The following is a 60,948-nucleotide window of genomic DNA, read 5'->3' on the forward strand; positions in this document are numbered from 1 at the left end:
TCTACAGGTCATCAAATACATACGATACTCGCAAGAATATTGGAGCGTCAAACCAATCTCCAACCAGGGAATATATCACTGAGTACTGTCTCAACCTAGTAAACATGCAATTCATATCCTTCTCCATACCAAATCATCCCCTTTACATCAGCGAACCATAGTCACTCTCTCAGAACTGATGTTCAAAGACAGGCTTATTTCCCCTTGGCACAAACGCATTACTCTTTCTGCTTTCTTGCTCGCATTTCTACAGACATCTCCAGACTCGTCAATTAAAAGAACAACTATATTTTCGCCATAATATCATACAATTTTCGCTGTACTTCTCGATATCAAGCACACAGCAGTAGCCTCCCGATCGCTAAATCAATATTGTTTCCAAACCAACTAGGGTCTTTCCCACGTCTAGAGAACAGACAAACGTGTGTCCAACACACCACAATCGATCTTCCCTCAACTAAATAAAGGCACCAAATGTGCAGAAGCAGTCGACCGAACAATTTACGTGGGAGAGAATAGCGATCCACCGCAAATGCACCATCTTCTCAAAGTTACACTTGATCAGCACATACTAAGTATTAGTTCACTATTCGGTCGTCTAGAAGAGGGTAAAGTTATCTCTGATAGATTCCTACACTCCAACAGGCCCCTGCATTTGGAAGACTGCTACCATTAACATGGGAATCGAATCAATACCGCCATAGACTTTGCATACATGGACACATTCTAGAAAACCCATCACATATATCTTCTATCATTATACTTACAATTAAATCTTATGATTGCGTTCTCGACTGAACAGTATTCAGCAATGAGCGAAGTACCGGAAATACACTCTGTTGACCGCCATGGCTCTGGAAATACCTGCACCTTCCTTACCACTAGACATACTCTTCCCTTCGCTATCACAATACTCCAAGTCAAATCCATACCCTCCCTACAACAGCACATAGACATTTCTTTTACACGAACAGATACACCTTATAAGCCTGATACTCAAATGCGAACATATCACACACCCAGCACTAATACTAACTATAATACTACCTCCTCAATAACTGGATGCATACAACACCAAATAATATTGACCAAAAATCAATGATGGGTGTACATGCCTCTTACGTTCTTCCTGAGAGTCATACTACCATGTCATAGACGTAATCGAGCACATGTTAAAGAAAAAATACCCATCCCAACAACTACTGCATGTTACTCTCACAAGCGCTCTTCGTTCTGCAGGTGAAGCCAAGTATCCATGTTAAAACCTATAACAGCTTTACGAATCGAGGTACAACATTACCTCTGAATGAGGTGGTGTTTTCCAGACAAACACCATGATTGTGATCGTAGAAATGTGTGTATTAAGAGTCAACTATGTGACCTCATGATAAACTCAATGAACTTCGAAAGTCATTCGGCCAAGGAACGTGGTATGCAAGCACTATTTTCCACTACATCACACTGCACGAAACTACATAATTCATTACTTTTTGCAACGAATTCTGCCTCGAGACCATATCAGACGTTCCGTGATTTATCCATTGAGTTATAGGCGATGACAGACAATAGTAGTAGATGATGTGCTGATCCTAAGAAGAAAGATATACACTAACTTCTCAGATCTCTAGTCTTACACTATATATTAGAAATTACGTCCATTCAAACACAAACTTGCATAGGCTCACACTCACAAGTCAGTCATATTTCACGCACTCTCAATTCTCTAAACGAGTCACCTCCTCGAATCTGTCTGCTACAGTAAAATTACAACATCCTTTTAATCACACCCTACACATCCACCAGTCGCAACCAATTCTACAGCTTTCCACAAGTGCTAGTTGCAATTTAGGTCAGAGAAAGACATATCCAACACCTTCTGCAACCTGTGTAGAAACAGATCGAGCAGAGTTACTGCAACAGGACCATGTTTTGAGCATTCGGTTGAAATGCTTGCAGTGTGGTGCATACCCAAACTAGATACAAGTACTACAGACCCCCAACATACTATCTGTGGTGTCACCGCCAGACACCACACTTGCTAGGTGGTAGCCTTTAAATCGGTCACGGTTCGTAAGTATACGTCGGACCCGCGTGTCGCCACTATCAGTGATTGCAGACCGAGCGCCGCCACACGGCAGGTCTAGAGAGACTTCCTAGCACTCGCCCCAGTTGTACAGCCGACTTTGCTAGCAATGGTTCACTGACAAATTACGCTCTCATTTGCCGAGACGATAGTTAGCATAGCCTTCAGCTACGTCATTTGCTACGACCTAGCAAAGCGCCATTACCAGTTACTATTGATACTGTAAAACATGTACCGTCAAGAGCGATGTTCACCATTTACGGATTAAAGTTAAGTATTCCAACAGCTACGTCCTTTTTTGCTAAAGTCTAACTTCCTTGTCCTGTTCCAGACCTCACACCAGCCTGCGTGAGCTAAAACGCGTGCCTTTCGGCTTCCTCTCATAGTGGGTTGACTCTCTTGCCAATCCACAACACTATCTTCATTATTCTATACCAACCCCAACATAGAAAAATTACGAACTATAAAAGCTCATCCTATTTACAAGCCACATGCAGAAAACAGAGCAAACGCTCCCTGAATGTGGAGGTGACTGGATACATTCGAGTACAATGCTATATTACACCTCCCGATTAGTGCATTTGGACTAGGTGTTGTTTAGTGAAAGTGCAGCATTTTATAATGAGCACCTGGGTGTTGTATGAAGACATAACTGCTGTAATCTGATGGCAGTACATGGACATACTTCAGTGAGTTGGCCTTGCATCGCATTTTGCAAGTAACTTGCAGGCACCTTGTTTACCAGATAGACCAGTCGCGTACCTGCCATCAGGGCATCAATGTACAACTGCTATTTTAATGCAAGCAGCTTGTTGTTTCAGCAACCCCCCCACCCCCTTTTCAATACTGGAACAGTGAATTATGCATGTGGCTATGTAATTTTGTTCTGCAAATTATCAACTGGTTTGGACCCGCACCTAGCAAACCAACCCAGTCAAAATACCCTCTAAGATCAAGACTGTGTGTCTCGTGTCCTACAAATTAAAACATGTGTCAGTGGTTTAAATATCTGTATGGAACTTAATTTTGTACCGTGACTGAAGAAATTAAGAACTCTACCAACATAGACCTGAAAAGTAGTAAACAGACAGCTAAACAATTTTATAAGTAGATTTTAATAGTTTGTAGTCTATGCGTCAATAAATTATTGTGTAGCTGAAATTCTAACCTCGTGCACTTTTCTAAGACATATGTCTCATTCCACTCCACTCCCACTTCCTTTCCCTTTAAAATTTAGTGGCAATGCTTGGCATCAAGTGAGCACTGACAGCACAATGTGTGTACCCTCAAATGTGTCAGAAGTCTGAAGGAAGCAAAATAATAGGTGGAATGAGCCCTGCCATTATAATTGTTTGCGAAGGCTCAAATGGACAGTGTCGTGTGAAATATATTTCAACATATGCTGGTAATGGACTTGACATTGGTCACCTGAAGCTCTCTGCAGAAGATAGGGCTGATGTAGCAGCACTGCTGCAAGGAAGATACTTTCCAGGAAATAATTAATGAAATTTGACGGACACTGACTGACTCGGTACTTGAAACAATATATCTTTCAACCAGCCAAGATATGTGCATCAAACGATGTTATAATTTATATTCTGGGGCAGTACATAACCAGAATGATGCCATTAGTGTTGATGCCTGGGTGAGCAAAGTAAACAATAGTAATAATCCCTGTGTCTCGTTTTACAAGTCTCAAGCACAAACCTAAGCGCCCATAAGCCCCCTAGTGAAACCTATCCACAACTGAAAACCACAGACTTTGTTTTAAATGGTAAAGGTCATTGGACAGACTGGAATTTTTTTTTCTTTTTTTTAAATAATGGTAAGGATTGTATCTGTGTCGATAGTACGCATCGACTAACTAGGTCTGATTTTGAACATACTACTGTGTTGGTACTAAACAACTTTAGGCAAAGATTTCCATGTGCTTTCTTGATTTCAAACAGAACTGACTCTCAAGGACTACCTCTGTTCTTCAAGCACATTGAAAGAGAAGTAGGAAGGATATTCCCCAAAGTCTTCATGTCAGATCAAGCAGAGTCAGATTTTATTGGATGGGGTGAGATAACAGGAGTCCCAGTGATGGCATATAATTAAAGCATGGGAGGATCAGATATGAAAGAAGGTTCAAGGCCAAAAGAAGCAAGACGAGGTGTCTGATTCTCTGAACAAACCATACTCTATTAGCAGAATGCAAATAGATTTGAGCAGATGCTTCCTGGTGTGCACTGGTGGCTAAACAATGCTGCTGCATATCTTCATTTGCTTTGTCTTTAAGGAGCACTACTGAACACAAAGAATGTCAGAAATTAGGCTTACCATTACAGGCAAAATGCAGGTTGGAACACAAACATGCACCTTGAGATGATCCATTGGGCTAAAAAACATGCATATCGAGGCAAACGTCTTTATAAAGCTATATTTACCCTCATGACCTTTGTAAATGACAAAATGAGTGATGGGTTTTAATGGTTTTGTAAAAGCCAAAGTGACACCCAGGATAGGAGCATTTCAGCGAAGGGATATGTGGAGCTCACGAATTGACAAGGCTCTGACAGTCCATGAAGATTGTGTGTGGAAAGCACCTTCATCAACACTGGGAAATATGTTTTTTGTGAAACAATGACATAAACTGCAGCTGTAAAGTAGCCTGCAATAAGTGCAGGATGTGCATCGATAAGTACATATGTTATATTGATGCTACCATTAAGGAAAATATCGATGTTAGCCAACTGAAACCTTGTAACTTCATTTTGGTACATTTTGGAGATGAAGCAAAAATGGTTTCTCAAAAAATAATATAAAGTGATACAGAAAGTTGCTACATGTGTAACCGTATAGTAGAAGCCTTTTTATTGACAGTTTACAGAAATTAATGCACTTTCAAACCTCTTGTTGTTTATGAAGTCACTGGTTTGTGGAATTATCAGTTTTCATTTCCTTCCGTCAATAAGTGTCTCCACATACATGGTGTGTGCCAGATGGAAGTCCAGCATGCAGATCATGGTAAAAACATTGAAAAGAGAGAGAGAGAGAGAGAGAGAGAGAGAGAGAGAGAGAGAGAGAGAGAGAGAGAAGGAGGGGGGGGGGGGGGGAGGGTGTATTGGTGAGTGACATGGAAGATGGTGCTGACAGAGCAGAGAGGGAAGCAATATTGGCACAAATGAACAGAAGCAATAGTTCCAGCAAGAACATGATCTTTACAGAATGGAAGAGTAGAACAGCCACTGAGTTTTCAGTTACTTGACACAGTATCAAAACTAGTGGGTGCAAAGTGGTTGATAAATTTATGTATCTTTAAAAGTGACATTATCAGCAACTGAGACTACGAAACTAGATCTGCTGATGACACACATTGAAAAGACACATAAAAGAACAATCAGCCAACAGAGAAAATTCTTTACGACGAAAAAAAAGAAGTATCTCGCTGTGTCTCTCTGGAAATTCCAACTACACAAGAATCATAGCTAATTAAAAAGTCTCTCTTAGAAATACTGCAAAATCTAGTTCCTTGCAATGTGAAAATACGTATGTTTCAGCAAAGCATTTTCACTTATATTTAGAGCAGTGCAAAGATTATTTACGCACACACAAGGACGTACCTTACAGATTTATACAGAAGGTGAATTGATCTGTGCGTGTTGTAAGAGGCAAGCAGAGACGACTTTGTGAGGAACGGAAAGGAGGGAGATCCCTCTTAGTTATTCACATCAAATTTGTCTCCTTTGTGAAGTGGCTGGATGAGTGTGCATTTCCAGTTGTCTGGGAGTTTTTCACTTTGCCATATGTCCTGAAATGATCTGTGTGATTTCCTGTAATGATTGTGTTCAGAGATTTTTAAGTAATTCTGTGGTGATTCCACTTTTTCCTGATGTCTTTCTGTGCTTCAGTTTTGTGATGTGGTGTAGGATTTCTTCTTGTGTTGGGGGATTGGTGTCGGGTTTTGTGAGACTTGGGGATGTGTGAGGGAACTGTTTGGATGGTTCAGGGGAATTAAGAAAGTTGGCAAAGTAGTGTGCCAGTTCTGTGCAGTTTTCTTGGTTGTTGAGTGCGAGTTTCCCACCTTTTCTTCTTGAAGGTCAAATTTTGTGGCCAGTAACCTTTACTTCTGTTAGCGAAAGCACTATAGAAATTAACAAACTTGTAATTTCTGAAGTTGTCCTCATCTGATTTGAGCTGTTTGGTGATGTAGTTGTGGGTTTCCCTGATGGTTCTGTTTGTCTCTTTGTGGATCTCAAGGAAGTGTTGTAGGGTTTCCGGCAATTTGTTGCTGTTGTAGTTTTGAAAGGAGATTCATCGATTCAAGATGGCTTGGTCGAACTTGGAATGCCACCATGGGTTTTTTGCCTTTTCTTAAGTAGGATTACTCCTTTGGCTTTTCTGATTATTTTGCTACAGAAGTCAGTCCAGTTGTTTGTCGGTTCTTGTTCCCATTCTTCTGTAATTATTGTTTCTTGAATGCTAGATGTGTTGAACTTTTGGATATGCGGTTTTTTATGGTGTACTCTCTTCGGAGAGAATTTTACTTTAACTCAGGTGAGGTAGTGATCCAAGTTGATGTTCGCACCTCTTCCAACTTGAATGTCTAGGATTATTCTGCAGTGGGCGCAGAAAATGGTAATGTGGTCGATCTGATTTCACTAACCAGGAAAGTACTTGGGCTCGAACAAACACAAATACATCAAAATCATGTGAGAAATAATGTAAAGGTCTCTTATTGCACTAGTGATACTCCCGCATCTGCAAAACTCTGCAGTAGCCCGTTAGAGGCCTCTGCGTATGCCATGCCGCATTGCACACTGAGCTGCCGGTATGCCAGTCGGGACGGTCCCATCACAGGCATATCCATATGCCACTCCATCAGATGAAAGGCCACTAATGAAATCAGTTGTGTCACATATCAACTCCTGCGCAATTTGAGCACACCCTTGTAACTTGAAATGACCACTTCACAACCAATACCATCTAGGGCAGTGGTTCTCAAACTGTGGGGCGCAAATGCTTGCAAATAGAGATGCTGTTGATCTGGACAGAATTTTGCCCAATCATTTTACACCAGATGCAGTCAACGACAATGACACTGCGATCAAATTTTTAGCATTCTTTGAAATGACCAAACGTCAGCTGGAAGACATCAGCATCAGCGGAATTTCCTGTTGTCGGCTGCACTGTAGTTGTACTTTTAACTATTGCATGCGGTGCAAGCTTTGGCTTGTGTATCTCAGTGCCTTCTTAAAGGCTTTCAGACTTAATGAGGCTGACTTGATTGCTGTGTGAAACAGTTCCTGGTTAGTGACAGACAGGATACCAGTGGTCCATCACCTAGCAGAGGGGGCAGAGATACTTCAAAGGCGAAAACAAGGAGGTATATGAGAACTACTTATTGCCAGGCATCACAAAAATTCAATCAAGTGTGAAGAACATCCACAGTGTGTTTAAAATACTGAATGTGACTCCTAAGGCCTTTTTAGCCTCTTACCAGATTTGGTATAGTACTGCTAAATGCAAGAATCCACACACAATTGCAGAAACTCTGGTTTTATCAGCAGTGATTGATATAGTATCAGCAAAGTGTGGTGACTCATTTGCTCAATAGTTGAAATATATTTCTCTCTCCAATGACACAGTGCATAGAAGCATTTCAAACTTTCTGACGATTTACTTAACCAGTTAATCGATAAAATGAGCAACAACTGTTTTGCACTTTGAGTGGTGTAAGTGACTGATATTCATAAAGATGTGCATTTGAGTATTTATGTTTCTTTTATTGATAAGTTTAACATTTGAGAGGAATTGATTTTCTGAGAGTCGATACTGAAAACAGCTACAGGTCAAAGCCTTTTTGACGTGATCAATTTATTTTTTTATTTAAATCAAAATGGGATAACACGGAACAGGTGCAATGGAGTAGGTCTGAAACTTATGGTGGATTGTAAGCAAAAGTTAAAGCTGTAGCTCCTGATGAAGTTCGGGCTCACTGCATGATACATTGAGAGGCTCTAGCCTCTAAAAGATCTTAGCCCACTCCTTCATGACATGTTTGCTAAAGAGTTGATATTATTTATATTATTACTCTTAAAGTAAAATCTATAAATTCAAGGCTTTTTAAAGTGCTAAGTGATGATATGTGTGCTTTTTTTGTAGTAATACTTGATGGCTTTCAATGGGTGAAGTACTAAAAAGAGTGTTTGAACTGAGGAATGACAGTCTGTTTCCTAACAGAGAAAAGTTACTCTTTGGCAGACTATTTCAGCAGCGGAGATTTGCTATTGAAAATGGCTTACCTCACTGACATTTTTGATAAACTAAATATCCTTAACACATCACTTAATCAGGTCAATGTACTACCTTGGAATGAAAAAGTGAAGGCTTTCATAAAGAAATTAACAGCTGACCAAATGGAAAATGGCATGCCAGGTATCTTTTCCACTCCTTCGTCATGCAACACAAAGTTCACTGTAAAACGTATTTCAGTGATGATATTGATAAATTTAATTGCATTAAAAATCCATTCAAAAATGCTCCTCAACCATCATGTCTAAATATAAAAGACAACGAACAACTTATTCACCTCACTTGCGATACTTCAATGAAGAGTAAATTTAATGAAGTGCTTTTGTTGGAGTTTTTGGTACATAATAGCAATGAATTCCCAACATTAAGCCAAAATGCAGTGAACATGCCCATTCCTTTTACGACAACAGACTAGTGCAGGGCCAGCTTTTTAGCTTTGGCAGCTATGAAATTAAACAACCATTCAAAGCTAAATGTGAGAACTTTAGAGTGACCTTTTCTGCTAATACACCACGGCTTGAGAAAATTTCTTTCCAAAACCAAGCTCATCCGTCACAATGAACTTTGAATTTTAAATCATTAATGCTCTTGTGATTCTTGTTTGCTAACCTACAAATATTGTTTGTTTCTTAGTTTTTGAATAAATGAAAATGTGATAAAAGACAAATGATTTGTTCTGTATTTTGGTTATAATAATTCATGTAGTTTTGGTTTCTGTTTTGTAAACTCCTTCTACAGTGAATTTGGTAAAAAGAAAATAACTGAAAACATTTTATAAAAGACTATTTTCATAAATAAAATAGGCTGGGAGGGGATGGGTTGAAACTATTTTTCCTCAAGAATGTGGATCCCGAGAGAAAAAAGTTTGAGAATCAATGACCTTAGGTTTCTCCTGTAACAGCAGTCGTTCTGAATACATATCCTTTGGTTTGTACTATCTCCAGGGCTTTAATCTCTGCTAGCTCTGATGCACTGCCAACTGCCACCTCTGTTCTCAAGTTTGCCCCTCCTTGTTCCGTACTGTCCACCAACAGCTGCCGACACTCATTCTCTCCTTATCGTAGTTCTCTTCTTCCTTGTACTCATAACTGCTTCCACTTAAAGTCATACCACAACACTGAGACAATATAGCTGCGCATGTATTTTGTTAACTCTGAAGAATATTCTCCATAAAATAAATACAAAATTCTAAATCTCACTTATGGGCTTGTCTATTGCACAACATTTTAGCTATATGGTGAGTGATTTTCTTTATATTTTACATTGTTTGCATTTGATCCAATGCTTACCAGCACTGTACCCAAAGAAAGATTTGGCACATGTAACTAACTTACACCACATTGGTATTCTTCACAGCAGTACTGTCCCACAATATAATCTACAGAAGACTTCATGGTGTATTTTCAAATACTGCTATATGCTGTACAACATCCACCATGGTGTAGCAATTGTAGTCACTGATTGGCAATGTGCAAGCCACTGGAATCATTTCCTGTCTGAAATTATTTACGATGTGACATTTCTGATTTCTGCGCAACATTCGGGGACCTACACATTTATGAAATATTGTAGTTTGCTAAAACACTTCCTGCTGAGACAAGCAGTTCAGCTCTGTGTGTACTTTGCATGTTCAGTAAACATACTTTCAGTGTGAAGTGGTAGTTCATACTAACAACCCGACTCTCCTACCTGATACATGTGTGACAGTTTGCTGAATGTAATCCCCATCAACATTGCTTCCATACATATACACAAATGCCGACAACTCAATAGCCAGGAACGAAACATAAACTGTACAGTCTTCTGTTTGTTTGCATTAACAAGATACAAATGAATAAAAAATATTGGTGAGTGAAACACACATCAGGCATCAGGCAGAATTTTTGGGAGACACTGGCCAAAATAAAACTAAATGCTTACATGGAATTGATGGTGTTGTCAAACAAAACATATTGGATGACATGATGTATGTTGCCAATATCTACTTTTACTTGGGTGGTTTGAGAACAATCAGGAAAATCTTAAGAAGTGAAAATCTTTATACCAGCGACAATCGTAACCATCAAAGGTGGAGAACAACTACTTTTGGTTACCCAATGTCATGGATGGCGAGAATGCACCCATATGGACACGTGCATAGGGACAGCTGAACCTGTCCTGGAAGCTCCACTTGGAGTCACTGATAGACACCCATGCTGTACTACCATTGCTAAATACACACCAGAGGAATCCCATTAGTGAGTGTTGGTATTTTGTATTGAACCACTTCAAGCCTGCAGTGACCCATCTCACTTCTAGGATTCATTCTCCTGGTCAGCACTTGTATAAGGTGTCTCAGGTGAATGGCAAATAATTCAGAAGAAAATGGAGAAGGTGCAGTGAGACATCATCATTCAGGCACTTGAAAGTCCTTGCTCCTCTCCTACAGGCCTCATGAAGAATAACAGAAGGCACGTGACTTTTCTGGATCATTTATCTAGAGCTGAATAAAATCATCAAAAGGAATTATACCCATGCAACAAAATGATGACACTTTGGACAGTCTTAAGGGGAACAATTTTTTTTTACAACAGAGTTCCAATGTTTATACATTGAAGAATTATTCCCCAAAATATTATGCACAAACTCCATAAAGTAATGATTCTGTGAGTGTTTGAAGAAGGGCATCCATGTCCACGCTCTGATACTGATTTGAGTAAACCTGATTTGCTGGAGCATTGTTTGGGTAGTTTTACAAAAAATGTGAATGCATGTTTCAACAGTATCATTTGGAGATATGCTCCAAAAATACCATCCAGCTGAAGCAAAATTGTCAACATTGCTTCAAATTTGGCTGTATGTTTATTGAGTGTAGCGATACTTGGTTAAAGCATGGAGCAAATGCCTTTCAAATCAAAGTCGGCAATGAAATACTCTGATTCTGTGAAGATAGAGATGCCAGTGGCAATCCACTCAGCAACAAAAACGGCTTTGAGCATGAAAATGAGGGCTTACAGTTCAAAGTAGCAGAAAGCAGCCATCCAGTATGGACCTGACATTGCAGACATCCCATAAATTTCAAGCTTTGTCCCTATTTTTATATGATAAACACTTATCAAACTTTAAATATGTTTTTCTCAAAACAATATTTTTCGACGTGGTTGTCGTAGCTCATGCTACAATTTTCTTACAGTTTTAATGATTTATGGTCTCCATTGAGGAAAACGAATTCTCTTCAGTTCATCATAGTGGATTTTTTTTACACTGATATTTAGAATTTTTTTCAGCGAAAAAAGAGGGAGTCCAAACGTGGCCATTTTTTCAAATATCTATAACCCTTCACGAAAACATTTTTTTTTTCTTCAAATCTCTACAATGAACTAAAATTACATCTGTAAGGACCAGTGTGACATTAATTTCATGTTTCACATAACCACAACCAGAGTTACAGCGACAACTGTGAACCTACCTCCTTTCAGAGCTGCCTCGGGAAAATCCCAATCACAAAGTGAAGATATTGACTTTTTCAGTTAAAAAAAAAAAAAAACAACTTCAATGCAAGCTTTATTTGTTGTAGCAAACCCCCATTTGTCTACTACATTCCAGTAAGGGAAAAAAAAATCCTGAATTTGAGTCATATTTTTGTTTGTAACTTTTGTCATTCCTCCTTAAGAAACCAAAGTATTTATCTACAATGGGTGTGTACACGACTGAATGGCAGGTTTAGGATGACCAAGAAAGAGACTGCTTTCAAAACACCTTATAGTATCAATGTTTGAAATTATGGCATTTGGTCTGTGCAAACCAGAAAAAGTGAGAACCATAACAGATTTCTCCAACTTTTTGGAATATTTGTGAAGTGAGAGGATTCGGAAGTGGCCTTATCATAGATACTTCATAAAGGATTTCAGTTGGAGGGATTGGCCACTACAAGAATTATAGGAATGCTATATTTTGTTGGAGCAAGGAGCACGAAAGATGTTTCTGTATCTTTAAGGAGACACCAGTGGTAATTCTTGCTGATGAGAATGCTAAGATATAACTACTGTGATGCTAATGGTCATGAGACAGGTGTAGTTCCAGCACAAAATCAGGAATGCAGTGAAAGAGTTGTTATTAAACTGCTAAGTCTGAGAAGAATTACTCTACAATTGATAAAGAACATCTAGCCTTTCTTTGAGCAATTAGTACATTTCAACACTATTTATACAACAGACAATTCTCTGTTGTGCCTGACCAGCATTATTTATGCTAACTTACAGGCTTGAAGAATCCATCAGAAAGATTGGAAATGTGCACTGCGCTTCAGCAGTATATCATCACAATAGTACACAAAATTGGACATAAACAATAAGACACTGACTGCCTATCACAGACTCCATTCAAGGAATATTACAGTGCTGGTGAGCGATATCCAAGTCAACGTTGCACTAACAAAACATGCAGCTGAATAAAAAGAAATCAAGCATAACTGAAAACCACAGAGAAAGAACTTGTCAAAGGAGACTATAAACTAACAAATTGAAATTGTATAAAAGAAATTATAACCAATGGGAAAGAAATCATTGCGTGTCATTCCGTCTGATTTACGGCCAGGCATACTGAAGTATTTTGACGACAATCCAACATCAGGTCACCTGTGACTTTTGGAGACCCTTCATACAATCAGATGCATGGTATCATTGGTCAGGCCCCTACTGGTCTGTTAGATACTTTGTTGGAGATTTATGGATTTCTGCTCCTGAGCATAAGTTCGGCTATCAAAAATATATTAAGATGCTGGAGTTAGCAGTCATGTGTGCCATGAGGTATGCTTGCTTGTGCGTATGAATCATGTTTGCATCTCTTTTCCTGGTGAAGGCTGTGGCTGAAAGCTTATATAAGAGTCTTTTAATTGTGCCTGTATGGAATTTACCGTGTCTTCTTTATGGTCAGTAGCAATCTGTGCTTTCCTACATTGTTGGTATTCTTACCTGGAGTTTCCATTGTTTCATTTTAACCCACTAAACTGTCATCAAGGCTGTGCCAAAATCTAAATGTCTGAAAATTGCAATGTTTCTTGTAGAAGATATAATTTTGAGGCAATCACGCTACATATGTAATGATCTCTGTTGGTGGAAAAGTGTTTCAGTCAAGACTGGTGTCGGAAGTAATTTCGTCAGTAATGCCTAACACTGACCTACATGATACAACCCAGATCATCTACTGTGGACTTTTACATCTGTACAGAAGTTGGGCTACCAAAAATATATTAAAGTACTACTTTGACCTGTACCAAATCCTATGTCACTCATCCACTGTCACCCACTAAGTCAAAAATGGTGACCCTACATTGATAAGACGAAAGCACAGACGTCATCCATGTTCTTTTTATGAAGCACTATCATAGTCCTAAAATGCAAATCAACAATAACAGTTTCCCGTACAAGAAACATGATAATCACTTTGACTCAATGAAATTAATTCAAATTGTAACTCCATTGTCACTGACCACGATGATATGACAACACTAGCAGCCGTGAGAATCAACCTATCAAATTGTATTAAAGATGACTAACTACACCCAGTTTTAGGGAGCCACTGTTGACTCCAAAGCAGCGCGTCACTGTTTTGTGAGGAGGGCGAGCTATGCGCATGTGCATCACCCATCGTGGTTTAGCAGTTATAGTCGCTGGCTGGTATAATTCACGAGTCTTGCCACAATTTATGATTCTATGTTTGTGATTTTTGTGGAATATTTTATTACTTTCTTATTTATGGAATTTCCTAGAACCTTCTACGTACATGTAAAAAGGAGCACTCTTCATGGGGGCAGGCAGGTCAGCCATGTGCATACTTCGTATGTGTTCAACACACTTTTAATGAGAAGATATTGTTAGTTCTGTGGACTAGTCTGCTCTCTTAATTGGTACTTGATTTGGCATGTTGTATCAGAAAGGATAATGAACTGAGATGGCATCAGAAAGTGGATCAGTTAACAAAAAATTAAAATCTTCCCACTTTGCACTTAGAAATCACTGAGTGTTTATATTTCTGACATTGCCAGAATGGAGGCCATCTAAAATATAATAAGCTCTGGAAAAATTCCAAACAGCCAACACCACTAGAAAAGTATTTAATTAGAAGATTGGTTTTGAAAGACTATGTTACCATCTTTGGACTTTCAACTTTACAATTCATATAGTCTCCACCATTTACGTTCATTGTATCGCGTCTATTGCAAATGTATGTGTAAGTATTGTGGAAGACACTGGATGTCGCCATGTGTTAATTAAAAAAACTGTATATACAAAACATAAGATTAATCTGCAGACTGCCAGTGTTCATGCCCATACCACAGCTGAATAAAGAATGGCAACATATTCCTACTGAAATAGGTCATTTAAATAAATACTTTACTAGTGACCTTGGCTATTTGGAGTTTTCATCAGGGTGTATACGCGGACAAGGAAAAAAATATTCCCAGATTTTCCGATTAAAAACACACTTTCTCCCAGGTGAAAACACGCGTTTCCCGTGTTAAGCAATAGTATATTTTCCCTTATCAATCCCCTGAATGGTTATGGTTTTATACACGGGTGTAGAATTTCCTGGCACTTTAGAAAACGAAACTCAGGGAAAAAGACACGTTTTGGAAATACCTTTGATGTGCAGCAACATGTACGATGCGTATTTTCGTATTACGAAAATATACATTGGAATTCCACCAAACACAGCATGTTACTTTCTGAATCAAGATAGCGATGTGCATTTGTAAGCCAGTCATAGCTCATGTCACGCGATCTCGCCAGCCAATGGCAGCGGATATTTAGAGCACAGTCGGCCAACAGCAACATCACTGTTAAATAGCACGAACACACAAACAGGGAAAGTTAATAGTTTAAATTAATATACATAGTGATGCTACAATAAAAGCAAAGCTTTCACATATAATATTGGTCTCTAAGGTTAATAAGCTGCAAGAGAAGCTAAGTTTTCGCACACAATGTTGATCTTTTTTGCGCGTGTTACACTTAAGATATATCACACAAACGTGCCAGTAAAATTTTTACTAATGAGATAAATTTCTGATCCTCAGGGTTTGAAATTCTTCTAAATGGCTCGTCATCAAAAAGCTGATTTTTAAATGAGAGTCAAACGCTCTGTGAATTAATAAATTCATGGTACATTCTCGCGCATAGTTCAACTTACATAAAAAGGATATTTACTTTGAAAGTAACGCTTTACAAACCACCATTCGTAATATTTTCCCACGACCTGTTAGAAATAGGTTCACTTCAGCAGTTGCCAGAGAGCACATATAACAGACAACACCGTGCTTGCGCAGCCATCATGATGTAGGAAGCCCGTATGTACGTACGTGTAAAATATTAAAAGATCATACATTATGTCATAAAAGAAACAAGACATCAGAGCATTGGAATTTCGTGAACCATGCTAAAATGTGTACATTTAAAGTGCATACTTAAGTGCATATTCGTATGTCCAGATTCCCAATGAACTATGTCTCGTCCTGATATTAAGCTTTTCAGTGTGGTTTTCGGGATGTAAATTTTCTTGGAGCACCAGTACTGTATTATATGATGTTTGGTTCTTTATTACGGCAAAATTCTATATATGCTAGAAGATGAAAATGTGCACCTGAAATGCAGTGAACAGTTGAAACTAGCCAGTACTGTGGAATTAAATATTGTGTTTCAAATACATTGACTGCATCTGCGGAAAAAGTTTATAAAAGTCAAATTTCTTTAGCAAACCGACAAAAATAACTTCATTGTTGTACAAGGCAATTAATGCTTGACTGTCAGAAAAGTGGAAATAAAATAAAATCCGAAACTAATGACATATTTTAGTCTTCCATAATTATATGAATACATTTTAATTCACTTGATAGCTCCCGGCCACAGATATCCGTTTTGTTTTCATTAGACGTGAGAGTAAACAAAGGGGGAAAACATCAAAATCACTAAATGTTAACACAGATCACGTGGAGACTACCCACTATAACTCAGACTGCTCTGCGCATCAGCCCTGGATCTACGTTATTTGCGAACTGGGTAAAAAAAAAACGAATTTTCAAATATATGTTCATCTTGTGGCGCATATCTTTCTGAAAAGCCTGAAACATAAAACACATGTGTTCGATGAAATGTTACGACATAATATTTGCTCTTAGGTGTGCCAAAGTGCACTGCCACGCCCCTTCATAAAGCATCCTTCTACTGAAAAAGCTGTTAACACAAATAATACCCAAGACTGGTGTGGTTTCTCGATCTGATTACGTCTATTTTGTCACTGTCTGCTAGATAAAACAAAATAGGCCTTTCTAATATTGCAGCAATTTTGTAACACACACCAAATAAATGAAACTATTTTGGCACAAATGGCCATTTTTAAAACAAGACAGAATATAATTCATGAAGTACCAATATCAAATGCCTATTAGGAGGCCTACTACAAGCAAAAAGCTTTATGTTAGGAAATAGTTTCACATTTCATTCATACGCATCAGTTTCTCAAGTACGAGATCGAAAAGTAGTATTACGAAATTTTTATATAAATTTGGAATAGTCTTATTCTTCCATAATTTGTGGGATGTCCCCATTTCTTCTCCTTCCTTGTTCTAACAAATAATCTTGTCATCAGCAATTCTGTAGCTATTCCTGCCATTGTCAAAATTTGTTTGACGATTACCCTCACTAACCCTGCCAGAATCATAAGTTTAGTTATCTTGCGATTATTTCCGGTTAGGCGCTATTACGTGTTCGTACAACACATATTCTGTGTTATTTCCAAAATAGAATTTAAGCGGCTGCTAGCTAGGGACTGTACATTTGATCCTTACTAGTATAGTGATCTGGCCAAAAATTTTCTATCAAAATTTCATTTTCTTGGATGCACCGAGAAGATAATATGTAATCTTTCTCACCTGTTATTCCTGTCAGTCATTTATTTCCATTCTGGTAGTCTGAATCTATAGATTTCGCTAGTAATTATAACTACGCTGATCATTCACAAACCCAATCAACCACATAATCAGACAGAGATTGGCATTCATCCGTTCGGCTTTACTCCACTCAGCTCATATAGCCCCGTCCCCTTTTGTCTGCAGAAAGTTTATTTCCAGATGCGACGAGGATTCTCCTGACAGAGACATCACGCATTCAAAAATCAACTTATGATTCATTCAGAAATCATCTTAAAATATGCTCAAAAATGTTAAAAAACCAACAGGGAAGCATTTCAAAATAATATGAATAATTGACAGACAAATGTGCACTGGATGCTAGGGGCTTTGTGAAACAAGTTCTTTTCCTCAAGAATATGAATTTGGCACCCCCTTTTCCCAGTAGCATCTAGCTGCTTGCTGCAACTGCTTGCACAGCCAACAGCCACATTCCTGCAGCCAGAAGCAGGAGGATCTCCAACTCAATTGCGACTCAACTGCGCATGCGCATGAGCCCGCTCGTAACTAAAACAAATCTATTGTAAACAGCCGTGACTTCATGCTCATTGGAGGCAATTTGTTGTTATGAAGCATTGCATGGTGTTCCTAAAGCCTTTGACAAATTTTGCTGCTGGCAGACGCTTGCATGAACACTGTGTGTCGTCGTCGTATATGGCGCATTTCCTTTGCAATTTAAGTTATTTTCGTTTTTTTCTCTCATTTATGTTTTATTGCTGAAGTATTACTCTGCAGTAGCAGGATACAGTAACATCCTTTGTTAGAGTATCGGTTCCTACCAGTCAAAATTACGAAAATTTAACTGAAAACTAAAACAATGAAAAATTCCGGGTTTTTCCCGGTTTTCTCCCGGATGAAAAAATTCCCGGCTTTTCCCCAATCTCCCAGTTGTCCCGGGATGTATACACCCTGTTTATGGAGTTCATTCTGTGTTTAACTGCAAACAGGATTGCCAACACACTTCCACTCAGTACTGTCCTGCTGCAAAAGCTGCTGGGGTAGTGTAGCTAAGATCAAAGAACTTTTTCTACAGAAGTGTGCAATAAGAACATTGCATGAAGTCTACAAACTTGCTAAGTCACAACCACAACACTAAGAGTAAGAAGAAGGGAAAAAAATAATTAATTAAAGTTTGGAATGGAATATTGTATTCTGAAGGAACGGTTTTTTACTGACTGAAGGTACGAATAAGGCAGGAAATTGAAAATCCCAGCTAAGCAAACACAAAGTAAAGGCCATCTGATTAGTCACTTCTCTTGCAATTAATGAGAATATTTGGATTAAAAGATTTAATTTTTCACAATTATAATGCGTGTATTAAACAGGTCTTTGCTTTGTAAGTCAACAGAAAACTGACATGGCTATCTAAAGCAAATGGTTTATTTTCAGTAATATATAAAAATGGCATTGAGTAGTGTGAGAGAACCAGAGCATTCTTTTCTAAAGTAGCTGGTTTTCTCATTGCGAAATTTTGAATGGATAACAACAGAATTATATGTACAAGACATATGAGTAAACAGCTGGCATGTAAATGTATAAGAAAGAGAAAATGTTACTACAACGAAATGAATGATTAATTCAGCTTTAAAGCTAAATCTTACATATGATAACAACAAAAACTAAAAACTAATATAAACAACAAAAAATAATATTTACTTTAAAAGTGTGTGGGAACAGGTAAATAAATATTATGTAAGGAAAAAGCACATAAAACTCTGTACATAAATCCAAAATGTACTGTCGAGACCTCCCAACAAGTTCAAAATTGCTCCTGCCAAAGCAACCTATTTGAAAACTTTATCCCAGTCCACCACTCTTCGTTAAATAGCTATTTATTCCATTTACTTTTTCCATATTTCACTTTGATGTTTTCACTTAATCTTAAACACTCATCACAATGCTAATTTTCGTTTCACTTTGCCACATGGTGTCCCTTTAAACATGTGCCTGTTGGCGACAGTTCTGTATAGCTCTTAAGTGATGTAATCCTCTCTTCCTTTTTTTCCTTGCCCGAGTTGCTTCCATTTTGCTTTCCATTGATTTTCTCATTTCCTCTAGCTTTTCGCCATGACTTGCACCTGTCATATGACTTAATACGGTTGTATTTCCACAGAAACATTTGCAAACACTACAAAAAAAACCATTGTCTGTCAAACTAAACTGAGTTCTAGGAATAATATTGTTTAGAATACCTGGTATATTCAACAGCCGTTTACTTGAGGACTTATTTGCCAGTTCTATGTTTTGTAACACAGTTATCCGATTTAGGTGACTTAATTTAGAAATGTGTGTCTTTACACCGAGTATGTATCTCTCTATCTTTTCATTACAAAGGGAGCAAACTACTTTCCCTGAATGAATCCTGAAGAATTTTTTGTTAATGTGAAATGGTGCATGAAAATATGTCCATATATCATCTAATCTGACTGCATGTTTTGTTGATATTATCTGGTGTGTGTTCTCTACAATAGTAGTAGTGTCAGCAAGTGAGCAGGAAACATCACAATACACAGAAACAGATTCTATGCTTTCACAACTGTTATTTGGAACAGTATTCAAAGGTGAGCAGGAAACAGCAGAATACACAGGAATAGATGCTGTACTTTCACAGTTGTTACTTGGAACAAAATCAGTATGTGAGGAGGCAACTGCAGAACACACTGAAACAGAAGCAGTACCGGTACTTTCTAAGCTGCTTTGTGAAATTCCAGACCCTTTAGCAGAACTGTTCTTTGCAGTTAGTAGTTTCTTTTTATGCTTCTTTCCTTTCAAATGATCATACAGTGCGTATTTACTACAAAGTACACAGTCGCACACTGTACACTTAAATTGCCTTTTCTTGTGCCTTATGACACCATATAGATCAAGTTCTGTATCACACAGTTCCTCTGCTCTCTGAACAGGTATATCAGCTCTTTCGTCTCTCCTAGGAGAATGAGGAGCTCCTTTCTCCCCCTTGTTACAACTGCTTTCTCTCTCTTTTACTAACATAGCAGATTCCATATCAGAAGTAGTGAAAGCAACAGGAGATTTTTTATCATCAAATGGTCTCTCTGCTTGGTAAGACACAGAAGTTGTACAACTAACTTCTCCTCGTAGTCCTCTGTGAATGCCGTAATCTTTACTACCACCACCACCACTGGATTCACATTCATTTTGCTTGCTAGTCTCACTGTTGACATTTTGCAACCGAACACACTCTTCATTACTTTTATTCTGAGTAATTTCGTCAGCAGGTTTAGCACATGCATTACCTCCCACAAGTCTACCTAACACACATGCATTTTTCTCATCACCAGCAATATGTAATGTCATCCCATTATTTATAGTATCACATGCTGTCTGAACTGTTGGAGTGTAACTACTACCTGCAGTGAATTCAACTAAATCTACAACTTCATCTGAGTCACGTACTTCTGATTTTATATTTTTGGCACAGTGCACATCTGACTTCTGTACGTTTGTGTGTTTTGTTCCTTCAGTATCCACTGATACAAAATTCCCTGAGTGCTTACTGATTCCAGTCTCTGAAAATAACGTAACTGAAAACTCAGTATTACTGGAAACCGGTATTTCCGTCTTTATACTTTTGGCCCCGCTTCTGCTTACCTCAGAGCCTCTTCTCTTCCTAGTTCCCTCAGACAGAACAGGCTCCCCTTTTTGTTCATATGATGACAGAGTTAAATAGTCAACTCTCAGTCGTACGAGTTCTTCATTTAACTTGTTCAACAATATATTAACATGCACTAGTCTATGATATATTTTAGGTGTTGTATCATTTTTCTCAAGGTAAGGCAGTAAAGCTTCATAGTTCCTCATGCAGCATGTGAAAGTATCATTCATCAAGTTGGCCAATTCACCAACTGATGTATTTAAATCTCCTGTTGTTTCCTCGTAACTCATTGTGTCGAACTGCAGAAGTTACTGGTCCTGAACACTACTGAGCCAAATCCTGAAATAAGAGAGAGACTTTTCAGACACGGTTCACTGGTACATAATTCAATACTAGTTCACTTGCAGCACTACGCTATATTTAATTTAACTAAGGTACTGTGATATGAAATCAGAAGGAATGTGTATATAAAAACTGATGTCTCTGAACATGAAAAATAAATTACAGATTAATATTATGTTGATGATGGATTTGGGCTGTTGAAAGCCAAAGTCATCAGCTCTCTTACTGCATACCACATGGTTTGAACTCTGTCAGTTCTCTTATGCACAGTTGCAGTGATCGTTCCTTAGGAAAACACATTAGCAGTTTTCTTCAGACTGTCTGCCTACTGTTGACATAAATACGTGGTTCAATACTGATGAGAACCAGTTTAATAGGAATTGTGTTATGTATTAAAACCAACAACCATTTGGAAACTTATTAAGCTATGATACTTGTAATATGACAGAATTTTCATGCACAGTACTGCCTTTGCTGGCTGAGTGAAGTACAGATATTTTTTTTAAAATGCAATTAACAAGTTTTTCTCATTACTATGATGTGAGATAATTACAAAGTGTGTATTTCTTACGTTACATGTATGAATGGGGGTTGGAGCAATAAGGTCAAGTATACTTCACCATCACTGTGGCAGAGTGAAAGTGACATCATTAGGTGACAGTTAGGATTCAGACAATGACAACTAAAAGATACCACCATTTTGCTCACAGTCACTGCACCAATTATCACTTTAATTGTATATAAAAAAAAAGACAAAACCTTTTTTGTATTTACCTTTGTAAATGTTCAGTTAGTATGTTGCACCTCAAAGAAAGGCTGTCTGTTAGACAGACTATATGACACTGTTTGCAAGACGCTTTTGTAATTGTGATATTTTATTACTTACTGGAGAGGCAATAAATATTTCATTAAAACTAAACTATGCTGTCTGAAAAGTTTATTAGAAAAATCATTATCCTATCTTATTGGAAGATCTAGTGATGGTTTCATCAAGTGAACTGTTTCACATAATTTTAAGAATGCTCAGTGACCACATGAACAAATTTGACTTACACAAGAGTTTTTGAAATATTAAAAATTTGCTTAATGCAAAGACTTTTCTAGTATTACGAGTTACGAATGCAAACATTACAGAATAAATGTACCGGATATCTAAAGGAAGAAAATTTTTTCTCCAGCTGATGCTATCGCAACAACGGAGTAAAGGGAAAAATTCTATATGCAAGTACTATAGCAATGAAAAGCAAATATGATTCTGAAGTGGTTATCTGGATATTAAGTACAGAATACTCTCGAAAGAACTTTCATACAAAGTGCAATAATACTGAATACAACTACATAATTAAAGATTTAAACAGAAAAAATATTAATGGTCAGGAAGCATCAGTCCCACAGACATATAAATTAAGGGCACAATGAAAATATTCATCTTGTCATTTCCATAATGGGTCTTAAGTAGTGGAGAATTTAGTGCATGGAGGTATAATATGGGGCACTGCCATGACGTCACAACCTTGAAGCCGACATCTGTCATGTTAGCTGCCTGAAACATTAGCTTCTAGTGGAAGTGTTTTGATCAAAAATGACATTTCATTTGTCGGTGTACAGATCATTCTAATTATAGCCTGAAAGTGTATGGAAATCACATTTAATTCATAAGTGGACTCAGTCAAGCAATATTTTCTTTTATATATGGGCATTTTGGCTGTGCTTTTTACTCTTACTGTAATGGTTTTATTTCTGTCATTTGACTTTAGATTTCCTATCAATCCAACTCAAAAAGCTCCTTGGGTGAAAGATGTGATAAGGAAAGATTGGAAACTGACCAAACACTGCAAAATATGTTCTCAGTATTTTGGGAAGAGAACACAGACCAAACATCAGTTTTGTCTGTCTGTAGAAGGGAAACTGCTTAACTACAAAAGTAGCTTTTTCACATATTATACTTCTGCTCTTGGTTATTCAAAACATACAACAAATACAAAGTTACATTAATAACGCAAAATTGTTCTTTTACTCAATCAAATATGCATTTAAGACAGAAAAATGTTTGGAAATGCCTCCCTGGTGTACTGTCATTCACAAAAGCACTGCAATTGTTTTCTATTTAAAACAAATGTTGCATTCACACGACAGAAATTAAGAAGAAGAAGAAGAAGAAATCATAAGCAGTAGTCTGCTGAAGCTTTAGGGCACCAAACAAGGCAACACCAGCTTCAAATCAACATACACCATTAGTCTGTAATGCCATCTCTCCTTATTATAGCTCCATGTTTTAGAATATGTCACTATGTTTAATGAAATTTGTCTTAACAAATGGGCCAGAGTGATTAAAAGGTTGCTACTCACTGTATAAATGATGAGGTTATAACAAAAATTCATGGGAATTTTAGCATCCCCTTTACAATGGTGTCTTCGTAGCTGAATAAAACCGCACTGTTTCTCTACTTGAGATACTACTTAATGGAACAAGAATCATCTGCATAAAACTGCCTGTTATATGTGAATGGTTGACTACTTAATAAAGAACAGAGGGGTGCAATAACTCAGAGCACAATGACCCACACTCCCCCACACTTTACCAGCTATTAAAATCTATCTTAAAATGTGGTTATTGTCACCTATTGTGGTGGACATATCTCCAACCAAGCACAGAGTTGTCCTTGTTTCAGTATATGAAACACAAGTAAGTAAAATAATCCACAAGTTTCACATACTGGTGCATCACACCTTCAGAGGAGGAAACTATCAACGGCAGTCTCTTAATCTTAACCCGAGGAGATCGAATTTATTAACTGCAGTGTCTTGTTTGCCATCTCCAAAAATTTGTCTTCCCAATGAAGTATGACTCTTCTGTCCAATATTGAGATGACAGAATGCTATGGAACATGTCCCAGAGAAAGTAGAATGGCTCTACAAGGCTAGAGAAAATATAACTACAACTACAGGAGTACTCAGTAAATGAAAATGGTTTGTATATTGCATAAATTTAGTGTCACACCCTTTCTTCACACTGTGTCAGTAATCAGGGAAGTCAGGAGAACATTCATTCAGGGACTAATAAAAAATTTTGCTAGAAGTGATAAGAGATAATCGTCATCTTTATTCAAGCTTTTGCCAATTCCTGTTATTTGGTTTTTCTAAAAGCTTCTCATGGCAACTCATCAAACTACTGACAATATGCTTTATCCCTATTCTACAAAGACCGGACTTCCCATTAGTTAAACTTAGATAAACAACCTTCAGTAAGTAATCACAATACATTCTAGGATAATATCTAGTTAACCTGTACATTACCAACAACTTGTCACAAATCAGAGTAGATTAGTTTTTTGTTCCATAGATCTGTGCTGAGGAGATCCTCGTGGATGTGGAACATGTCAATATTGTTTTAAGCTGAAATAACAATACTAATAGAATGAATATATACAATACATCATTTGTTTCTACTAAAAAATTCGTCAATGAAGGAGGAGGAGTTGGCCACTATTAAGTCTTTCAGGCTCCTTTTAAACTGATCTTTATTTGTAACTAAATTTTTTATGTTTGCTGGCCAATTATTGAAGATGAGTGTTCCTGAGTAGTGGACCCCTTTTTGAACTAAAGTAATTGCTTTTAAGTCCTTGTGCAGATCATTTTTGTTCCTGGTATTGTATGTATGAACTGAGCTGTTTGTTGGAAAAAGAGATATATTATCTAGGACAAATTTCATTAAGGAGTAAATATACTGAGAGGCAGTAGTTAGTATATCCAGTTCTTTGAAGAGGTTTCTACAGGACGTCCGTGAATTTACTCCACAAATAATACATATTACACGCTTTTGGACTCTGAAAACTTTTGCTTGACTTTAAGAGTTACCGCAAAATATCATACAATATGACATTATGGAATGAAAGTAGGCAAAGTATGCAAGCTTTTTCATTTTTATGTCGCCTATGTCAGCTAACACTCGAATTGCAAATACAGATTTGTTAAGGCGTTTCTGCAGTTCTGTGGTGTGCAGGTCAAACAGGATATGTAATTCTGGATTCCCATTTGTCACAGGAACTCAATCAATAATGTCTATTTATGAGACACACAAATGATAAGTATCCCCATACAATTGTACCTGATAAATGCTGCTGCTGTAATTTTTTGTACAAACTATATGATTTGCAGGAGGGTTTGTAGAAGGTCCATGGTTGGTGTTTTGACTGTCAACTCTTAACCTGCAAAGAAATCAGCACAACTAAACTACAGGGTGAACCAGAACTCTGAAAAACTTTTGAATGTTGTTCTGGGATATTTCCTGAGTATTTTAGTTTAGGGTACCCATGGTCTTCTGCAGCTCATTAAGGAATAACAATATAATTATGACTTACACAGTTTCTTACCACTGTCACCTTTGTTTCTTTTAAAATGCCTTCACAACAGAGAAAAAGCCTGTAATATGCAATCACTGAAACAAACTACACAGAACAGAGAGTAATGCAATGTTTTCCGATTTGACAGAACAGCTGAGCTTATGCTCTTCCAAGGTAATCAGTGAACCCATATAGATGCGAATCAGCTGTCTTTTCATCATTATCACTTACTGCAGAACTAACACGCTGAAAAAACAAACCCAAAACAGAACTGACCAGTACTGAATGTAAGCTCAAGAGCCAAGAATATAGTGGGTATTACGGTTGTCAGTGGCTTGTACTGTGAATGAATGGAACACATTTATTTTCAAAGAAGACACAGTACATACAACTGACACTTGCACTATTGCGCAGAATTTTCACTGCAAAGCAAGTACAACCATAAATTGGGGTAAAACATAAAATGAAATGCAATTGTTCTCAATGAGCCACCTGAGACCTAGAGTCTCTTCCACCAAAATACTCAGAAAACATCCCTGAACAACTACTGGAATTCTGTCAATAGAGTTCTGGTTAACCTTGTATCGTGATCACTAGTCAGAGACATCACATGGATAATTAGGAGTGATGGTTTTGTATGATGTAAAATAGAATGACACTGCAATTCTTACAACAATAAATGCAATGGGCAGAACACCACTAACAAGGGAACCTCCCCATCGCACCCCCCTCAGATTTAGTTATAAGTTGGCACAGTGGATAGGCCTTGAAAAACTGAACACAGATCAATTGAGAAAACAGGAAGAAGTTGTGTAGAGCTGTGAAAAAAATAAGCAAGAAGAGAGAGAGAGAGAGAGAGAGAGAGAGAGAGAGAGATGGCATGGGCTGTTAAGAGGATGCATGGGCAGAGACTCCCCAAAATTATGGAAGAACTAAAGATGGATGGGAAAAGACCTAGAGGGCACCCAAGAACACAGTGGAAAATGGGAGTGAGAATATCTGTGGAAAGGAGGAAAGGAGACGTGTGACTTGGCAGCAAGTGGAGGAAGAAAAGTGGTGGGAGGACCGAGCCAAATGGAAAGGACTCGTCAGCACCCAGACCCGGCAGTAGCTGGAGCGGGATCCAGATATAGATAAGTGTAGTGTATGGTCCTCATTTATCTGTTTTTGCAATATTATGTTGATACACCTACAACTAACATCATTTATCATTGTTGTTATGCCACATTCAAATGTATTTTCTGGTACGCCCATTTTTCTGCCATTTATGGGGGACACCTTCAGGGATGTTTTTGGGTCCTATTCACTGCACAGGTGCATTGTTGTGGACTTCAGTCAGCGTATTGCATTTTGTTTCAGTTAAACGTCCATTTGTTCCTTGTAACCCATAAGCAACTATAATGAATACAACCCGACTTAAAATTTGTACTAAGGCTGGGATTCAAATCCTGGCCTTGGTACAAATTTTAATTAATTGCTTTGGTGTATTCATTATCATAGGTAAAGTTGGCAACTTAATATGTCTCTAGAACATATAATTTCATATGATTAATATACCATGAGCAACTGTTATCCACTGCTTTGTATGAAAAATAATTTACATGGCATTCCACATTCTTCACAGCGACAAGTACACTATCAGTACACACAAAAAATTTTCCATCACTTGTGGTGTTTCATGTCACACTACTGACATATTAAGAAAAGCATAGGATTCAGAAATAACCCTATGTGTACCTCACTTTACAACACCCCAATCATATTCAAATCTGTTATCTGTTTGGAAAAATGAAGTGGACTCTTGTACTTTTTGGTTCCTAGATATTAACTGACCCAGTATTCAGATTTCTTCCTCATTCCGCTTTTCTGACTTACACAAATGCTTTTGATAAATCAAAGACGATACTCACTGTCCTCACCATTTAGCTCTATAAGTGCCTCACATGCAAAAGAAATTCCATTTTCTACAGACATCTTTTTTCTTAAAGATAAACTGTAAGTCTGACAACAAATTACCTGTACAGAGATGTGTTACTATTGTCTTATACAAGGCTTTCTCAAAAACCCTCAACAACACTGACAGCAAAGGATAGTGGCCTATAAGGGTAGGCATGCATGAACAAGTTTCTGGCCGATTTTACTTGGCCAATGGGTAGTATTGAGGTTTTTAAAGTCAGATGACAACCATTCCTGCACATGGACTCTGAAATGGTTGCAAGTGTTCGTGATCTTATAAAATCGAGACAGAAGAGACGGCGGCAAAATGTTGGGTACAGCCATAGTAAGTGCAAATACAGAACAAGACAGTTCTGTAGATTGTAAGAAGAACTGAGGTCGCAACCCTCAAAATTTTGGGAGTACACCAGAACGTCTATCAACAGTTTTGATACGTTAGTTGCAATTATTTCACCTCATAATAAGTGTCAGAATGTCATTCATGGGAGTATTTCAAGTACTGAAAGGTTTTTGGTTACTACAAGGTAAATATACTTAAGAAAGAAATAACAAGTGTGTATTAAAAAAAATTGATTTATTTAGAAGTTGACATATGTGCTGAAAATGTCATCTGATTGGCATACAAGGTGCTATCCAAAATTTTCGGGACTGGAGTTGCCATCTGATGAAAACCTTACCTTTGGAATATTGGTCACCATCACCCTCGAAGTAGTTCCCATTCGCAAGTACTCACTGGTCCCAGCACTTATGCCACTGGTCAAACGTTTTCTGAAGTCCTGTTCTTTGAGGGTGTTTATTACTGCCAGCGATGCTTCTTGAATTCTCTCTAGAGTGTTGAACCGACGGCCTTGAGTCATTCCATGTCAAATCAACACACCTATTTTACCTCACCCTCTTAGATTTTGCTGAAAGTTGGCATACTTATAGTGGGCACTGAGACTAAGAAAAATACCAAATTTCAATTTTTTATCTCAAACCATTCCTGAAATATGGCTATGTAAACTTTTCAAACACCAGCCAAAAATGTGTGAACGGACTTTTTTTAAATTGTCCTAGGAGCTGCCCTAATTGAGCTAGAGAACTGGGAAAGGTGCCATTTTGCAGCATTTTGCATGCTCTTTCCAGGGACATACAACAAAACATAGCTTCTAATTAATAACCTTTTTCAAAATACTAATTAATATTTTGATTTAATTTTATTTTTTTTTACAAAAAGTACATAATTGAAAATTTTCAAAATATTTCCATAACTACTCCATACTATTGTAAATCACATGGCAAAATATAAATCTGGGATGATGATGGGTTCATTGTTAAAAAAAATTATTCCGGACTCTTGTTTTTCAGTAACAGCCCTAGTTTGACCAAATTGACCTTTAACAAACAGGAATTTCTTTAAAATATACTGAAACGTAAGTAAAAAAAGTATTAGAAATATCAAAACATCACCTTATTAAACGAAAACTAATCAGCATATTTTATAATTAAGTTGATTGCTTATTTTTATTTCATAAAAATTATACTAACAGTATATTAACCGATATAACAAAAACAAGAAATTGAGCATTTAACTACAAACTGAAATAAAGTACGAATAAGTACAAGTATTTACATAACAGTTCTGGTCCATGATGTTTGAAATAGAACTATTAAACAAATTAAATACGTAATGCTTGTCTTTGAGTAACAGGTATCTGTACATAGCTAAATTTAACACAATAGGTACTAACAATAATTTTGAAACAACTTTCTATAAAATATACATTAACACTAACCTGAGACAAAAATTAAGTTTTGAGTTGAAAGCAGTTTCCCAATAAATTGTCTTGGAACCTCACATATTACATTTTAATAAAGCTGACTGGGTTTGGTTTGCATCACTTTCATTAAGAATGTATGTTCTCCCTGTCGGAGTAAATGGATTCACTTTTGTGAGAACATCCACAACTGACACCCACAGGACATCTGCATGTGCAGGATAAGAGAATTACTTAGCTGGCCCACATGGATGAAGAAAAGTTATTTTCACTTCATCAAGTTCTTCGTTTTTTTTCTAAAATGTACCCAAAGCCACCAGTTTCTGCCATATACAGTGGTGACATGGCCTGATACATCTTGTAACTTCAGTTTGTCTGGTAATGCAGTTACCTCACTCTCCCAACTCTACATATCACCTGAGAAGTATTTGACTATTAATTCTGATGTAGTGTTGGGAATGAAAGCGTGAAATTGCTGTGTTCCTTTGATTGTCAATGCCTCTTCAAGTCGGCTTTTTAAGAATATTTCTGAAGCAGCATAGTCTTCTTGAGTGGAATATGCAAAATCAACATTTGTGATATTATCTACTGCCCACTCAAATAGATCTCGTGCGGTTTGGATCTGATTTTGGTATGGCCTTTGCAAACTTGCACGAGCTGCTAGTCTCTTTACTGAACCTCCTACTCCATCACAAGGCCCTTTCCCATGTGCTGTGGCTGAAAGTGCCACTCAGCTTTTATGTTGAAGTCTTCCTCACAAGGGCAAAGGTTCAGAAACTTTTTCTTATTTTTATACTGAGTGGCAGAACCGTCAGAATAATAGTATATCTTTTTTGGAATCTTTTGAAATTTATTTGTTAGATATGAAATTAGTTTCTTTTGAAAGGTGTAAACCGCAGTTGTATTGTGCTCCAGGCAATCAGAAACAATGACAAAGCTTATATGCTCAATTTTGTCTTCCTGTTTGTAATATATAACAAAAGGATGAATGGTAATCTGTTGTCTTGTCCTGGTAATCTGTTGTCTTGTCCAGTGGAAACTCTGAGCTTCATCCTGTAGAACTATACTATAATTTTCTGAAAAATCACACATGACAACAAATTCAGATTACATAAGGTTTTCTCCTGTGGAGTTAAGGAATGTTCGTTGTTGCCTGGCAATGAAGTCATGCTGAATCAAAGTCGACATCTTACTACAAAATAAATCTATGAATTCTTCAGAAGTTTTCTGAACAATTTCCAGTAATTTCTGAACAATTTCCAGATTACATCGGTCAACTGACATCCACTGTCGGAACTGAAATTGTTCAATTAAGTTTTCAGGAAGAGTGTCTTAAAATTTTACGTATGACAGTTTCTCCTGGGCAGTATTCACAGTTTTCCAAATTGCAATCAACTGATGATGGGTTGCAAAGCATTTTGGCAATGCACTGCTTATAACTGTTTAAGCTTCTGTTTGTTACTGTATTTAGTTTGGCATTTTCTATCATTAATTTTATGTTTTGGTGAGTTGTGCACACGCAGACAGTGTGTGTGCCACTCCGGCCAGCTAATACACAATGTTTTGGTTTCAACTCAGCAAATATAGAGAAACCTATTTTTATGTTAGGAAACTTGTCTTTAAAATGCTTGTAAGCTTCTTCAAGGTTACACAAAATAAGTCTTTTTGATATTTTTATTTTATTTCCACTTTTTTCTGTAATTGTCACACAATCTTTAATACCTGGCATTGCTAACTTCATCATTTTCATAAAATGAATGTACAGTTTTGACAGTTTCTGTTGGTAAACAATTCCCTGGTTTTGGGTTTGGACCTTCCATGAAACCTCTCTCTTTCAAAATTTTTTTGGACTGCCGAACAATGTAATTAGGAGTATTAAATTCCCTCATTATTTTGCTGACACTCCACTTTTCAGGTAAACTTGTAAGAATCATTAGTTTTTTTGCTCTAGTTATAGAATTTTTAAAGTTTCTTTTAAGATTTTCAAGAACGGATTCATCAGTATCAGTATCTGATGAAGTTTCAGGTGCAACAAAATGTTAACGTGTCATTGATGAGATTTTCTTCACTTTTGATTTGGCGTAATGCCTAGATGTTAATTTTCTCTTGTCAATTGGGGACTCACCTAGTTCTTGAAGTGTTGTGTTAAATGTTTTAACAGCTACTGAAGTTGGAGTGAAGTCAGGGTCTTGGTCTTGGATAATTATCTCTGATCCAGAAGATTCTTCTTCAACACTTTCGTCACTGAAGGGCTCTGGTGTATTTTTCAATTTGGTTACATCTTTCCTACATTTATCACAAATCTTGGCACCACTTGGTATTTGAGGAAATAATTTGGGCATCCATGTTGTGACATTTCTCAGTTTTTTTCTGTCTCTAATAAAATAATTTGACTTCTTCAATGGATTACAACACTGCACTCTTACATCACTGCACTTTTTACTTGGTTCCATATTTATACAAAAACCACTTATAAACTGTTCTTCAATGTATATATTTACTTGAAAATGAATTATTAAATATAATAAATACAAACTGGTCAACACAGAGGCAACAATTCATTTGCACTAAAACCACAGTGCACAATACTGCTGTAGGCACACTAAGCCTTAGAAGGTTATAATGCAGACTACATCATCTCAACAATGGTTCCAGTCTCTGAATTATTGTACAGACATCAAGCCCTATGTATACGGTCCTCTACTGACGTACTACCTTAAAGGTCAGTTTGGTCAAACTAGGGCTGTTAGTGAAAAACAAGAGTCCAGAATAATTTTTTTTTTAACAATAAACCCATCATCATCCCACATTTATATTTTGCCATGTGATTTACAACAGTATGAAGTAGTTATGGAAATATTTTGAAAATTTTCAATTATGTACTTTTTGTAAAAAATTAAATCAAAATATTAATTAGTATTTTGAAAAAGGTTATTAATTAGAAGCTATGTTTTTTGTCTATCACTGGAAAGACCATGAAAAATGCTGCAAAATGACACCTTTCCCAGTTCTCTAGCTCAATTAGGGCAACTCCTAGGGCAATTTAACAAAAAAGTCCGCTCACACATTTTTGGCCAGTTTTTGAAAAGTTTACATGACCATATTTCAGGAATGGTTTGAGGTAAAAAATTGAAATTAGGCACAAAACATTGCAGTAGTATGCGGAATTCACTGTTTGGTTGGGCGGGACAAATTCTTTGTGCACAACTCCCTTGGTATGAAAGAAAACGATGATCATGTTCTTCACTTTGCTCTTCACCTTCTCGCTTTTTTGGGTCTTTGAGAGCCCAGACTCTTCAACTGGGACGATAGTTGCTTTGTCTCTGGGTCATAACCATAAATCCAGCTTTCGTTGCCAGTGAGAACATGTAATAAGAAGGTTGGATCATCAGATGCGGTCCAACGAAGGTCCGTGCACACTTCAACACACTGTGCCCTCTGATCGGCAGTCAAGATCCTCGGCACAAATTTTGCGGTGACACGATGCATGCCCAATTCATCAGTCAACATTAGTTGACATGTCCCATAACCAATACCCACTTCATCCGCAAGATTTTAAATGGTTTGACGTCGATCAGCATTAACCAGTTGTTGAAGTTTGGCAACAATGTCTGGTGTTGTGCAGCTAATGGGCCTTCCAGTCCTCAACGTCCGGCCCTGAACCAAGCATGCTACTCAAACGCCGGTGTACGGCTCATGCTCTGCCCCCAAACATTTGTTGAATCATTGCAAGGGTCTCAATAGCACTTTTCCAGAGATTCGCACAGAATTTGATACACACGCGCTGCTCTGTTCGCGGATCCATCGTAAAATCGCCACACACCAAACACAGAGTATCACGGAAATCACTGTGGATACGCAACACATCCTCCCAGTTGAATTCCACTCTGCACACTGACTCATCAGATATGCAACTCTCGCCATCTAGTGGTGCAAATATCTACTACTCCTACCTTCCAGATGGCAGCACCAGTTCCGAAAATTTTTGATTCCATCTCTTATTCTGATTCAAACAAGTGGACCTCAACGATATCTCTTCTGCGACTGATGACTGAGATCCACTTGATCGTTCTGCATCAGCAACTGCCAGCAGGAATTTAATTCTAAATTTCAATTTTTTTCCTTGATTCAGCCTTTGTAATGAAGGCACTAAAGGTAGTATAAAATCCATGTCCTCGTCAACTACTTCATTGGTTTTTTCTTTTTTCTGTAGAAGGTGTTCTTTGTAACAACTTCTTGCCTTCATTTTTTTTCCTGGGCACTGATGACACTGAAGACTGTAGATAAGTACTTGTGCTGGTTGTGGCTGATTCCTGTATCTTCATCAATGTTTAATAACTCAGAAGGTTCCTCTGAAGATTTTAAAATACTGGCAGTACACCTAATTGATAGTTCCAGCGGGGTTTTATAGTCTTCTGGACCACTGTTGCTATTTTGCCTTTTGTTCAAGAATGGCAAAAGAACAGCAGCTGATCAGAGCAGTCATTCATATTTCTTGCATTTCTTCAACATTCGTCCAGGTCTTAGTCCTCCTTGAAACATGCCTTTAAATTTTGTCACCAACTCAATTTTATTTTCCTGGAATAAACAAAAACAAAATAAATATACTGTCTTCAACTGAAAACAATTTTGATATCTATCACAAATATTAAGTAGATATTTTAATCCATTCGCAGACATAAGGCTACAGGGAACAGCTTCCAACCATTACACTTTGAATATTTACTTAGGGATATGAGCAACAGAGAAAAATTGTAAAGAGATACACGTGATAAGTTATGGAAATGTAAATCTTTAACATAATGCAGCGCTTCAGCAACCATGAATTGTTCAGACAATAAGAAATGAGCCTTCAGCTGCAAGGAAATTTTTGTTTTGTTTTAGTTTACCAAGGGGTCATTCCATGTCAGTTCAACCAGGGGCTCCAGCTTAGTCTCAGATTTGACTGAAATTCAGTATACTAATTCTACCATATGTGGAACACTCGTGTACAAAGTATTAGTTTCCCCTGTCAATTAGTTCCAGAATTATGGCTTGTGAAAGAAGGTGGTGTGACCTGGAAATTGCAACCCGCATCTGGAAATCTATGTTCAGACCCAACTTCAGATCTTAATAACTTTGAAACTATTATACACAGACCAATGAAATTTATACAGCCCAGTAACATCCATTTAGAGAACCCACTCCATGAATCGAAACACCAACAACATATTTCTGAGGGAAAATAAAAAATTTCAAAATGTGATTAAAAAATGTAATACGTTAAAAGGTACATATTGTAGGTGCCCTCTATGCCAAATATAATTCACTCAAAAAGGGTATAAATTTTTTTGTGGTAAGCTTAATGTGGCCTAAACACACACAGAACTCATCATGCCCATATCAGTCACAAAAACTGAATTACATGCACCCTAAAATACATAAAATTGAAAAATTACCTGAAAAACATGGATTTTGTAAGTGAGGTAGCACAAATGGACAAGTGGTATCCAAGCCAAATTTCACACACTACGTAAGTAGACCATAATGATATATATCGCAAAATTTCAGCATGTTATTGCAAGACATTTGTGTAAAATGGAAGTTGACAGATGTATTTGGTGATGTGGCCATTGCTCCACAACACAATTTTGTAAAAACATATCATAAACTCCAGAATGAGATTTTCACTCTGCAGCAGAGTGTGCGCTGATATGAAACTTCCTGGCAGATTAAAACGGTGTGCCCGACCGAGACTCGAACTCGGGACCTTTGTCTAGGTCCCGAGTTCGAGTCTCGGTCGGGCACACCGTTTTAATCTGCCAGGAAGTTTCATATCATAAACTGTTCTGCCTATTCTTATCCTCTCCCACAAATGTTTAATCACTAAGCAAGAACATATAGTCAGATTAACACAACGTATCATTAATGTTTACTGCACCTTAACTGCAAAAAACCAGTCGATTGTGCTTCGAACAGAAGTTCTCCCACACTTTAGCTACTGTACTCTGTATATTGAGTGGCAAATTATACTGTCTTCCTGACACTGTGTTAGGAACTGGAACTGTCATAAGAATATGTTCAAAAGGAAGCCAACACCTGTCTGCCAAACGTGGCCAATGAAATGGTGTTGCTGGTCCTGCTGGGGCCATGAAGTTCACAAATACATCACCTTCTGCTTCACAGCAGTCTGCAACACATCCTCCAAGTACCATTTGTCATCATAGACAGCAATAACATAGCAACCTGGTTGTACGTTGCTGCTTTTGCTTCTGAATTCTGAGTCAGACACACTGTGAAGACCCATGTTGTGCATGAACCTATAGTTATAACCGGATAGTCTGATCATCTGCACATTGGCATAGTCCACTGGAGAGAAGTGACGATGGCTCCTTGTGCCTGCAACAGTTTTAACATGTTCTAGTCTGCTTTTTAGCAACTCTTCGACTGATTTCACCTCATCTTTCGAAACACAGAAAGATTGTATGCCAGAGATATTTTTCTGTACCCAGGTAAATAATTGAAGAGGTGTTAGAATGTGACCTTCTGTAGGGTGCTGCAAACTAGCTCGTGATGCCATGCACTTAATGGTAGCACCAATACCATCACATGCATTTTCACCATGACTTGTTGCGAAAAAATTCCATTCTGCGTGAATCTGAAAATCATGGTAAGGCATGCATAAATTTTTGAGATTTTTACAGTTTGTGAACTGACTAGCTGCCCCATCACTGAAGTATTTCGCAAAATGTATGTGAGGCAGCTTGTTTTTCACATATGCCATGACAGTGCGAATGTTGGCATGAACTGCAATGGCATCATGAATTAAACAGTCACTAAAAACGCACAGGTTCATGACCGACACATCACCTGATTCACTTCTACAGTAAATCACAAATGGCTGGAGAGTTGCTTGACTGTTGACCCAATGATATCCTTGGATGGCATCTTGAACTATAAATGCATAATTTTCAGAAAATTCTAGTATTACTATAATTTCATCTTGTTTCAAATTATCCTTACAAAACTGAAGATAAGCCGATTGTGCTGTTGCTATGAAGCTGTATGTGGTCAGTTTGTCCGTTTTTTTGACAACACATTTCAACAAAATCTTCCACTGTACTCTGCTTTGTTTCAAGACTTGTGCGATCCATGTGTGTCCATTGTTTATAAGAAACAAGTTCATCATCATCCATAAGGAGTTCACCATACAGTTTATTATTCATGTGCTCTGCAAGATTTGCCTTACCAGGAGTCTTTTTACACCTGTGTATCATGCACTGGTAGGAACTGATGTCACATACTAGCAGCTTCATTGCACCTTTGTAATCCAGACGAGAATCCTTTATAGCCATTCTATATTCATGAAGAGGCAAAGTTAGTTCTCTTTGCTGGTGATACAAGTATAGTAATCACACCTGAGAAACAAGAATTAACTGATGAAATTGTCAATACTGTCTTTCAGAAAATTACTAAGTGGTTCCTTGTAAACGGACTCTCACTGAATTTTGATAAGACACAGTACATACAGTTCCGTACAGTGAATGGTATGACGCCATTAATAAATATAGACCTTAATCAGAAGCATATAGCTAAGGTAGAATATTCCAAATTTTTAGGTATGTCCATTGATGAGAGATTAAATTGGAAGAAACACATTGATGATCTGCTGAAACGTTTGAGTTCAGCTACTTACGCAATAAGGGTCATTGCAAATTTTGGTGATAAACATCTTAGTAAATTAGCTTACTACGCCTATTTTCACTCATTGCTTTCATATGGCATCATATTTTGGGGTAATTCATCACTGAGGAATAAAGTATTTATTGCACAGAAGCGTGTAATCAGAATAATAGCTGGAGTCCACCCGAGATCATCCTGCAGACATTTATTTAAGGATCTAGGGATATTCACAGTAGCTTCTCAGTATATATACTCTCTTATGAAATTTGTTATTAACAACCAAACCCAATTCAAAAGTAATAGCAGTGTGCATAACTACAATACTAGGAGAAAGGATGATCTTCACTATTCAAGATTAAATCTAACTTTGGCACAGAAAGGGGTAAATTATACTGGCACTAAAGTCTTTGGTCACTTACCAAATAGTATCAAAAGTCTGACAGATAACCAACAAGTATTTAAGAAGAAATTAAAAGAATTTCTGAATGACAACTCCTACTCCATAGATGAATTTTTAGATATAAATTAAGAAAAAAAATATATATATAAAAGAATAAAAATAAAAAAACACAAAAAAAGTAGTTATATTAACTCAAGTATGTTGTTAAATTATCATGTATTGGAAAATTCGACTCGTTCCACATCATTACGAAATATCGTATTCATGATCCATGGAACTAGTATTAATCTAATCTAATCTAATCTAATAGCAGCAAACATCAGCTTAGCATTTTGATGGGTCTCACATACACAAACATTGTGTGTGCCCCTTGCACTTACAGGCACAACCCATTTTGGCCGAAGATTGAAAAAAGATGATAAACCTACTTTGGTATTGGGATACTTTTCCTTGAATTCAACATATAGTTCTGATATGTTGCATAGCAACAGTCTTTTTTGCATCTGTACATGTACATTTCCCATTTTCACCGTTACATAGCCTTTTTTCCAGGCATTATTTGGCTATAGTTGTTATTTTCATAAAACTCCGACACTAGCACCTATATTTCTGAACTCAATTGCTTACCCTGAGCCTGCTGAAGTTGTGGAAGCAATCCTTAGGTTGCTTTTATTTTCCTAGCTTGCTTCACCATATATGTAGAAACACTGAATTCCTTTGCAGAGTAGTCAATAGACCAGCTGGAAGGCGCAAGGATAAGAATAGCTACTTTTTTCTGGCGAGTGGATATGGCTCATTTTTCTTTCAAATCATGCACAAGTTTGTCCAAATCAGAGCATTTCTGGCATGATTTCTGTTCCTTTGGAGCAGATAGTTCTTCCCTCTTCCACCATTAGTGTGTCAGCTGTTTTGTGTTTTAATTCCATTTGAGCTTCTTGTAGTTTTCTTCTACCATAGCTGAGCCTGTCTCTTTTCCCAACTTTGTGTGTCTTCATGGGAGACAAACCAAGAGCAGTCACTGAAGTATTTAATTGCTCATCCGCTGTGGTTGTAGGTGGCTGATACCCTTCGTCACTGTCATGTAAATTATCAGAATATTCTTCATTTTTTAGCAGTGTAACACACCTGGAATATAACTTTTGTCCTGGTTTCATGTTAAATCCCATGCACTGGTTCACTTTCAATACTGATTTTATATCAATTTCTCTGAGGCTACACTTCACTGTCTTCTTATGAATCCGAAATGGATCAAAACAACTTCTTTGTAGGAAAGAATACTTATCCAGAAACACTTTCATATGATGATAACATACACTAAAGTTTCCTGGAACTGTACTCCTTGTGCCCACAGGGTGTATCCCAGATCTCCATAGCAACAAATCTTGGTCCGATTCATCCAGATCATACAGTACAAAGTGAATGCCACATTTTGTTCCATATGTTGTTTTACGACATTCAGATGCTTGTGCTAGAACCAATACTGCAACTTGTTTGAACAAAAGCACAACTAGTACACTCTTCTGCGTCCATACTGACTTTCCACGACAGTACTGAGCAGTCTGAACTAGAATCTTAGAAACATGAGTAACTTGTAATTGTTGCTTGTTTCCTTTGTTGTTCCTGCCTAACAATGACACATTCTGTCCCTGAAAACTACCATTGTTTAACTTTCTGTTGCCTAATGGTTCCCTACAATTGCTGCAGCTTTATCTGAAACAAGCTGTCTGCATCATCACTATTACTTGCTAAATCGTGTTAAAAGAAATGTAACCAAATACATCTGTGACAACTTTTATTGTACACAAATGCCTTGCAATAACAAGTTGAAATTTTGCCACATATTATATTATGGTCTACTTATGCAGTGTTTGAAATTTGGCTTGGATATAACTTGTACCTTTTGTGCTACCACACAAAATCCATGTTTCTCAGGTAATTTTTCAAATTTTTGTATTTTCGGGTGCATGTAACTCTGTTTGTGTGACTGATATGGGCAAGATGAGTTCTGTGTGTGTTTAGGCCACATTAAGATTACCACAAAAATAATTTATACCCTTTTTGACTGAATTATATTTGGCATAGAGGGCACCTACAATATGTACCTTATAACTTATTATATTTTTTTAATCACTTTTTGGAATTTTTTATTTTCCCTCAGAAATATGTTGTTAGTGTTTTGATTCATAGAGTATGTTCTCTAAGTGGATGTTACTGGGTTGTAAAAATTTCACTGGACTGTGCGGAATAGTTCCAAACTTATTAAGACCTGAAGTTGGGTCTGCAGATAGATTGCCTGATGCGGGTTGCAATTTCCGGGTCACGCCACTTTCTTTCACAAGCCATAATTCTGAAACGAATTGGCAGGGGAACTTAAAATTTTGTATATGAGTGTTCCACACTTGGTAGCATTTGTGTGCTAAATTTCAGCCAAATCTAAGTCTATCGGCTGGAACATTTTCTCAAATTGGCTGAACTGAGATGCAATGGACCCCTAGGTTTTGGTGCCAATAATGGTATCTTCTTCAGAACCTACAAGTAAACCCATATGGACATATATTAAACACTGAAATACATCATCAATCTAATGATTTCATAATAAGGAAAATCGTGATACTTACAAAATTTAAATTATTTTGAGGGCCAAATGTTGGCCATGTCAGAGAATGAAACTAATACAGAATAAAGACACATAATCATAAGATTATGTCTGTCAACACTTAAAACAATAGGAAAAACGTAGACGGAGCTAGGTGGGGCCTGGAATAAGGGTCACACGTAAGCAACAAGGAAACTAGGCGTTGCGAGCAGTTCCATGGCGAGGCTAGGCCAGCGGCCAAGCACACGCGCTAGAGACAAGCTGTCTCAAAATTACTTAGAGCAGCATAAATCTTAAACAAAATGTGACAGGAAACAGTCCTGCAAATGGACAAATGCCTAACTATGGTACAGTACATTAAACAATTTTCCTAAGAACTAGCTACTACGTCAGGGCAAGAAAATTTACATTCAAATATTATGAGGGCAAAACCCCACTACAGTAACTAATAAATTAGCATGGGAGAGACAGGTGTGCGAAGCATGAAATATCGTGAACATGAAACAGGCAAATTAAGAAACACCTTTGGAACTGGTGTCATTACCAGTATAATACAAAATATATGGAGACACAACGTACAAACGCACTATAATAAAGGGGCAAAGCAGATAGGAAACAGCATCAGCCGTTCGAAGTGGACCGTCGGTCAACTCTACTTGAGTAAGGGTTGAAATCCTTCGAAATAATTTCAATTTTTTAGTTGCAGCTATTTTTCTCTAATTTTCTCTATCAATAATAAGATGTTTAAAAATTTGCAATTCTACAAGGTTGTCCAACTTACATCCTTTGACTTCATTATGGAAAAGTTCTGCATCCTCTAGAGGCTTGGGAGCATGGGCAAATTGGACAAGATGTTCAGCAAATGTAGATCCAGGTGTTCCACCATCGCTTTTAGTTAGCATATGCTCTTTAAACCTAACAGACAGGGCTGTTCCTGTCTGGCCAATGTAATAACAGGGACATTCAGCACAAGTGATCTTATATACACCTTACAGGGATGATTTATCAGCACCTTTATTAAGAGAATGGACTACATTCTTTTAACGGTTGTTGGTGGTAGAGTAAGAAAATGTACACCCTAGGTTTTTTAATAAACAACCCACCTTGTAGGATACTGTAACACCATAATTAATTCCGTAAATATTTTGTACTGATTAATTCTGTTTAATGTCAAGTATGTAATTTTCACTATGTGATGTCTTTGACCTATTGTAATAAAGTGGAATGTTGTGTAAAATGTTTTCTCTTTACCATTTAAATTCTTTGCATTAATTGGAGGAAAATGTTATATAAATATGTGGTTTTTGTGTTGACACGTTAATGTATTTAAATATTAAGATTTTTTAAAAGACGTTTGTTTACAACTATTGACAAGCTGGATAGCATGAAAGGTTATCTTTTACTGACACCTTAATGGTTTAATATTTACACGAGTTCATTGCTAGTTTCCAAAGATAATAGTTACAAAAACAATGAGCACTGCTACTTGCCTTCTAGCTAATAAGAGTTTAGTTATGTCAGAACAAGCTAAAGTTTTGATGGGGGCCATCTATAATCCCATCAAACACTTACGTACATAACTCGAGGCCACAGCCTTTACAGTATATACAAACCATAAGCCCCTAACATTTGCATTTTGGCAGAAAATGGTGAGTGTTCTGCACGAAAGTATAATTAGCTGGAGTTTATTCGACAGTTTGGCACATTTTGCGTCTGGATAATGTGGTCGTAGACTGTTCATCCAGCATCAGCACTGTTACAAAAATGGTTGATTTGACGCACCTGGCCAAAGCTCAAGAAGTCGGCATGGAGCTTCATGATTGCCTGGGTGACGTGTCAGACTTGCAGCTCAGGTTTGTTGAAGTTCCAGCCTCAGAAACTAGAGACTATTGTGATGTACCTCATAATAAAACCAGGCCATTCATTCCAGCAGCATTCTATACACAAAAATTTGCCTGTGCTACCTGAGAATTAAGTCGACAGTGAAATTAGTCTGCAGCCATTACATCTGACCAGGAGTGGAGAAGGATTGCCGACAGTGGGCCACGCAAGGTCAGCATAGTAAAGTAACACGGCACGTGCACTGACCTGTAGGTATCATCCCTGATCCGACAGACAAGATTTGCACATATACACACTGATGTAATCAGGCCATTGCTCCGCCACAATGATGGGTAGTATTGAGACGGCATAAGAAGGATGGATGTGCAGATGCATAAACAAAACACTCATAGCCTAGTTTCAAATGGACAAGGGACCGGTATAAATGGAGGCGGGTGGTTCGATCTGCATCCCAGGCAGTGTGGGAGGGGGCTGTTGCTCCTGAAGTAGGTGGTGTGGGAGCAACAGGGAGAAAAGTGCCCCACACCATCAAGGGGGCAGGTGTAGTCTTCTGGTTCTGAGAGACGACAGGAATGCGAGGAACTTATGGGGTCAAACCCGACAGGGGACCATCACATAAAGGCTGAAACGTGTGAGACTCCTTTTAGTCGCCTCTTATGAGAGGCAGAAATACCTCGGGCCTATTCTAACTCCTGGACTCGCAGGGGGGTCAGACACATGGGCCGGCCTTCAGGAGCGCACAGGGAGAAAGAAGAAAAAAAGGAACCTCAAACGATAAAGCAGAGGAACAATAGGAGAAGGTAAACAAAGGAAGAAGAAGAAAAGAAAAAGGGAATGAAAATGCAGAATACATTTCCAAAAACAGCACCGACTTGTTCCCAAGGAACAGCAAGAGGACAGACATGCAGCATGGACGGGAAAAGATGCAGCAAAGGCTGGGGCCTCGTGGTAGACAAGCATGAACCAGTCAAAGAGCACCGAGCCCCCTGGGGGGGAGCTAAATTAGTGTCCAGTGAAACACTATTCCTACCTGGCGAGTTTGTTACTTTGAGCACTGTATCCAGACATGGTGAACACAAAACTTTTGTACATAAGGAATTATGCAGGGATGGAGTTAAACCAGGATTAACACCTCCGTATACAGGCCCACACCAAGTTATCAGAGATCATGGTCAATGGAAAATGAAATACAATCTCTATTGACAGAGTCAAGCCTGCGTTTGTCATATAAGAACCTGCCGGTATCCACCACCATCCTACCAAGCCACACCCCTTGGCTGTTGCAGAGCAACCTGCCCCAGTACCCTTGACGACGATGCCTGCTCACGAGACACACACTGACTGCAGTGTGTGCTTCCAAGAGAAGTGTATGGACAACGCATAGGGCAACACAGAGGACAACGCTGTGCTCTCTCCAGGGGGACTGTGTACAGATTGTTGGAGTTTGTGATCAGCTCGCATCTGACAGCAATCGGCTGATTTCAAAATGTCAGCTTCGATCGTGCACTGGCTGCAAGGAGTGCTGGCAGTTAGCTGCTCTTTGCTGAGATGCATACATTTTATGCAGTGAATGTTTCTGTGCTTCTTATTTTTTTACTTTTGCTTGTTTGCTAATAATGACTGTATGTTTAACATTGATTGCACGTAATTGAAAATATTATTTTTGTTTTACTGTGTTAGATTTATGCCACACTATGTGCAATTAAAATAAAGTGTCGAGTTTGATTGTGCACACAGTCTTCTTCCATGTATGGACACTATACTGTGGTCCGCTGGTCTCGCACTTAAAACTGATGCCAGTGATTAACTCATTATGTGAAGTTTATGCAGACTTATTCTCACAACATACAGTAGAAGCCCGATGTAATGCAGTTGTTGCGAGACAAGCTTTACTCATGCATTATAATGTACCAACAGTACATTGACAACGATCTGTGTAGTGACAAACTACGCATAGGAAGCTAAGAAGAACAAATAATGCAATATTATACACACTGTACTCTATTGCATTAAATTTAAAGAACATTAGAAGTAAAACATTTCAGGAACTAACCAAATAAGGTACAGCAATTAGACAAACTTCACTCAAAAACGGTCCAAACGATAAGATGAGTTTCAATACAGTAACTAAAGTACACCATCAAATACAGTATGATATTTACAACACTGCCTGTAAATTACAATAGGTCATTATTGCACTGCTTTAAACTAGTCAGTTAACTTTCTTTGAAAGGTCATTTCACGCAGTTTCTTTACAGTGTGTTGTTTTATGCTTGTAAGGTGCAACAACTCAACTGGTTGGTTTACTCTGTCGCTCCATTCACATAATAACTTTATTTATATTATCCAAGGTTTCATGTATACTGGGAAAGTCATCTGTACTTTCTTCTTCAGCTTCATCATCATACTCATCCTCTACTGCTTCACTACTCTCATTTCAAACAGCATCAGCATCTACGATTTCCAAAGTCAGTTCTTCATCGTTGACGACTACCCAACGGCTCTAATCTTCAAGATTAATACTGCATTACATAATATCATATGTGGCCTGGATCTCACTATTGTTGAAATCTATTTACTACAGCATTCATCTCTTGCATCTTCTTGTTCCAGCAATTCCTAATAGTGGTTTGCTCAATGCTTTGCCACACCAGGTCAGTTTTCAAGAGCAATGCTGTTTTCTCATCTGAATTTACTGTTGGTGTGAGCAATTAATGGCAATAATGAGTCTTAAATGCCTGTATCATGCACTGCACCAGCCACTGAATTAATGCTGTTGCGTTTCTTTTTTTTCCATTTTCTAATTTCAATAAATCAGGAGATGGATGAGCTGGACAGTGATCCAACAATTAGAAGAGCTGCTTCTCTCAGCTTGAGTAACCATGGGTGCTTTCTCACTGATGGAACAAACTTCTTGAAATTAACTGGTGAACATGTGTCACGTCGTCCAAGAGTTCTGTGAATGCTTGTAAGTGAATTGTTGGGCTTTTACTTTTACCTATTCAAAGAGGTTTCAGTTTAGGACTGCGCAATTTATTTGTGGCGAAGAGGAGGGTTATTCTGTATTTACTCATTTTCAATCCTGTCCTCTTTTTCCTTTCTTTTTCTTTTATTTTTTTTTATTTTTTTAAGAATTATTGTTGGAAGCAATTGATAATAAAATGCTGTTTCACCATAACTTACCAAAAGAATGCAAATTACAGACTCAGAACACAGTGCATACGTTTGGATAATTAACCCTGGACTGACTGCTAACAACACAGACTTGTTGCTATTTTGATGGCTAAACAAAGACTCTATATACTTTAACGGGAAACCAAACACATGATGTTGACATTGTGAATGACTACCACAGACTCATTCACACAATGAAGCACACATTTTAAATGCTAACCCCATTAATAATAATAATAATAATAATAATAATAATAATAATAATAATAATAATAATAATAATATCTTATCTGAAACCTAAAGATCAAGCAGACACAGCAAACACAGCTAAATATCGCCCCATAACATGCCTACCAACAATATACAAAATATTAACTTCAGTCATTACACAGAAATTAATGACACGTACAACACAGAACAAAATTATAAATGAAGAACAAAAAGGCTGTTGCAAAGGAGCACGAGGATGTAAAGAGCAACTGATAATAGACGCAGAGGTGACATATCAAGCTAAAACTAAACAAAGGTTCCTACACTACGCATACATTGATTACCAAAAAGCTTTTGATAGTGTACCCCACTCATGGTTACTACAAATATTGGAAATATATTTAAAATAGATCCTAAATTGATACAGTTCCTAAACATAGTAATGAAAAATTTGAAAACCACACTTAATATCCAAACAAATTCAAATAATATCATATCACAGCCAATACAGATTAAGTGTGGAATATACCAAGGAGACTCATTAAGTCCTTTCTGGTTCTGCCTTGCTCTGAACCCACTATCCAAGATGCTAAATAACACAAATTATGGATACAATATTACTGGAACATACCAACACAAAATCACACATTTGCTATACATGGGTGATCTAAAACTACTGGCAGCAACAAATCAACAACTCAACCAATTACTAAAGATAACAGAAGTATTCAGCAATGATATAAATATGGCTTTTGGAACAGACAAATTTAAGAAAAATAGCATAGTCAAGGGAAAACACACTAAACAAGAAGATTACATATTGGATAACCACAGCGACTGCATAGAAGCGATGGAAAAAACAAATGCCTATAAATATCTAGGATACAGACGAAAAATAGGAATAGATAATACAAATATTAAAGAAGAACTAAAAGAAAAATATAGACAAAGACTAACAAAAATACTGAAAACAGAACTGACAGCAAGAAACAAGACAAAAGCTATAAATACTTATGCTATACCAATATTGACCTACTCATTTGGAGTAGTGAAATGGAGTAACAGACTTAGAAGCACTCAATACACTTACACGATCACAATGCCACAAATATAGAATACATCACTTACATTCAGCAACAGAAAGATTCACATTAAGCAGGAAGGAAGGAGGAAGCCGATTTATCGACATAAAAAACCTGCATTATGGACAGGTAGACAATTTAAGAAAATTCTTTCTAGAACGAGCAGAAACTAGCAAAATACACAAAGCAATCACTCATATAAATACATCGGCTACACCACTGCAATTTCATAACCACATCTACAACCCTTTAGATCACGTAACATCAACAGATACGAAGAAAGTAAATTGGAAAAAGAAAACACTACATGGCAAGCACCCGTATCATCTAACACAGCCATACATCGATCAAGATGCATCCAACACATGGCTAAGAAAAGGCAATATATACAGTGAGACGGAAGGATTCATGATTGCAATACAGGATCAAACAATAAACACCAGATATTACAACAAGCACATTATTAAAGATCCCAATACCACAACAGATAAATGCAGACTTTGCAAACAAATAGAAACAGTAGATCACATCACAAGCGGATGTACAATACTAGCAAATACAGAATACCCCAGAAGACACGACAATGTAGCAAAAATAATACATCAACAACTTGCCATACAACATAAACTAATAAAACAACACATTCCCACATACAAGTATGCACCACAAAATGTACTGGAGAATGATGAATACAAATTATACTGGAACAGAACCATTATAACAGATAAAACAACACCACATGACAAACCTGACATCATACTCACCAATAAAAAGAAGAAATTAACACAACTAATCGAAATATCCATACCAAATACAACAAATATACAGAAGAAAACAGGAGAAAAAATTGAAAAATACATCCAACTGGCTGAGGAAGTCAAGGACATGTGACATCAGGATAAAGTTAACATTACACCAATTGTACTATCAACTACAAGAGTCATACCACGCAATATCCACCAGTACATCAACGCAATACAGCTACATCCATATATACACACACAACTACAGAAATCTGTAATTATTGATACATGTTCAATGCCCTGAAAGTTCCTAAATGCAATGTAACATATACCGTACAGTTAAAAGGAAGTGACGCTTGATCAAGGTCCGCGTCACTTTCCATTTTTAACCAGACATAACATCTGAGAAAGGAAAATAATAATAATAATAATAATAATAATAATAATAATAACATTTCGGCGACTTGCGTGTCGATGAGGATGAAATGATGATGATTAGGACAACACAACTACCAGTCCCTGAGTGGAGAAAATCTCCGACCCAGCCGGGAAGCGAACCTAACCCCGCTGACAAGCATTGTTCTGCAAGCTACTTATAACAATAAAAATCAAAATTTGTTATTATATATTAATTTATAACGTGGAAGAAAGCAAAATCAGAGGGCCCAAAATTAGAGTAAGCTGAACAGATAGTCTGTTTAGCTATAACCAGGATGAACAGAAAATAATTCAAAACTGTAACTATGGATATTATTTCTATTTACACAGGGACTCATAGTGGCCACCAAAAGTTTCTAAAAAATGAGATTTTCTAAATCGAATAATAGGTTGTTGTTGTTGTGGTCTTCAGTCCGGAGACTGGTTTGATGCAGCTCTCCATGCTACTCTATCCTGTGCAAGCTTCTTCATCTCCCAGTACGTACTGCAACCTACATCCTTCTGAATCTGTTTAGTGTATTCATCTCTTGGTCTCCCTCTACGATTTTTACCCTCCACTCTGCCCTCCAATACTAAATTGGTGATCCCTTGATGCCTCAGAACATGTCCTACCAACTGATCCCTTCTTCTAGTCAAGTTGTGCCACAAACTCCTCTTCTCCCCAATTCTATTCAATACCTCCTCATTAGTTATGTGATCTATCCATCTAATCTTCAGCATTCTTCTGTAGCACCACATTTCGAAAGCTTCTATTCTCTTCTTGTCCAAACTATTTATAGTCCATGTTTCACTTCCGTACATGGCTACACTCCATACAAATACTTTCAGAAACGACTTCCTGACACTTAAATCTGTACTTGATGTTAACAAATTTCTCTTCTTCAGAAACGTTTTCCTTGCCATTGCCAGTCTACATTTTATATCCTCTCTACTTCGACCATCATCAGTTATTTTGCTCCCCAAACAGCAAAACTCCTTTACTACTTTAAGTGTCTCATTTCCTAATCTAATTCCCTCAGCATCACCCGACTTAATTCGACTACATTCCATTATCCTCATTTTGCTTTTGTTGATGTTCATCTTATACCCTCCTTTCAAGACACTGTCCATTCCATTCAACTGCTCTTCCAAGTCCTTTGCTGTCTCCGACAGAATTACAATGTCATCGGCGAACCTCAGAGCTTTTATTTCTTCGCCATGCATTTTAATTCCTAATCCAAATTTTTCTTTTGTTTCCTTTACTGCTTGCTCAATATACAGATTGAAGAACATCAGGGATACGCTACAACTTTGCCTCACTCCCTTCCCAACCACCGTTTCCCTTCCTTGCCCCTCAACTCATAACTGTCATCTAGTTTCTGTGCAAATTGTAAATAGCCTTTTGCTCCCTGTATTTGAACCCTGCCACCTTCCGAATTTGAAAGAGAGTATTTATTAACCTGATAGTTTGGTAATTTTCACATCTGTCAACACCTGCTTTCTTTGGGATTGGAATTATTATATTCTTCTTGAAGACTGAGGGTATTTTGCCTGTCTCATACATCTTGCTCACCAGATGGTAGAATTTCATTAGGGTTGGTTCTCGCAAGTCTATCAGTAGTTCTAATGGAATGTTGTCTCCACCCGGGGCTGTGTTTCAACTTACGTCTTTCAGTGCTCTGCCAAACTCTTCACGCAGTATGATATCTCCCATTTCGTCTTCATCTACATGCTCTTCAATTTCTATGGTATTGTCCTCAAGTACTTCGCCATTGTATGACCCTCTATACACTCCTTCCACCTTTCTGCTTTTCCTTCTTTGCTTAGAACTGAGTTTCCATCTGAGCTCTTGATATTCATACAACTGGTTCTCTTTCATATTCCTGTAGGCAGTATCTATCTTACCCCTAGTGATATGTGCCTCTACATCCTTACATCTGTCCTCTAGCCACCCCTGCTTACCCATTTTGCACTTTCTGTCGGTCTCATTTTTGAGACATTTGTATTGCTTTTTGTCTGCTTCATTTACTGCATTTTTTTATATTTTCTCTTTTGGTCAGTTGAATTCAATATTTCTTCTGTTACCCAAGGATTTCCACTAGCCCTTGTTTTTTTACCGACTTGATCCTCTGCTGCCTTCACTATTTCATCTCTCATAGCTACCCATTGTTCTTATTGCTTTCCCCCCTCTTTACAATCGTTCCCTAATGCTCTCTCTGAAACACTGTACGACTTCTGGTTCTTTCAGTTTAACCAGGTCCATCTACTTAAATTTCCACGTTTTTGCAGTTTCTTCGGTTTTAATCTACAGATCATAACCAACAGATTGTCGTCAGAGTCCACATCTGCCCCCTGGAAATGTCTTACAATTTAAAACCTGGGTCCTAATTCTATGTCTTACCATTATATCATCTGACACCTTCCAGTGCCTCCAGGCCTCTTCCATGAATACAACCTTCTTTCATGATTCTTGAACCAAGTGTTAGTTATGATTAAGTTATGCTCTGTGCAAAATTCTACCAGGCAGCTTCCTCTTTCTTTCCTTACCCCCATTACATATTCACCTACCACTTTTCCTTCTCTTCCTTTTCCTACTATCGAATTCCGGTCACCCATGATTATTAGATTTTCGTCTCCCTTCACTATCTGAATAATTTCTTTTATCTCCTCACACATTTCTTCAATCTCTTCGTTATCTGCAGAGCTAGTTGGCATATAAACTTGTACTACTGTGGTAGCTGTGGGCTTCGTGTCTATCTTGACTACAATAATGTGTTCACTATGCTGTTCATAGCAGCATACCCGCGCTCCTATTTTTTTTTATTCATTATGAAACCTACTCTCGCATTACCCCTATTTGATTTTGTATTTATAACCCTATAGTCACCGGACCAGAAGTCTTGTTCCTCCTGCCACCGAGCTTTGCTAATTCCCACTATATCTAACTTTAACCTATCTATTTCCTTTTTAAATTTTCTAACCTACCTGTCCGATTAAGGGATCGGACATTCGACGCTCCGATACGTAGAACGCCAGTTTTCTTTCTCCTGATAACGACGTCCTCCTGAGTGGTCCCCACCCAGAGATCCGAATGGGAGACTATTTTACCTCCGGAATATTTTACCCAAGTGGACAGCATCATCATTGAACCATATAGTAAAGCTGCATGCCCTTGGGAAAAGTTATGGCTGTAGTTCCCTCTTGCTTTCAGCTGTTCGCAGTACCAGCACAGCAAGGCCATCTTGGTTAATGTTACAAGGCCAGATCAGTCAGTCATCCAGGCCAGAGGACAAATGGAAAGATTTAGAAGCATATCTCACTTTGGGAAAGATAGATACTACCTATAGGAAAATAAAAGGGGCTTCTCCAGAAAACAGAAGCAGATGTATATCAAGAGCTCAGATTGAAAACCAGTCCTAAGCAAAGAAAGGAAAACTAAAAAGTGGAAGGAATATACAAAGGGTCTATACAAGGGAGATGAACTTTAAGGCAATGTTATAGAAATGCAAGAGGAAATAGATGAAGACGAGATGGAAGATATGACACTGCAAGAAGAATTTGATACAGCACTGAACAACTTAAGCAAGGCTATGGCAAGAGATGACATTCCGTCGGAACTACTGATAGCCTTGGGAGAGCCAGCCATGGCTAAACTCTTCCATTTGGCATGCAAGTGTGTGACAGGTGAAATACCCTCAAACTTCAACAAGAATGTAAAACTCCAATTACAAAAAAAGCAGCTGCTGACAGGCATGAATATTACTAAACTGTCAATTGAATAAGCCAGTCACAAGATACTAAGATGAATTCTTTACGGAAGAAGAATGGAAAGTCTGGCAGGAACTGACCTTGGGAAAGGTCAGTTTGGATTCCGGGGAAATGTAGGAATACCTGAGGCAGTACTAACCTAACAACTTATGTTAGAAGATAGATTAAGGAAAGGCAAACCTACATTTACAGGATTTGTAGATTTATAGAAAGCTTTTTACAGTGTTGACCGGACTATTCTCTTTGAAATTCTGCAGGTAGCAAGGGCAAAACACTGAGAAAGAATGGCGATATACAATTTGTACAGTAACGAGATGGTAGTTCTAAAGGGTCAAGAGGGCTGAAAGAGAAGCAGTGGTTGAGAAGGGAGTGAGACAAAAAGAAAAGCAATGATAATGGAATGTAGTCAAATTAAATCATGTTATGGAATTAGATTAGGAAACAAGACTCTGAAAGTACTAGATGACTTTTGTTATTTGGGCAGCAGAATAACTGATGATAGCCAAATCAGGTAGATTGACAATGGCAGGAAAAGCCCTTATGAAGAAACATCAAATACAGATTTAAGTGTTAGGAAGTCTTTTCTGAAAGTATTTGTATGAAGTGTAGGCATGTATGGAAACGAAACATTGATGATAAACAGTTTCAACAAGAACAGAATGGAAGTTTTTGAAATGTGGTGCTACAAAAGAATGCTACAGATTTAATGGGTAGGACACGTAACTTTTAGGGAGGTACTGAATAGAACTGGGGATAAAACAAATTTGCAGCACAACTAGAAGAAGGGATCAGTTGATAGGACACTTTCCGAGACATCAAGGGATCATCAATTTAGTTCTGGAGGGACATGGGGGCAGCTGTACCAGGAGACCAAGAGATAAATACAGGAAAGATGTAAGTTGCAGTACTTATATGGAGATGAGGAGGCTTGCACAGAATAGAGTAGCAAGGAGGACTGCGTCAAACCAATCTTTGGACTGAAGACCACCAGAATGACTTATTATAATTTAATGTATATGGGAATAACTTGCACTTTTTTTAGTTGCTTGGGAATTTACACTGGGGAAGATATTCACAATAAATGCAAGCTAAGTAAAGGCCAATGCCGATGACTATTCTCTGCGAAACCGAATTTGTATTTCATGTCTGTGTCTCTGGTGATAATTTTATTTTAGTGTTGGTGTAAGTGTTCTGCAAAAAGTCGAATGATTTGTCCTCTAATTCCATGCTCTTACATGTTCTTTACATTCAGTGCCACATGTTCTCCTGGTTTGACCCATGTATCTTCCATCACATGTATTACATTTCAGTTGGTATATTCTTGACTTCCCATGTAGAACAGTTTCTCCTACTGCTTTTTGAAAACACTTTTGAACTGAATTATTGGTTTGGTCAGCTATTTTTATGACTTGCTCGAAAAAAAAATAATAATAAAATAAAAATATGGATGTTTTGTGTGTGTGTGTGTGTGTGTGTGTGTGTGTGTGTGTGTTTGTGGCTGCATGTCATTGGGCACCACCTTGGGTTTTTTGTTTCTTTCTCAGTTTGTGTTGCTCCTGTTTCTTGTGTTTTGTGTGTGTGTCTGTGTGTGGTTCTGTCCTTGTATTGGTGATAGCTGGGAGTTTGGTCATTTCTTTCTTGATTTTGTTATTGGTGCATACCATACATAATGATGTACAACCACAAACACACCAATAGAATGTCCAATACTATTTAAAAACAAGATATAACAATAGCTGACCAAACCAACAATTCAATTCAAAAGTACTTTCCAGAAATAATACAAAAAATTGCTCTCTATCACAAATCAGAATTATTCCAACTGAAATGTAATACATGTGACAAAAGACGAATAGGTCAAACCAGGAGAACATTTAACACTAGATACAAAGGAAATGTAAGAGCATGGAAGCGGAGAGCAAATCATTCGAATTTTGCAGAACACTTACACCAATGCCAACATAAAATTACCACCAGGAACACGCACATGGAAATCATATGGTCAAACAACAAAAAAAACCACCTCACCGTAAAAGAAAATTACCACACTCAGAAAACCACAACAGAAAAGAAATAACTCATAAATGATCAAATAAACATAGCAAACTACACACTCTTAAATGACCACTTATTATTATAACTTAAAATATACACATATGACCACACAGGTTGGCAACATTCACAAACTACAGGAAAAACGAACAAACAAACAAACACAAACACTGTAATATTATGCTGAGTATGAAAAGATGCAACTGCAGTTCTAGTTCTAGAGTGAGGTGAAGTGTACATAACACCAATGTAGTGTAAGAGAAAAGTGTAAAAGGCCAAAAACTAGGTCTATATGTACAACTAAATTTTCTTTCTTCCTCAACCTTCAATAACAAAAGGGAAAAGCAGTGGTATGCAGAATGTATTAACAAGAGGCAGAAGCATTATAAGAAAATTGCACACCAACGTCATAAAGAAATACAACAACCAAAATGTACAAACATATGAATCCATATTTAAAGAATGAGCACAGACAGTGCTTTGTAAATAAAAGCCAAACACATATGGTGTATAATTTCCTTTCATTAATTGCAGTAAGCTTAAAATGGAGAAATGAATAATATTCATACTAAATTAATGTACTTTAAGATCAATGACTTTGACCAAGCTGCAGTAATTTAATTTGCTAGAATTTTTTTATCTTAAAACTATATTCCATCTTCGAAGGAAAGAAAGGACTAGGGAACACACTGAAAATCACTTGGAGAGGGTGAACTGAATATTACTTCAATCAGACTGCTTGGTTCTACTAATCAGTCTTGCGTAAGTATCCTCTTACCACAAACATTCACGTTCAAACCACGCCACGTACAAACACCCCTCTCTCCCTTGCAATTCTTCAATATCTGCATTCCACGGAATGCTCCATCCAAGGTTTATCATACTGCCAAACAAGTGACTTTCTCACTATTTTGAGAAATGAAATTTGTGCGTGAAAGGTAATGGAAGTTATTCAAATATGGTAATATTCCAATAGTTTGTCAGAGCAACTTGTTCACTTCAAACAGTTCATTAATAGAGATTATTTATAGATGAAAATGAATAGAGGGCAGCTTAGTTTATAGTCATTACCTAAGTGACATAAATCAGTTATCTAATCATACAGAACTGACTGCTTTAAGCATACTTAAGTAACTCAAAGCTAATAGAAACAAAAATATATTAAAATTTTCATAAAGTAAAAACCAAAAACTTATACCTTTTTGGAGTTGCTTGTTGCAATTACTTCCTCGCTGCAATATATTAAAGTATCTCCCATATATAGACACACTAATTCTGCTATAGCTGCAAATGCATTAAACTTAAGCATCTGCAGCTATGAAATTGTAAACAGCAACATGAAACTATCAATTTAACTTATCAGAACAACACTGCAATAGTACGACATTTTGTTTGGTAACCAACTGTCATTACATGAATGTACCTTCTCCCCTGATTGAAATGTGGCTGGAAGATACTGGCAGATGGCAGCTTAGAGGCAGTGTACGAACTGTTTCTGGGTACGTCAACAGGGAAAAGAGGTTACCAAAAAGCTAAGGACCTCGGTTTGAGTCCCAGTCTATTAATCTCTCAAAAAGTTTAATAGCCACTATGTAACTGAAGAATACTGATAGATTCTGCTCAGAAAAGAAGTGTCCCTTAATTTTTTTTAGTCAGGTTTTAACAAGGTAATAAGCATGCTTTGAGAGTGGGTCTGTCAATTAAGGTTTTTCAGAATTTCTGTTGTAGCCTCCCACCTGGGGAATACAGAAACATTTTTATACCACAAGGTTTCCTCTTTATCAAATGAAACAGGGAATCTGTATTGCAGTGTTCCAGTAATTGTGATACAAGATTATAGGTGATGAAATGGAAACAAGTGTTTGGCATCATTTCCCCTTGCGGAGCAGGTCCAGCCACTTTAGTGCAGGTCTTATTACATTCGACACCACATTGGGTGACTTGCACGCCGGATAGGGATGAAATAATGATGAAGACAACAACACCCAGTCCCTGAGCGGAGAAAATCTCCGACCCAGCCAGGAATCGAACCCGGGCCCATAGGATGCCAATCTGTCACATTGACCACTCAGCTATCGGGGCAGACACTTTATAGGTGATGACAGCCAATGACCCTTCAGTGCAGGAACATACCACACTTGAAAACTTACAGGAATTGATGGATGCTGCAAGTAATGACCCTAATGGGTAGGGGAACTATAACAACAGTGTGCTGTATAAAGTTAAGACTTTCGGTCAGACAGTAGGCACGATTGGATAGACTGTGAAGCTGTGGTGACCACTGTGACCAGATGGCATTGTGGTCAGTGCATTAGCCTAGTAAGCAGGAGACCCAGGTTCTAATCCCAGTTCAGCAAAGATTTTCAACTTGCCCCGTTGATACAAATCAATGCCCATTGGCAGCTAATGTCTAATTCTTTTGTGTCTTGTGATCCAAGTGTTTGACAATCAGGATCATTTTAGAGGTAAGTGTGGCTAATTTTGAAGTTTTATACCAAGGCTGGAAAAGATCTCCACCATATCTTCCCAGGAGGTTCAGAATTATTTTAGACATGACAAATTTTAAGAAAGACTACATTCCAGATTTAACCTTTAAATCTTTGTTTTACAATATTTTAGAGAGTTTCATGATTTCAAAATATGTACACTGAGGCAAGGAGATTCCCCTGAACTGTTCAATTATGTTCCCAGGTCATGTATTCAAGGTTTGCCTTCTCAATGGGTACATCATATTTACTGCAGAGTTATATGGAATCTTAAAGACAATAGAGCAGATGAGGCATTTGCAAAGCAAAACTTCATTTGCTCCAGTTCCATTGGTGCCATACTAACATTGCAACAAATGGACCCATGGGAAGGGGAGACAAAACAAATTGGACACCCACCATCCTGCTGGTTACCAAGGCACAAGGGAATCTGGGAAAATGAGCAAGGAAACTAAGCAGCCAAGGAGACCTGCTGCAAACATGGCATGAAACAATGTGCCATTCAACTGCATGCTATCATTTTGCTGGTAAGTTTTGTAACTGTGGGGTGGGGAGTGGCTGGCGGTGAGGGACAATAAACTGACTTGATTAAGACAATTATTTGGTTGTTGTATACATCTTACCAGCCAGTCTGACAGGATGAAGTACACCTGAGCTGCCTCCAAATGGAGCACTGTCCCCTAATACATGGCTTCAGACACAGGTAAGATCACCTAGTTTGCAATGTCTGTGGCACACAAATCACTATACTGCACATTTTAACCGAGTGCATTTTATACTGCGATGAGTGCGTAGAAGCAAATTTAAGTGGGGATCTGCCCTCTATTTTGGCAAATGATGAGATTAGTATGGTGAAGTTTTTGATGATGATGATTTCAGGGCACTCAATGAAATAGTTATGAGCACCTTTGCAGAATATAAATTAAATACTAAGCAAAAATAAAGTTTTTCCTCATAATCAATCTTACTGGGGGCACAAGATCACAGCAGTTTTCCCTAAGTTTACTACACACAACAGAGACTTTAGTCACCAATAATATATTATCCTTCACTGCTTAGAACAGACTGCCAAGGTTGGGGTAACTTTTCGATTGCGCAGCTGTAGAAATCGTGTGGTTTAGAAGCAAAGGAGTCATCAACCCATGTTCACAGCGCATTTTCATCCATAAAGGAAGTTCCCAGAAGATTGTTTGAAAGAAAGTGGAAAAGGTGAAATCTGAGGGCACACAATCAGGTGAATAAAGTAAGTGCAGGCCGACTTTCCAAACGAACTTCTATATAGCGCTTTTTGTCAGTCTAACAGAATGCGGGCAGGCATTAGTATAGAGTAGAATCACTTCACACAGTCTTTCTGGTCATTGTTCTTGGACTGCAACTTCAAGACGACTCAGTTGTTGACAATAAATGAGAGCAGTGATGGTTACATCTCAGGGAAACAACTCATAGTATACCAAACAGTCACTGTTCTGTCAAATGCATTTCATTATCTTTTGTGGATGCACGCATATCTTTATAGGGGAAGTTGCTGCATCATTTGGGTTCAACCATTCCTTTCTTTTTCTTATGTTAGCATAAAGAGACACTTTCTCATCACTAGTGATGATACAGGATGTGAATGGTCAGTGTTGTTCATGAGCCAATTGCAGACATGCACATATGGCAACTGCTGGTTTTTGTGATTTTGGCTTGGAGCATGCGGTACCCGTAAGCCCGACTTTTGAACCTTCCCTATTGCATGCAAATGTTGCACGGTGGTCGAATGACCACAGTTCTTCACATCTGCCAGTTCTTGAGTACACTGGTGTGGATAATTGGGACTAATGTGTTTACACAATCTTCATCAAACCCTAAAGTGGAGAGTCAATCTCAAAATGATCCTACTGCAAATGAGAAAACCATTTTCTTGCCATGCTCTGTCCCATGGCATTATCCCCATAACGACGCAAATGCCTCTGCTGCTGTCACCCCTCTATTGAACTCTAGGAGAATAATATGTCAGAAATGTTCTGATTTCTCCACTTGACACTCATTTTTCTGGTGTCCACCCCATTCACTGTTTCCAAAAGACAAAATGAGAATATGTAAACTCAAATAGCAACAGTAAACTGCAAATAAAAAATGACAATCAATAAATAACCCACAGCAACTGGAATATCAACATTCAAAACAAAACCACTACGAACTTATGCACCAACCTAATACAAACTTGAAAGATTGTTTGCAGTCAGAAAGGAGACCATGGTTTCTTATCAACACATTAAAACAGGTAGTAAAAATGTGCAAGGAAGAATATGTCTACATGCGCATTCATGCCCTTTCCTCACACTGAAACAAAATTAGAATACCGCCATGATATGAAATACTAAATAAAATGAGAATTACCTTATGGAAGTGCTAAAAAGTATTCCCTCGTACATGTGGCTCATTGACCGCATATAAAATCAGGAAGGAACAAACCACTGTAAGAAGTAAATGTTGGGTAGCAGTACTATTCACGGAAATTAGGACTGCTTAAATAAAAACCCAAGTCTCAGTTTAACAATATGTATTAAAGAAGACATGGCCACAGTCAAAATTGTAAAACTGATTCAGATAATGGCTCGATCGCTGACAAACGAAGTGAACCAGCCACTCCGAGATACATTAAAATAACTTGCCTTATAGTTTGAGAAGGGGTCCTGAGAAAACAAACAAGTTGCCTCATTGTTACTTAAAACAGTGGACAAATCATTATCAAGAACAACTGCTGTCCTGTTCTCAGAATGTTAAATGCAAACAAGACATGGTGTTCTGACATAGGTACACTGGTGGATGACACTGCTGGAAAAGGTCTTTTGTGTCTTAGGGTGATGTCCTTTTCTGTCATGTTGCAGTCACTTCTTCCTATCCGTGAGCCTGGAATGATGTTTTCCATGGCAAAACAGTGGGCTTCAGCAGCCTTAATTTGATATCTTCTACCTCAAGTCACACATTCTCCTTGCACCTAACTTTTCTCCTCGACAACACAATAGCACTTGTGGGTACAGCACAGGGAAGTACTTTACTTCACTTGGATGCATCCCTTGTTGTTGTATCTGCTTGCTCATTTCCCAGTATCTTCACATGGCAAGATACTCAGCAGAATATTACTTCCTTACCCTGATGTTAGAGTACATTACGTGTGTCCTGTATGTTTTGTACTGCCTTACCTGCTTGGGTGTATTTGGTGAATGGTCTGTAGGGCATCCAGGGAATCTTAGTAGATAAAGTTATTGTGTCAATTGCACCTCATCTGCTACAATGCCTTTAGGACTGCATATAACTCAGTGTACCTTGAAAAGGAGTATAATCATGAGGACACTGGGAAACAACAGCACAGCTGATGAGAGAATAGCATGGAGAGTCGCATGAAATCAGTCTTCAAAACAACAAACAACTTCCTATTAAGGAAAACTTTTTAACAAATTTATTCCTGAATAACAGTAACTGACAGTTTATGTGTCAATTGAATTCACTATAGATTAGTGACAGTTTGATTTAGAGAAGGAAACATTTGTGAATAACCAAATACAGCTGGTTTTGTATGAACTTGATATGTAGCATTGCTGGACACCTGTTTTAGTCACTGGCAACATCTGTTCCATATTTAAGGCTATCATACATTATCATTACTGTAAGGTAAATTAAGATACGTTGTTATTGGTACATATAATGTACCAAAACATGTATGCATGTTCTGTAGAAAGTAAAAACAAGTGAGGAGGCATAACGTAACTAGGCCCTATTACTAGTTGCAGTCATGTTGACATTCAAAGAGAATTCTCTATGAGGAAAACAATACACGTTCTCATAAATAAAGTCCTGGCAGACCTTACCATGTAAAATTCTTTTGTGCCCTTGCCTAGATATTCTGATGTACAAGAGCGTAAAATTCGACTTGGGAAACCAAGATAAGTGTCCTGCTGATTGCACCAGTCTAGTGCATAGACAGTCTTGCCGTCATAACAAAATACTTGTCACTTTTTAGGAAACAACACTTCATGAAAATCCACATAAAGGATGGAAAATAAATGTTACAGTTTCACCTACACAACGGAATCCTAAGAGATAAGAATGGTAACAGGGGTAGAAGACGAAACCGCCTATAGTTGCTTTCGGAATCGTACTACGCGCCAGTAATTGACGTAAAAATCGCATACACACACGTGGAAGACACGAGTGCTGTCCTGAAACCGTAAAACATTGTTCGAGATCCATTACGGAAACTTGGTAATAAGACAATGCAGTTAGTAAATAAGAATCTGTACGATGACGATATCTACACGTCAACATTATGTAAAACGCTACAGGTACACAACATAACGTGTGTTCGCAATCAATGAGTACCTCTTCAAAAACAGTCGACATATTTTCGTGTGAAGAAGCAAATTACACTGCAGATGTACTTGAGAACTGGCAGTGTCCAAAACTGATTGATATTTTGCTGTTTTCATATCATAAGGTCTCCTACAGGAAAAGCAACTATTTGCATATTCATTAATTTTCATACAGCCATAACCAGTCCTCTACTGGAGCTCCTCACAATCTGACATGCCAAATTTCTCAACTAGAAAAGATACGGAAGGTACTTACCTTTGTAAAGGAACTCAAACTGACGTAACGGCTTATAACTACTTCACAGTAGCAAATTATTATTGTCACATGCCCAAAACATCACCACGCCACATTTTCAAAATTTCTTATCGAACGACAATACGACACATACATCGATAGCCAATGCGTTCTCCGAACAGAAGTGTTCCACCTCTTCAAAAACGAAAATGTTTCTACAAGAAAAATTCCAAAAATCTGATATAAAACAAGGTGTGTTACTCACGTTCCACTCACAGCATAGTGACGTCATAGTGTACCGTATTCCATATTGTGGATGGTCTTGTGTATTCACTATTCACTAGGGCTGGAAAAACGATATCTGCATTCGAACAGGCTCGATATTTCCCGATTCGCCGCAGTGCTCGATAGTCGATACAGTATCGAGCTTGTTCGAACACAAGACGTCTGACTCAAGGGATACGCAAGAAACTACGAAGTAGCTGAAACAATAAGCCATGGCCGTGCATTAATTTCACATTTTCGTGAAACAGGGAGGAAACAGAATTAAATCCTACCTACTGCGGTTGAACAAATTTACAACACAACAGT

At 37.8% G+C, this 60,948-nt stretch overlaps 1 protein-coding gene across 6 annotated transcripts; it reads right to left on the bottom strand.

Annotated features, from left to right (window-relative positions):
- Positions 1-18,686: 18,686 nt before the first annotated feature.
- LOC124552104 lies at positions 18,687-60,740 on the bottom strand. Of its 6 annotated transcripts, none has more exons than XM_047126492.1 (3): positions 60,623-60,740; positions 33,576-33,913; positions 18,687-21,276 (listed from the first exon to the last, which is right to left on the bottom strand). In XM_047126492.1, the coding sequence occupies exon 3, from the start codon at positions 21,225-21,227 to the stop codon at positions 19,260-19,262; it is 1,968 nt and encodes a 655-aa protein (XP_046982448.1). In that variant the 5' UTR covers positions 21,228-21,276; positions 33,576-33,913; positions 60,623-60,740; the 3' UTR covers positions 18,687-19,259. The 6 variants fall into 6 exon arrangements, with proteins under 6 accessions (XP_046982448.1, XP_046982449.1, XP_046982451.1 ...); XM_047126493.1 differs by lacking the exon at positions 60,623-60,740 and adding an exon at positions 60,379-60,513; XM_047126495.1 differs by lacking the exon at positions 33,576-33,913 and having other exon boundaries at positions 60,623-60,713.
- Positions 60,741-60,948: the final 208 nt, after the last annotated feature.

This window comes from Schistocerca americana, chromosome 1 (assembly GCF_021461395.2).
Source record: "Schistocerca americana isolate TAMUIC-IGC-003095 chromosome 1, iqSchAmer2.1, whole genome shotgun sequence".
In the NCBI taxonomy this organism is placed as follows: Eukaryota; Metazoa; Arthropoda; class Insecta; order Orthoptera; family Acrididae; genus Schistocerca; species Schistocerca americana.

Coding starts and splice junctions, on each gene's coding strand:
- LOC124552104 (XM_047126492.1), bottom strand. CDS start 21,227: ATGAGTTACGAGGAAACAACAGGAGATTTAAATACATCAGTTGGTGAA.